Source organism: Cryptomeria japonica, chromosome 4 (assembly GCF_030272615.1).
Source record: "Cryptomeria japonica chromosome 4, Sugi_1.0, whole genome shotgun sequence".
Classification (NCBI taxonomy): Eukaryota; Viridiplantae; Streptophyta; class Pinopsida; order Cupressales; family Cupressaceae; genus Cryptomeria; species Cryptomeria japonica.
In genome coordinates, this window is record NC_081408.1 from 216,146,625 (window position 1) to 216,218,713 (window position 72,089).

Here is a 72,089-nt window from a genome sequence, read left to right on the forward strand (position 1 = left end):
TGTTTTTGAATGTTTTTGATGTATTTTTGCGAGATATTTTTGAATGTTTTTGGATTTTTGATGATTGTTTGAATGAAGAACTTAATGAATCATAAGACAATGTAGAATCCACTTCCATCAATAGTTTAAAGGTATTGCCCCCAGTTTTAGACATGACTTATGAAAAAGCGGGACGCAAGATGCATGAAGTATTTATCATAATTGCAGAGAAATAACAAGCCATGGTTTTTCGGATGGATGGATGTATGTATGAAGGAGATGTGATCGCAACAAGTCTGAAAGACAATGGAGCCATAGCCTTTACGAGTGGCGCCTGTTTGCCAGGTTTTCACCACCGTACTTACCCAAGGTGCCACCGGAGTGGTTGTTCACCGTTTGGATGCATGATTTTTTTTTACTTTTTTTGAATATTTTTGTATTTTTTTTAGGACATTTTTCTGAATGTTTTTGGTATTTTCTGGTATGTAGGGGAGCCTAATGCTTTGTACATCTTTATGTGTAAAACCGTTTGAGGTGCATGCTATTGATTGGATCTGCAAGCGGTTCTCCTTCTGATGTAGCCAGTTGATATGCCCCGAACCCGAATACAGCAGTGACAACATATGAGCCCAACCAGTTTGATTCAAACTTGCCTTGATGTTCTCTGTTTGGTTGGTTGCGAGGATTCTCTCGTAGAACAAGATCACCTACCTCAAATGTACGAGATCTAACTCGGTGATTGTAACTTCTGCTCATGCGCTGCTGATAGGCTTTGAGGTGATTGTATGCAGCTTGTCGCTTCTCATCAAGTAACTCTAAGTCCTGAAGATGGGATACTCTGTATGCTTCATCATCGATGAGATTATGCAAGGAAACCCATAATGATGGTATCTCAACCTCAATAGGTAAGATAGCTTCAGCACCATAGACCAATGAATAAGGAGTTGCACCTGTAGGGGTTCGAATGCTAGTTCGATATGCCCATAGCGCTGGATTCAATTGAACATGCCAATCACGACCGGCATCATTGACTGTTTTCTTGAGGATCCTTAATATGTTTTTATTGGATGCTTCGGCCTGACCATTGCCTTGTGGGTAATAGGGAGTGGAAAAGCGGTGTTGGATATGAAATTTCTCACAAAGTTCATGAACATCCTGATTTTTGAAAGGAAGACCGTTATCTGTGACGATGGACATGGGTACACCATACCGGCAGATGATGTAGTTGAGGATGAATGAGGCGATCTGCTTGCCGGTGACTTGGGTAAGTGGAACAGCTTCGATCCACTTGGTGAAATATTCGATGGTGGTAATAATGAATTTATGACCGTTGGATGAAGATGGATGAATTTTACCCACAAGGTCAAGGCCCCATTGACAGAAAGGCCATGGTGTCGTGATTGGTTGCAGTTCCTAGGCTGGTGCATGTATCAGGTCACCATGAACTTGACATTTCTTACATTTCCTGACAAAGTAGTATGAATCCTTTTCCATAGATGGCCAATAGTATCCAGCTCGCATGATCTTCTTGGCTAGTGACGAACCACTTGAATGAGTCTCGCAAATTCCTTCATGTACCTCTTCTAAGGCCTTTGTTATCTCATCTTGTTCCAGACATCGAAGGAGAGTACCATCAAGACCGCGTCAGTATAGGGTTTCGGCAATAATGGTATATCGAGCAGTTTGGCGAATGAAGGTTTTACGTTGGTTATTTGATTGGTTGGGAGGAAGGGTGTGATTGCGGAGATAGGTATAGAACTCATCGTACCATGGGGATTCAGGACCGACAAGGTGACATATCATTTCGGATTCGAGGATATCATAAGCGGGGATCCAAAGCTGTTCTACCAAGAACTCATAACGTGTTGAATTCTGTGGAAGATCTAGGAGAGATGAGATGGTAGCCATAGCGTCAGCAGCTTGATTCTGATCTCTTGGTATCTGCTCAAAAGTGATAGTAGTAAATGATGTCTTTAGAGTGTCCACCATTTGCTTATATGGCATGAGTTTATCATCCTTGGTCTGATATTCATCTGTTGCTTGTCGAATGACCAGTTGTGAGTCGCCATATACTTGTAGTTCTTGTAATTTCCATTGTATGGCTAATCTGAGTCCTGTGATCAAAGCCTCATATTCTGCTATATTGTTGGTGCATGGAAATGTGAGCCTGTAAGACTTCGGGATGCTATCACCTTGAGGTGTGATAAACAGAATGCCTGCCCCCGAGCCGTGCCTAGTGTGTGAACCATCAAAATATAGTTTCCATCGTTGTGCTGTTGTGATCATGAATATCTCTTCATCTGGAAAATTGGAAATGAGAGGATGATCCCCTATGAGGGGTGCATCGGCCAATTGGTCTGCAATAACTTGACCTTTGATAGCTTTACGGTCTACATACTCGATGTCAAATTCACTTAGAATCATCACCCATTTGGCCAAGCGGCCTGTCAATGCTGCTTTGCTGAGTAAATACTTGAGTGGATCAATCTTTGCAATGAGTTGTACCTTGTGCGTCAACAGATAGTGCCGCAATTTAGTGGCTGCTAAGATTACTGCTAGGCAAGCTCGCTCAATAGGTGTGTAATTGAGTTCATAGCCAACCAGTGTGCGAGAGATGTAGTATACAGCACACTCTTTGCCTTCTGCATTATGTTGTGCTAGTAATACACCTAATGCTGTACTTGTTGCCGAGATATAGAGTAACAACGGTCTACTTGGATCTGGTGGGATCAGCAATGGGGGATTCATGAGATAATATTTAAGCGCCTGAAATGCTTGTTGGCATCTGGCATCCCACTGAAAGCGGATGTTCTTGTGTAGCAGGTGTGTGAATGGGTGACATTTATCAGCCAGTTGTGCAATGAATCTTCGGATGGATTGAAGCCGCCCTTGTAATGTCCTTAGCTGGCTGATATTCTTTGGTGGTGGCATATCCATGATTGCCTTAACCTTTGCTGGATCGACCTCAATACCTTTGCTTGAGACAATGTATCCTAGAAGTTTCCCGGAGGTTACTCCAAAGACGCATTTCTTTGGGTTGAGTCGAACATGATATTGTTCCAGTCTATCAAAGATTTTATCTAAGATGTGGAGATGTCCTTTTCTGGTGAGTGATTTTGCTAGTAAGTCATCCACATAATCTTCCATCTTGGTATGCATCATGTCATGGAAGATGGTAGTCATTGCTCTTTGATAGGTTGCTCTTGCATTCTTTAGACCAAAAGGCATTACATTCCAGCAGTAGGTGCCCCATGGACATGTGAAGGCTATCTTATGTTGGTCCTCTGGTGCGATCTTTATTTGATTGTATCCTGAAAAGCCATCCATGAGTGAAAGCATGGCATGTCCTGCTGTTAGATCCACTATGATGTCGATATTTGGTAGGGGGAAATCATCCTTAGGACAAGCCTTATTTAGATCTCTGAAGTCGGTACAAATGCGGATGCCCCCTTTTGGTTTGCCAACTGGCACAATGTTGGAGATCCATTCTGCATAATCAATTGGTCTAATGAAACCAACATCCAGGAGTTTCTTGAGTTCTCTTTTGACTAGCACTGCAATTTGGGGATGCATCTTACGAAGCTTCTGCTTGACAGGTTTGGCTCCTTCTGCTACGGTGAGGTGATGCATGACTAAATCAGGATCAAGCCCAGGCATGTCCGCATATGACCATGCAAAGTTGATCTGACGCTGCTGGAAGAACTCTATAAATTTAGGCTGTTCCTCTGGAGTGAGAAGAGATGCCAGATGTATAATATGAGGATTTTCAGGAGTCCCCACATTGTACTCTTTGGTTTCCTCGATGAGAATTGTTGATCGTTCCTGTTGTGTACTATCAGGGAGAATGTCAAACCCTTCATCCTCAGGCACCTCAGAGAGGTTTTCACCATTAGATACGCTCTTTCTTTTTACTTTTGTCGGATCAAACAGCACCATAGTGTGGTTTTCACTGAAAGATCCATGTTTTATTGTTATGTTTTTGCAGCTGAAAGGTTTGGCATCCGCCCCGAAGTATGCTGCACTATTAAGTTCAATGGCGAATCCAGCTTTGTGATCCCCGCTTGGTAGGTTATTCCTTAATTCCAAAAAGTCAATGATGGCCTCATCGTTTTGGAAGAGGTCAAGACATGGGGGATTTGGTTGATTCCATTCGATGAGTTCAGGGTGGATAATGGGCATTACTTCATCGATTAGGTTAAGTTCCTTAGAGGTATCAGTGAGGGTTAAGACAGTGTGGTGAAGGTCGTTGATGGTACTTTCCCTGTCAAAATCAGGCGTAGGATGAGACGTAGGGTCTGTGGAAGATGTTTCCAGCTCAGGAACCCAAGTGGTCTTTATCTGTGCTTCTCCGTAAACAGGTATGTCTTTGCGTGGCGGAGGTGGTGATGTGTCCTCCTCATCTGAAGTATTAAGCTGTACAGAATCAAATTCCCACTCATGTGAGTCGGTCTCTGAATCACTCTCCAGCATCCGATTGCTATACCATACTAGGATGTCTTTTGAGTTAAACACTGCCGGTGTGATTGGTTTATGTATCTTTGTAGTGATCGGTGCTGCAGGAACCGTGATGGGGTTTAAAGGATTTGTCACTGGAAGTATCGGCAGTGTTGATTTAGTGACTTCTGTTGGAATGGCTGGTGCCATAGATGCTGCTGCGGGTTCTGATACAGTTGTTGCTGCTAATGGTGCCGCTCATGGGATTACTGGTTCGCTTGGTGGGATGAGCGACATTGGTGATAGTTATGTTAGGGTTTTGAGCCTTGATGGGGCAGTTGGGATGGTGTTTGAGGCTGCTTTGATAATGAAAGGTGTCCTTTTTGCAGTAGGTGGGCAAAATGGTTTGCTGGGTTTTCCTTTGAATCTGAGTTTAGGAAGGATCTCTTTTTCAAAGCCAAGGCCTGTATTACTTTTGGGCTTGAATTCTGGCAGCAGAGGTTCGTGTCATCCTTGTTTGCAGTATCCCAAAGCACTCTGACCATCATATCACATTCTTTGCATAATGAGAAGGCCTTTGCCATACTATTCCGTAGGAAGTGTAACTTGCGGTTCATCAGTGGTGATGGGATCTTTATAGATCCATTCCGCCAGGTCCTCGTCTTGTGTTTCTTCCTCTTGACTCTTTCCAAGAACGAAAGGTGTCAAAGCACATGCTGGTATGTTTAGTGGTTGCTAGAGTACCTGCTGTGGTTTACCATGAGTTCTAGGAGAAGTGGGCATTTGTCCCACACAAAAGAGTTGACTCAAGTTGTATTCCCCAGGACCTTCCTCTGCTATCTTCATCTTAAGCTTTTCTTGCTTGGGTATAATAGTGTTTGAACGGGCAAGAGAGGCGGGACTTATATATGATGTGGAGGAAATGGCTTCTCTATTATTAGGAACGGTAATCTCTGGTTGATGGCTGATATTATGGCAAAATGCAAAGGGATTTGCATCGCCCAGGATTGTGATCTCTACACCATTATGTGGGAACTTGATACATTGATGGTAGGTAGATGGAACGGTTTGCATGGCATGTATCCAAGGTCTCCCTAATAATAGATTGTATGGCAGAGGAAGGTCCAGAACCTGACAAATGATGTGCTTTACCATGGGGCCTACTCGGATTGGTAGTACTACAGCTCCTTTGGATGAACGCTCCGCATCATCATAGGCCTTAATGGTGATCTTCTTGCGAGGATCCACTGATTCTATTGCATATCCCAATGCTGTGACCAACTGTAGTGTACAAATGTTTAGGCCTGCTCCATTATCAATCAAGACTCGCTTGATCCTGTGTTGGTTGATAAAGCCTTCAATGTGTAGCGAAGCATTATGAGGTTGTTGGAAGGAAGAGTTGTCACTTTCGGAAAAAGTGAGACAAGGTGAGGACTTTAGACTTCCAACCATGGCTTGAAATTGGTCTGTATTCAAATTTGCAGGGACTGACGCTTCTTGGAGGGCTTGATCCAAGATAGTTTTATGAGATGGTGATAGGCGCAAAAGCTCTAAAATGGATATAAGTGCAGGCGTTTTATCTAAGTGTTCCACAAGATTGTACTACTTTGGGATGGAGGTGGTGCCCTGTGGAGCTGCCTTGATGGTGACCTTGCCACGACGTGTAACAACATTGCAATTTGAAGTGGGATTTTTGAAGGTTATGGTTGCAATTTGTTCACTGGCATCATACAGGTGATTTACAGTGTAGTTATACGTAGCTTGCGTATAATCAGTGGTATCGGTGCCTTGTTGGGAAGTGGAAGGACCCCTTTGATCTTGTGATGGAAGTGGATTCTTGAACATCAGATGATCATTATTGGTTGTTTTTGGGTCATGTCCTTCAATTTCAATTTCTCCTCGATCAATAAGATCCTGAATGAGATCTTTCAATCGGTGAAAATTACTTGTCTTGTGTCCTCTTCCTTGATGGAACTCACAGTGTTCAGTATCTCTCCACCATGCCAGTTTGACCAGAGGCTCATAGTTTGATAGCTTAGGTAGAGTGACCAAATTTTGAGAAATGAGTTGTCGCAACACTGTTTCAATGGGTTCCCCTAAGGGAGTGTATGTTCGTTTTTGTTTTTGCTGATGAGGTCTAGGTTCATCATGAGATGTGATGCGACCTTGATTGGAAGGAACATTTGTGTTATTCTGAGGTGGAGGATTTTGTCCTGCAAACCGAACCACAGGTTGTGCATTTTGGATAGTTCGAGCATCCACAACCCCATCATTGACGATATTCTTATTCTTGTTCCAGAAGTTTGGTTTATCACTATTGAAGCGCGGGTGAGGACCATCTTTTGGTTCATTAAAGATTTTGATGAGTCCTTTCTTGATGAGTGCCCTTTCACATTTTAAACCCTTGGTGATCATATCATTAAAAGAATCTGTGTCTTTGACATCCAGGTGAAATTCCATTTCTTCGTTTAAGTTAGAAATGAAAATTTCCACTAGTTCTCGTTCAGGTAACTGAAGAGAACGTCTACTAGACATTTGGCGCCATCGTTGCAGGAATACTGAGAATAATTCACCTGGTTTTTGTTTGGTGTTGCATAGATCAGCCATGGTGATGTCGCGTTCAATATTATAAGAGTAATGAGATAGGAACTTCCGAATGAGTTCCTCAAATGTTCTAATGCCACCTGGTAGTCGGGAAAACCATGATGTGGTTGTTCCTCCCAAGCTTTGGGGAAAAAGGCGCATTAGGTATGTGTCTTCATATGCCACTTCAAGACAAGCGGAATGAAATTCTCTGACATGATCACGAGGATCTCCCTTTCCTCTATATTTTTCAAATTTTGGTGTTTCAAACCCGCGTGGAAATGGTGGCATATAAAGATTCCTATCAAACGGATAGGGACAGATGTCGTTAAGTGAGAATTGATTGGTCTTAACACCACTATGAATTTGTTGGGCGAGATTCTCGACTTGTTGCCGCAACATCTCCATTTCATTTGGAGGAGGAGGTGGTGGGTTACCTCGAGGAATGTTATATCTGATGTGATTTCTACCTCTTTCCTCCTCATGGCGACTTTGTCTTTCTGATGCTTGTCTTAATTGGGCAAGATCAAAGTCAGAGGGGAGTTTGGCTCCTTCTTGAGCGAGTTTTAAGAAGTGAGCATCCGCATTGCTCCTGAGTATTTCATCAAACAATCCATTAAAGTGAGGGTTATGTTGAACCCTTTCGATTGTTGAAGGAGTGGGAGTACTTGGGTTTTCATCATTTATATTTCCTCCAAGTGCTTCTTGAAATTCATTGAGATTTTCGTCTTCTTCTTCCTCAATTTCTAGTTCTCGTTGCCTTGACCGTGATCGGGTTTGAGCCATTTTGTTTGCAAGTTTGTGTTGAAGTTGATTGAAGATGATGATGAGTTGGTGATGAAATGAAAGATTGATGGTTGGTGATTTGTGTTGTATGGGGATCTCTAGCACTTTAAGGTAGATGTAACCGAAATTCCTTCTTTGAATTGCTTGTTTGTTTGATAAGTTTGGATGTGATAAGGTGTAGAGAAATCTGAGATGTGTTACAGATTTTGACTACCTAGCAATGAGAGGATTCACTCATGAACTAGTTTTAACCTGCGTAAATGTGTCTCTTAGGATGAGCTTATCCTAGATGTAGAAACAATCTAAAAAGTGATGTGATGTGTTTGATTTCAAGCAATATCTAAAAAGGAATCTTGGGACAAGAACCTCTTAATGTTTTGAGAGTTTTTGGGATGGATTGATGATGAAGTGATGATGTATGAATAAGATGCTGGATGTTTTATTTTTCAACTTTCAATAAAAATTTTGTGTCACAAATGGGACAAACTCTTCTTCTTCCCTTTCAGGCGTTGGTGGCACTTCTCGAGCTGTGTTGTAGGTGATACAGATGTTGGGGAAAAAGTTGGGACTAATCTTTCCTCCTTGATTTTTGTGATAACTCAGAGCTCTATATTGCATAAAAGCTCTGCTGTTCAATGATTCTGAATCAAACTCGTTTGTTTTACCTTGAAGGTATAGACGCATGCGATGTAGAAAGACTCTATGGGAGACAAAGATTTGTCGATTGATATAGAAGAATTTCCTCCTTTTGATTAAAGCCTTTGAGCTCAATGGTCTCCTTTTCAAGTTGATATTCTGATGACACTTCTTCTTTCGCAAGATGTGAAGAATGGTCATAAAAGTTGTGACTCTGTGTTGTTTGCACTTTGTTTTTGGTATTTTTGGTTGTGTTGACAGATGTTGGATGAATACTTTGTTTTTGGGATTGATTTTCTGATTTTTCTTTGACAAGAAAACAAAGCAAGTACACAAACACAAAATTGTAGCCTCAAAGGCACAAATGAGTATGGGTCTAGATCAACCCAATCCTTGGACTTGTTTTTGACCCTTCCTTTAGATTTATTTTAAGGTGTATTTCCAAAGCCTGAAGTCGGCTCAATTTGCACTAGGTCTGTAAAATGAACACACTTCAAACACTTTTTATCCCTAAGGTCAAATGGCCAGTTGTGATAAATTTAGCCCACATCTTGATATTTCTTCGACTTTGGTACTACATACCTTATTAATCCCGTCGTGGTAGGTAAGGATGTGATATACTAAGTCTTGCACGAGCATAACAAATAGATGATCCCTATGATGGGGGAGTCACCACTTTTATCAAGCCACAAGTGACTTTTCAAAAAGCTATGTTTCTACTCAAGGAAATATGTATGGTGAGTATCTTGGGAGCAAAACCTTCTATGCTCTTGCACTAAATTATATCTCAAATATCCTCAATCAATAGAACGGGTGGGCTACTACTTAAAGGTGTTTAGTCATGTTCGATATTTTTGGACATAAGTTCATTCTGCAGTGACTCACTTAAGAGCCTTGTAACTGGTGGTGGGGCCCATTTGTCTTTTCGGCCAGTTACACTGTAGGAACAGCTATACCCAAGGCTACAGCTTTCGCTCTCACCTGATTTCTATAGCGGCTCGAAGGATTTACTGCTCGAGGTCGTTCCCAAGAGTATCGATCCCTTGGCAGGCCTCTCTTAAAAAGATAAAATTTTGAGTGTTACTAACACTTTTCTCTTGCACCTAGGACCACGAGAGCCAAGGGAGAGGATAGTGTGTGTTAGAAGTAGGACCACCCGACTGACCTTTGTGCACAAGCATGCCAAACACGAAATTCACTTGTTCTTTTTAATCCATCATTGCAAATGTGATCTAACTATTTGGAGATGTTGCTCCAACAGCCATGGTGTTCTTTTTAACTTCAAAAGAAATGTGTTTTGTAATCTAGAATTCGAAAATCCTGGTCAACTTAATGGAAAACACGTTTGCTTTGAAGTAAAAATCGTTTTTGCAAAAAAAAATAAAAAAATCAAAACAAGTGGTTTGTAAGTTTTTAACTGCACCAAAATTTGAAGTGTGGCTTGTGATTTTTAGATTTGATGCCAGAAAAGAACTTTGTTTGGTTGATTTTAAACACCAAAAATAAAAATGAGTCCTAACTAGAAAACAATGAAAATTTTTTGTTTTGTAGTTTTATGCAAGAAAAGAACTTTGTGTGTTGATTTTAAGCACCAATAGAAAGATGAGTCCTAACTAGAAAACAATGAAATTTTTTTTGTGTTTTTCAAGTTCTTTTTAAGCACTGAATGACAAATTTGTGATTTTTATGGTGAGTTGTTAACCTGCATGAACAAAAACAAATTAGTAAAAATCGGTGTTCAAGGGGGGCTTCCATAAGCCTAAGATACTCAATTTTTCGGTTACAAGGCGACTTGGACAACACTCTGTCGCAATAGCGCTAGCCTGTGTTTTTACAGAAGCGCTAATTTACACAATAGCGCTAGTCTGCGTTGAACAAAAGCGCTAATTTAAACAGTAGCGCTGAAAGAACAGAAGTTACAGAAAGGCAGAAGCGCTAGAATGTTTCCAATAGCGCTAGAATAACAACAAAAGCGCTAAAAAGATTTCAATAGCGCCGAAACTTTTACAATAGCGCTATTGTAAAAACAATAGCGCTAAAAGAAAAATTGTCGGTAGCGCTGAAACGTGTTCAATAGCGCCGAAGCGCGACCTGTGTGGCACTTTCAACAATCAAACATGTTAGTTAACAAAAAAAATATCAGAAGGTTGCGTATTCGATTCACGTCGGGTTCACCAAATGATGCCCTCCTAAATGGCACAAGGTTAGCAAATGATAAACAACACCAAAGACACGAAAACCGTTAGTGTTAGTCAATCAAAAACTAATCTAAAAAGGCATACCAAGAGAGACACTAAAAGCATGCTAATTTATCTAATAAACAAAACACAGATTATGAGGCATCTCCAACTGCCTCTTAGCATGGCTTTAGCTTCTTCTCCCTTGTTCCTCTCCTCTCCAAGTTCCAAAATAGTGTAGCTCTCAGCAGCTTTTTGCACTATGGATGCTTATGGAGGATTGAGATTGTAGTATAGCTCTAAATGTGAAATAAAAAGCTAATACTAATGCTAAAATGATGTATTTTAACCAAAATGATAAGATGTTAGATTGCTTATGCTAAATGCTCTCTAAAAATGTCTATAGCCTAAATGCATACAAGTTTTCAGGATCTGGATTATGAAGGAATGGGCTCTATTTATAGAAAAAATAGAGCAATGGATGGCCAGGATTGAAGGGTTTAATCAAGGGTCAAGCTTGAAAGTTGGGGATCCCTGTGCACAATTTGTACCAATAAAATAGTGACAAGTGTCAACACAGGATTGGGTTGAGAGAAGAGGTTGGAGGCATTAAAGGCCTGAGAAGACCTCATGGTTATCTAAAGGCTAAGGGTCAAGTCTAAATTAAGATTACCCACTGGATTAGGAGTTAATGCAAGGATAAACCTTTGTGCAAATGATTAAGAGATAATCATGGTCAAAGCATTAAATGCTTGATGAGACCTTTGGGTTGGATAGAGGTTGAGTCAAAACAAATGTTTTAACCATGTGGGAGGGTTTGAGTTAACCATTAATGGTTATTGGAGACTTTGGGGATTAAGTGGTTGAAGGTTGAAAGCCTTTAAAGGTTATCAAAGACTTTGAGCCATTTAGTGGTTGAAGACTTGAAGCCTTTAATGGTTATCAAAGACTTTGAGGTTTTGAGAAGTGACTTCCCTTTGCTTAGGGATGTGACAAAGTTTAGAGGAGGGATTAGGCTAATTAGGAAGGGTTTAGAAGAATCTAGAAGGGGATTAGATTTTTGCAAGTGGATTTGGTGGGTGAGGGAAAATAGGATTTTATTAAAATAAAAATTCATTTATTTCAATAAATGTGTGCAAGTTGCATTTGTAGGAAAATGCAAATGGGGTGGGGATAATGATTTAAATAAATGTTTTATTTAATTTATTTAAAAGAGGAAAAGGGGGATTTAATTAAATAAATAGATTTATTTATTTAATTGATTTGTATTTGGTTTAATGAATTAATTAAAATAAATTGAATAATTTATTTAATTAATAGAAGAATGTTTGGGGATGAATTAATTAAATATTAATTTAATTAATTGATGGTTAGTGGATTTTTAATCAAATAAATACGAAATATTCATTTAATTAAAATGGACAGATTTATGTGACTACACAAAGTATGGTGAATTTGAATGTGAACACAATTACATTATCGAATTCATGAATCATTTTAATGTCTATACCACAAATTATTCTTGAGACCCCTTTCAACTTATGTATCTTTACATATTTTTTATTTTTTCTTCATTTTCTAGAATATATTGTTATGTTTCTAGATATTCTAGAGTCCGTCAATCTATTAACAAAACAATGAACCTAACCTTAATTAGATAACTACAATTTCATAAGATAGAAGACTCTTCATTTCTTTGCTATAAAATACATTAGCATAATTTACTTCTATCTAAAATATATAAATTTTAAATAATAATCATTTTTTTCTTATTTCATCTTCACATACTAATCCCTTGTCAATTAATAGTTACATAATATTATTTATTAATTATTACATAACAAAGTAATCATAAAAACAAATAAAAACCAATAGAGAAAAGTACAAGGCACGCTATTCAGTCAATGTGTTAAAGTGCACTTGAGTGGGATAATGGTGGAGAACTTGTTCTCTTAAAAGAGAGGTCAAAAAGTCAAATCTTGGGGGTGATAAGGCATGTCAATCTTATTTCTAGTCCAATTAGGTGGCTTCTACATGGTCCCGCATATTGTAAGCCATCTTTGACCTAAAAACCCAATACATAGTAAGCCAGCTTAGAACTAAATCTCATGTATACTAAATCATCTTATTGAAAGCCATCTTTGACCCAAAAAATCTTATATATTTAAAATCATCTTAAATCCCAAAATTTCATATATTATAAACCATATTACGCTCTAATCCCATATATTCTAAACCATCTTATAGTAAGCCAATCTTTAGTCCAAAAATCCCATCTTCAACTCAAATCCCATATATTTTAAACCATCTTGAACCAAAAAAGAAATGGCCTCATATTCTTAAACTCCAATACAATCAAAAAAATAATAATTCCATTTCTATTTATGTTGACCACGTGTAAACTTCAAAGTCACATTTTACTTGCCTCTTTGCACGCAAGAGGAAGGTAAACTATCACGTCTTTGCATGCAACTTTCTCCAACATAGAATTGCATCCAATAATGCAATTGTCTGAGAATTTGCCCAAACTTCCACTTCTGTTGTAAGTTAATTTGAACATTTGACAATAGACGCTAAAAAGGAATCCTATGCAAAAGAAAATTTGACGAACAATTTTTTTACTCAATTTCAGCTCTTAATTAGGGGAAGAGCACCAATAGGTAACATAGTTCCAATAATCGTCACCTTATTGTCATGTTGACCCCCCAATAGCCGTCATAGTGAAAACACCATTAATAAACTTGTTTTGTACCAATAACCAATCATTTTTTGTAATTAATTGGCTAATTTGTGCACAACTATTGGAAGATTTGTCCCATTTGTGTACCACTATTGGAACATTTGTGCACCACTATTGGGACATTTGTCAACAAGTACTAGCGATTTTGAGTTGACGGTTACCGGAACATCTTTAGTTAGGTATCAGGCGACACTTTGAAATGTGTACTTTTTGACCTTTGTGCGCATAACTGATCCCACAACGTGCATCGTTACTACCCAAAAGCCAGATCAATAGCTATAAGCAGCTAAGTTACATACGAAGACAACTAAAAAATAATAATCAAAATCCGATGTACCGTTTAGAATCTGTGGGTGCATAAATTTAGCTATAACAGCTAGTGATGCTCTTCCCCTAGCAAGCTTTAGCTTAATTGCAGCGACTAAAGCAAAGCAAAATAAAGCTCGCCTCTCACGGAGTCTCCATTATATATATGTGGTGACTGATTCATGGCACAAAATCATTACCAAGGTTGACCAGAATCCTTTTGTAAGGGGCTGCTGTCTCTGGGAGACCAGTATGCTTCTGGGGGTTGTAAGTCCCTTGTTATTCTCAGCAGGTGGAAGTTGTGGTGACGGACATATGTTTATTGCCAAGCTTCAGATGTGTGAGAACTGGACAAAAAACTTATATAGGGGGAAGCAGAGTACCCCGACCATTCAGGAGAGAACGTATCTACATTGTGCTTTACTTTCCACAGGCGAAGGTTCATGGTGGAGAAATCCAAGGAGGACCAAAACAACATTCCAGCGAGCAAAGGTGTTCAGAGCGATTGCAGACCAGAGGTGAAGTAGGAGCAGCAGTAGAGTAGCAGAGTGACTTGGAGTCCCCGTTTAGGGAGGGGGCCTGGGTCTTGTACTGGGTAAGCTGTCGCAGGCTCACGAGAGAGTCAGTGGTGCGCCAGGTTGAGTTCCAAAGGAGACAGGGTCTTTGTGGATCAGGAGTTTACATGAGAAGCTACAGCCAGGGGCGAGGTGCAGTGGTGTTTGTACCGGTGCTTCAAGAGTGGACGTTGATCCAGGGGCGGGAACTTGTAATCGAGTGCTGAGGGAGTACTCGGGGTAGTGACCAACGACATAGTTGGAATTGTTTGTAGACCGGGCCAGGGGCCATTCTTCAGATCAATAAAGCTATCTTATTGCCCCAACATTGTGTTATTGTGTAAAGATTCCGCTGTGCAAGTTTGTACGTGTTGTGCAAGTGTGTGTGTGCAGGTTCTGGAGCTTGGGAGTGCTTACAGGCGTAGTCCGAGTTCTTGGAAGTGCTTGGATCTCACAGACAAGTACCTAAAAGATCGTTGGTGCCGCACGAGAAAACCTAGCCCCGTGACAGTTGGTATCAGAGCACAAGGTTTTGATACCCCCAAGCTAGCACACTAAAAGGGAGTTCAGTTTACAGCAGTCATGCCGAAGTCAAAAGCGGGGGAGTCTGACAGGGAGTCAGAGGGGGAGCAGGGCTCGCCCCTTATTCACGTCACTGAGAGGTCCAAGACAAAGGAGCGACTTCTTGAAGTGAGAAACCGTTTGGAGGCTTTGGAAGAGATGGAGCTGCCGGCGCGCGCGGAGGCCGCCGAGGTAAGACTGGACGTTGCTGAAGGCGAGATCAAGGATCTCCAAGTCCTATATGGACATGAATAGCAAGAACGAGTTAGACTCGAAGACGAGTTGAAGAAGGCTCTTCAGGAGATCGAGTTTGTCAAGAGTTGTGTTTCTCAAGCAAGGATTACCAAGGGTGCAAGAGTGACACCACCTGAAAAGTATGAGGGTGATCGAGATGACAAGATCATGGAGAATTTCTTCTTTGACATGGGTAGGTACCTGAAATCCATGAGGGGATTGACGGACGAAGAAAAGGTGGGGACGGCCACAAGATTCCTCACTGGAGCAGCAAAGCTTTGGTGGAGGACTAGACTTCAGGATATGGAGGCTGGTAGGCCGGTAGTCAAGGTAGACACATGGGATGAGTTGCGGGATGCACTCAAGGAGCAGTTCAAGCCAGAGAATGCAGGTTAGACCTCCTTCAAACAGCTTTCAGACCTAAAGCAAACAAGGAAGATCCGAGATTATATCAAAGCTTTTCGGGTCCTTATGTTGAAATTTCCAAATATGGATCAAGATTTCAAGTTGTACCACTTCTTGAAGGGTCTGGCACCGTGGGCTCAGAACGAGCTACAGAAGCTGAAGGTTCCAAATGTCGAGGAGGCCATTTCAGTCGCGGATCGACTGGTTGACTACAAGGATTTGCCGAAGGCACCGGGTGCATCGGGTGGATCCTATCCGCCGAAGAAAGACAAGAAGCAGTTCCAACCTAAGGACGATGGAAAGTCTAAGGGAAAGGGGGACTCTTCTAGCAGCAAACAGAGCGGGACAAGGAAGTCCTCATCTGGTAAAGGTTCCAACAAAGGTTCGAGAGACGCCGAGTCAAAGACTGACAAGAGAGGGCGTGGGTGTTTCATCTGTGGAGGCTCGGATCATTGGGCGAGAGAATGTCCGCAGCGATAGAGGTTGAACTCTACACAGGTGACAGCAGAACAAGATGGTCAGATTGCAGCGATGGGTGTGATCCAGCGTTTGGGTGTAGTCAATGCCACCGAGCAGCCTAGGGCAACGGCTGCCGAACCTGAGAACCGTAATAAGTTGTGTTACGTGGAGGCCCAGTTGAGTGGGAAGTACACAGTGGCTATGGTGGATACAGGAGCTACTCACAACTTTATCTCAGCTGGGAGAGCTAGAGATCTGGGGTTGAAGGTGCAAGTAGATGCATGCTCTTTCAAGGCGGTGAATTCCCCGTTCAAAAAGATACATGGTATTGTCCGGGACATACCACTGAAAGTCGGCTCGTGGCAGGGTCGCATGGATCTGACAGTGATCAAAATGGATGATTTCGAGTTGATTTTGGGTCAAGAGTTTTTGAAGATCGGCAAGGTTGCGGTGATACCTCACCTAGATTCGTTGGTGTTTTTAGATCCGAAGCAGATAGGCTTGGTGAAGATGACAGAGAGGCGACAATCTGGGAAGGCTCCGATGATTTCAGCATTGGGAATGAAAAAGGCAGCCAAGAAGCATGGTAAGGAACCGATGTTTTTGGCAGCGCTACTTGGAGGTTGGGATGAACTTGAAGATGTGCAGGAGACACCCATTCCACCTAAAGTAGAGGAACTCATTTTGGAGTTTGAGGACACTATGCCAGTCAAGCTACCCGCTCAACTCCCAGAGAGGAGAACTGTAGATCACAAGATTGAATTGGTACCAGGGGCGAAGCCACCAGCACAGGCTCCGTACAGGTTATCTGGTCCCGAGATGGTAGAACTGAAGAGGCAGTTGGAGGAGCTGCTTGAGGCGGGTTACATCAAGCCATCCCGTTCTCCGTATGGGGCACCCGTGTTGTTCCAGAAGAAGGATGGAACATTGAGGTTATGTATCGACTTCAGGGCCCTGAACAAGTTGACCATCAAAAATAAGTATCCCCTTCCTCTTATTGCTGATTGTTTTGACCGATTGTCTGGGGCAAAGGTCTTCAGTAAGCTTGATCTTAAGCAGGGCTACTATCAAGTGAGGATTGCAGCGGGAGACGAGGAGAAGGTTGCATGTGTGACCAGGTATGGGTCATACGAGTTCATGGTGATGCCATTTGGGCTATGCAATGCACCCGCGACATTTTGTACACTCATGAACGATGTGTTCCGACCTCTGTTGGATAAGTCTGTGGTGGTGTATCTGGACGATATACTAGTCTACAGTAAGAACATGGAGGAGCACAAGCAACACTTGGCAGAAGTATTTCAGTTGCTCCGGGAGAACAAACTTTTTATCAAGAAGGAGAAATGTGCGTTTGCTCAGGAAGAGGTGCACTTCTTGGGGCATATCATTGGAAAAGGTTTCATTCGTCCAGATCCAGAGAAACTAAGAGCAATCCGGGATTGGGAACCCTTGCAGAATATTCAGGAAGTGAGGTCGTTTCTTGGTTTGGCAAATTACTACAGGAGATTTGTTGAAGGGTTTTCTAGATGTGCAGCGCCCTTAACAGAACTTCTAAAGAAGGACCAAAAGTGGAAGTGGTCAAACAAGTGTCAGACGGCCTTTGAGACACTCAAGGAGAGACTCACATCGGCGCCAGTGTTGGCATTGCCTGATTTCATGAGGCCATTCGAGGTTCAAAGCGATGCTTCGGACTTTGCAGTCGGAGGGGTGTTGATGCAGGATGGACATCCAGTGGCTTATGAGTCAAGAAAGTTGCAGGATAGGGAGAGGAATTACCCTGCCCATGAGAAGGAGATGACTGGGATCATTCATTGTCTTCGGACTTGGAGGCACTATCTCTTGGGAACGCGGTTTGTGGTGAAGACAGACAATGTTTCCTCAACGTATTTTAAGACTCAGGCGAAGCTCACTCCAAAGCAAGCCAGGTGGCAAGAGTTCTTAGCATAATTTGATTTCGAGATTCTCTACAACCCAGGAAAGAAGAATGTTGTAGCGGATGCTCTAAGCAGGAAGGGACAGTTAGCTGCTATTGAAGGGGACTAGGAGGCACAGCCCGGGGCTAGCCGAGTGGAACTATCTAGCAAGGTGTTGGAGTTTATCAAGGAGGGGTACCTGATGGATCTTCAGGCAGCGGAGCTGTACAAACAGGCTAAGGAGGGTAGGACTCGGAAGTTCAGCATCAAGGATGGGTTGTTGTTGTTCACACAGGATCGATTTTACCTTCCGAAGTGGAAGAATGTGAGGAGGGAAGTTCTCAACGAATGTCATGATAGTCTGTGGGTAGGCCATCCAGGACAGAAGAGAACCCTTGCATTGGTTGAGAGAGGCTTCTACTGGCAGAACATGAGGAAAGATGTGGATGAGATATGTCAGGAGCTGTCTCATATGTCAATAGGATAAGGCGGTAACTAAATCTCCGGGAGGTTTGTTGCAGCCCTTACCCGTGCCAGTAAGACCGTGGGCAAGCGTGAGTATGGATTTCATCACAGGGTTGCCAGAAGTGGACGGGTACAGTAGTATCATGGTCGTGGTTGACAGGTTCTCGAAGTATGCTGTTTTTGTACCGTGCAAGGCACCGTGCAGAGCCGAGGACGCTGCCGACTACTTTTTCAGGAATGTTGTGAAGTATTGGGGTGTTCCGTTGAGTATCATTAGTGATAGGGATGCCCGCTTTACCAGCAACTTATGGAAGGAGATGTTCAAGCTAATAGGGACAAAGTTGCTCATGTCGACGAGTCATCACCCGGAGACAGATGGACAGACCGAAAGGATTAATGGGGTCCTGGAGGACTATCTGAGGCACTTTGTTTGGTCGGACCAATCCAACTAGCCAAAGTTGTTGGACCCAGCGCAATTTAGCTACAACATGCAGAAGAGTGCATCGAGTCAGTATTCACCTTTTGAATTGGCTATAGGTCAGCAGCCACTGACTCCTCATACGGTTTTGAGTGGATATGTCGGGGACTGTCTGGATGCAAAAGATAGGTTGAAGGAGTGGCAAGATCGAGTGGATCATGCGAGGCATAACTTGGTCAAGGCCGCGGAAAGAATGAAGCATTATGCAGACTCAGGGAGGAGCAATGTGGAGTTCAATTTTGGTGACAAGGTCTTTCTCAGGATGGACCCAGTTCAGTTTAAGACACCCAAGGGGTTGAGTGCATCACTTGGTCGCAGGTTTGACGGACCATTCACAATTGCAGGACAGATTGGGAAAGTTGCATACAAGCTGAAGTTACCGACGCATCTTAGAGTCCACATTGTTTTCCATGTCAGCCAACTCCGTCCGTATCATCAGGATAAAGAGGACAACAGCAGGAACATACCAACCCGAGGACCAGCATTTGTCAAGGACAGGCCGGGACTAGATGTGGAGGAAGTGATCGCTGTAAAGGAGAGAGGATTTGGAAACAGGAAGTGGAAGGAGTTCTTAGTTCATTGGCAGGGCCAGTCCCGAGAAGAGGCGACTTGGGAGAAGGCTGAGAACCTCTGGAAATATGAAGCCAAGTTTTGGAGTTCTTGGAGAGGAACTCCAACCTCCCCTTCTAAGTGTAAACAAAGTTGGGGGCCTCTGCAGCATAAGTCTGGGACTGTGTTGCCGGCGTCAAGGACGTCGCCTATTTTAAGTGGGGGAGGATGTAAGGGGCTACTGTCTCGGGGAGACCAGTATGCTTCTGGGGGTTGTAAGTCCCTTGTTATTCTCAGCAGGTGGAAGTTGTGGTGACGGACATATGTTTATTGCCAAGCTTCAGATGTGTGAGAACTGGACGAAAAACTTATATAGGGGGAAGCAGAGTACCCCGACCGTTCACGAGAGAACGTATCTACATTGTGCTTTACTTTCCACAAGCGAAGGTTCATGGTGGAGAAATCCAAGGAGGACCAAAATAGCATTCCAGCGAGCAAAGGTGTTCAGAGCGATTGCAGAGCAGAGGTGAAGTAGGAGCAGCAGCAGAGTAGCAAAGTGACTTGGAGTCCCCGTTTAGGGAGGGGGCCTGGATCTTGTACTGGGTAAGTCGTCGCAGGCTCACGAGAGAGTCGGTGGTGCGCCAGGTTGAGTTCCAAAGGAGACAGGGTCTTTGTGTATCAAGAGTTTACGTGAGAAGCTACAGCCAGGGGCGAGGTGCAGTGGTGTTTGTACCGGTGCTTCAAGAGTGGACGTTGATCCAGGGGTGGGAACTTGTAATCGAGTGCTGAGGGAGTACTCGGGGTAGTGACCAACGACATAGTTGGAATTGTTTGTAGACCGGGCCAGGGGCCATTCTTCAGATCAATAAAGCTATCTTATTGCCCCAACATTGTGTTATTGTGTAAAGATTCCGCTGTGCAAGTTTGTACGTGTTGTGCAAGTGTGTGTGTGCAGGTTCTGGAGCTTGGGAGTGCTTACAGGCATAGTCCGAGTTCTTGGAAGTGCTTGGATCTTACAGACAAGTACCTAAAAGATCGTCGATGCCGCACGGGAAAACCTAGCCCCGTGACACCTTTCACCTACACTTCAAATCTTCTACTCTTTGAAAAAAAACACAAAATACTACCCACTCTTTGACTAGGGGCAAAAAAAACACAAAATACTACCCACTCTTTGACTAGGGGCAAAAAAAACACAAAATACTACCTACTCTTTGACTAGGGGCTTTTTTTCACTGTATTTCAGATCAAGATCTGTTTTCATTTGCAGTTTAGAAAACCAAAGCAAAATAATGGCAGCTCATGCGTTAGTTGTTCCATATCCCGGGCGAGGTCATCTGAATCCCATCATGTACCTCGCTTTAAAGCTCGCCTCCCACGGAATCTCCGTTACATTTGTGTTAACTGAGTCCTGGCACAAAATCATTACACAGGTCGATGAGGATCCTTTCATCCATGCTTCTAACCTCCGTGCCGCTCTCATTCCAGACTGCGTGGTAGGGGAGTCCCAAAGGGCTGAAAACTTCACGGAATTTTTAGACTCCCTAACTAACATGGAAGCTCATGTGGCTCAACTCCTAACCAATCTGAATAGCTCGGGAACACCAGTGACATGCATCGTCGCCGATATATTCCTCAAGTGGGCCGTCCCTTTTGCTAAAAGACATGATTTTCTCTCTGTTTCGATGTGTCCAATGTCTGTCACAACATTTTCCATCTATTATCATTTATGCATTGGTATGTAAAAATGAAAACTTGAATTAATAGTTGTAGTTGATTGATTTCGTGGGAAGATAAAGTTAATTTATTTGTTTTTTTGTCATTGCAGAGTTGGAAGGATGGAAGGATTATATTGCCAGATCGCCTCCGCTACAACCAACAGATTCTCCAGCAGCAATTACCGATACCCTTTCGTAGCCAGTGGGCAATTTAATTAGAGAATGTTTTGCCAATGTGAGGACAACGGATTGGATTGTGGCCAATTCCTTCCACGCCTTGGATTGCAAAGCGGTGGAAGCACAGAGCCACAAAAACCCCGTGTACTGTGTAGGTCCCTTGAACATGGCCTCCTCTTCAAAGTCCGAGATGGACTGTAATGAATGGCTGGATTCGAAACCGGCGCAGTCAGTTATCTATGTTTCCTTCGGCAGCTTCATGACTGTGGCAAGATCTCAGGTAAGGGAACTAGCAGACGGTCTCATGAAAAGCGGGTGCTATTTTTTGTGGGCGCTTCGTCCAGATAAAGAGGCGGATCATGTGTCGGAGATGTTACCGACTGGATTTTTGGAGGAATGTAAAGGGCGAGGGATAATTGCGCCCTGGTTTAGGCAGGCGGAGGTTCTGAAACATCCTGCCGTGGGAGGGTTTTTGAGCCACTGCGGGTGGAATGCGGTCGTGGAAAGTGTCTCGGTAGGTATTCCCATGTTGGGATTTCCTATTGGAGGGGACCAGTTTTTCAATTGCAGATTCATGGTGGAGGAATGGAAGTTTGGGTTAGGGCTGAAAAATACAGAGGATGGGAATAGGATTATAAGAGCTGAAGAAATAGAGATGAAGGTGAGAATGTTGATGGAAGGGGAGGAGGGTGAGAGAGTAAGAAGAGCAGCAGAGAGATTTAGGGATTTGGCCGTGGAGGAAGTGAGTAAAGGAGGACGCTCTGCAGCTAATTTGGAAGTGCTAGTGAATAGTCTGAAAGTAATTTGACAAATCGAAATCCAATAGTATTTTATGCTTCGCTTTTAGGCATATTTATCAAATATTTTTAGTTAACATGATATCAACGCAAGTATGATAGATTGTTTTGTCTTAATTTATAAACTGGATTATGACTCTCTATTTCTCTCTCTGGTCTGGGCTGATTTACGCAGTTGTTTACTCATCGAATTCTCGTTGTTTTAGTGAGTACTAGTAGCTATAGCTCCAGCTGCTATTAGTGGAATCTCTATTATTTTCAGCTTTCAATTCAGTTTAAACAAGGGCTGCGAGGACAGTTTGCAAAAGGCTGCGGGAACAGTTTGTAGTGATCCCTGGCATGGTATCACTGTCATTTAGCAGAATTGTTTGTGTTTAGCAGAGATGTCTTAAATTTTAAATATTTTCCAATCGAAAACAGGGGAATAAAGGAATAACTGTTTACAGTCATCACAGATAGAGATGAGATACTTAAAAGAACTTGGCCATGGTTTTGCTTAAGATCTGAAAATCTATGTGTTTTTACTAGCAATGATGGTTCCCGAAACGACATTATAGTAGTCCTCTTACATTCGAATTCAATTTTCAAGTAGATGAATGATGATTTTGTTAAGGGGTGTTTGGACCATGTTCTTGAGTTCATTTTTTATTATGTTGAGACAATGCACTCAATATAACTTGATTTCTATTGGTTTCATTTCAAATCATTCAACTTCACCAAAAGATCAAGTGTAAATTGATAGATGATTCAATTTTCATTCTATTTCATTTACGAGTAGTATCAATTGATAAATTGGGTAATTTTCATTTTATTTCATTTACAAGTAGTATCAATTGATAAATTTGGCTCACAATCTTTGAAAAGTTCTAACTTCATCTATCAACCAAGGGTTTACTTTTCTTTTCTTTTTTCTTTCTCCATTTTGTATTACATAAGAAAGGAGCCTTTTAATGGTTGTTTTACAATAAAATTCAATCCACATTTCTTTGATATCTAATTTTGAATCTTTTGTGACTAGCATTTCCTAGCCCATTTCACAAAGAGAATTATTTCTTTTAATTTTTCTCTTTTTTCTCTCCAGTTTCTCCTAATTTTTAATTAAAGAGAGCTTTCTTTGGTGAATTTTTATTTTAGATTTTCCGAAAGTATTTAATTTGTCAAGTTGCAATAGGTCCTCAAACTATCTCTTTTTATCCGTTCCAGCAATGAGTTAGTTTCCCATTTTCTTCTTTTTATTAGAATTTACAATATTGGCTTGTATTTGTTATTTTTAAAAATTTAACATTTGAAATTAACCAAGTAGATGTCTTTATTGTGGTCACTTCGTTGTATTATCCATTTCTTCAAAAGCCCTTTTAATTTTGCTTTCCAAGTGATGTGATTATTTATTCTTATACCGACAGAAACCATCGCTAAAAAGCAGATTCGATCAAAAGATACTTCGACAAATACATAAAATATCTGGCTCTTAACTTGTATCTAGCCACAAAGGCAAAATAATGGGAGCTCATGCTGTAATTGTTCCATATCCAGGGCGAGGCCATGTAAATCCAATGATGCACCTCGCCTGGAAGCTTTCCTCTCACAGAATCCCCGTTACATTTGTGGTGACCGAGTCATGGCACAAAATCCTTACCCAGGCCGACCACAATCCTTTCACCTACGCTCCAGACATTCGGGCCGCCATCATACCAAACTGCGTGGTTGGGGAATCGGAAAGGGGCAGAAATATCACAGAATTTTTTCTGTCCCTCTCAAACATGGAAGCTCATGTGGCTCAACTCCTAACAAACCTCAATCGCTCGGGAACGGCCGCAACATGTATCGTCGCCGATGTATTCCTCAAATGGGCGCTTCCTTTTGCAAAAAGACACGCTCTCCGGTCTGTTTCTCTCTGTCCAATGTCTGTGACAAGTTTTTCCATATTTGATCATTTGGAATTAGGTATGTCAAAAAGAAACCTACAATTAATAGGTACAGTTGAATGCTTGCAGGGTTTGTGGGAAGAAAATTTTGATTTTTTGGGTTTTTGTTCAATAATTTCAGGGTTAGAGGGGTTGAAGGATTTTATTGCAGGGTCGCCTCCGCTACAATCGACAGATCTTCCAACCTATCTTACTCCTCCCTCTCCTTTGGTCAATGAATTTATAGAGTGTTTTACTAATGTGAGGACGGCAGATTGGATTGTGGCGAATTCTTTCAATGCCTTGGACTTTAGAGCAGTGGAGGCACAGAGGCATAAAACCCCTGTGTACTGTGTGGGTCCCTTAAACATGGGCTTCTCTTCAATGCCCGACTCTCACTGCACTGAATGGCTAGATACCAAACCGGCGAGGTCGGTCATCTATGTTTCCTTCGGCAGCTTCATAACTGTGGCAAGACCTCAGGTGAGGGAAATAGCAGACGGTCTTATGAAAACAGGGTGCTATTTTGTGTGGGCGCTTCGTCCAGATAAGGAGGCGAGTCATTTCTCGGAGATGTTGCCCACTGGATTTATAGATGTATGTGAAGGGCGGGGCTTAATCGCAGCCTGGTTTAGGCAGGCGGAGGTTCTGAGACATCCTGCAGTGGGAGGGTTTTTGAGCCACTGCGGGTGGAATGCGGTCATGGAAAGCGTGTCAGCAGGTGTTCCCATGCTGGGATTTCCTCTTGCAGTGGATCAGTTTTTCAACTGCAGATATATTGTGGACGAATGGAAGTTTGGGTTAGGGTTAAAAAATGGAGATGACGGGAATAGGGTTGTAAGAGCTGAAGAAATAGAGAGCAAGGTGAAAATGTTGATGGAAGGGGAGGAGAGTGTGAGATTCAGAAGAGCAGCAGAGAGATTTAGGGATTTGGCGGAGGAGGAAGTGAGTAGAGGAGGACCGTCTGCCACTAGTTTGGAAGCGCTTGTGAATTTCATAAATTTGAATCCCCAGTGAGTTTTTCTTTGGATTAGCGTAGCATGATAGCTGCTGAGTGAACTTGATAGAGGCGTGGTCAAATTATTTTCTGTCGTTACATACACTCCATATCGCACCGAGTTTTTTCGCTTGGTGCCATCGAGAACTTTTTTTAATGATTTAGGTTCATATTTTCAGTATTAAAGCCTGGAAATTGTTGTTGCCTGTCTCCTTCAATGCTTTACATGATATTTTAAGAAATTAAATACGAGTACATAAGGTACTTAGTTCTTATCATAATATTGATGGAAATAGATGTTAATGTTTTATTTAGTGGAAAAAGGTTGATTTAAACAGCTTTTTATTTGGAATTTTTTACATATCTATAATATTTGGCTTGTGATTTTTGTATTTGTGGATCAATTGTAAAGTATTGATGCATAGTGTAATTGTACTATCAAACTAACTATAATTTCTAATCTTCGAGGAATATCAAGGATCGATGGTATTTAAAAAAATACTTTTGGGAAAGTGTTGGATCAAGGGTCAAGATCTCTTAGGTCTAGCCCCTTAATAAGATCAATTTTACAAAACTAAAAATGATCAAGGACAACAATATTTAAACATGGAAATGTCCTAGAATGTTTTGATGTTCTTAAATGATTGGTCTCTTTAGTACATATGATTTACAAATATGAAGTGAAGGTGAATTAATGCAAGTCAAATGCCTTTTAAACATTAATGCAATCAATCACACAAACATTTACCAAGTTGGCTCATTATGGCTAGTGAATAACTAGGAGTTATTAAGGATTTGAAATTCAGATTCTTGAATTTGGGGTCAATTTTATATGGTACAAGATTGCTCATAGATGTTGCAATATTGACCCATAATAGAAATGTGCTAATATCAAGGTGGATAATTAATTTATGGGTATAAATGCATGTGTCATGACCCCACATTTTGTAATTATTTATACCTTCCATTTATAAGAAATGATTCATTATTTATATTAATATAATAATCATGCTCTAATTATTAAATTAAACGTTACCATAAAATATTATTAAATATACAATTATTGATACATAATATTTATTATATAATGTGTGCTACAAAATAAATATAAAATACACAAAACTTATAAATTATCACCATGCGATATCATTAAAAGGGAATCCATATTAATATATTAAAACAGAATGCTTATTAAATGTCAAACACATTAAAATAACGATAAAACCTTAACCATTATCGGGTATGTTGCAACCCACAAATCACATGGCATACAGCGAAGGGTTTGAGGCGGATACGACGCGTCGTTTTAAGACGCCAAAAGGAGTTGCGGGAGAACCAGGGAGCAGTGACTCCCCATAGCCGCCACCTCACACCTCTCCCTCAGCAGTCGCGACCCATGGTTGGGTCCATGCGAACCCTCCCGTGGGTATTTAAGCTTAATGCGCGGCGGGCGACAAAGGAAGTGCAGGGAAAAACAGGAAGCGATAGTAGCAAAAGGAAGAACAAACGAAAAGCGGTAGAAGTAAAGGCAGGAGACGCAGGTAAGTAATTTGAATCTACAATAATATTTTCATACATCAATGGATGCTACATGTTTGTAAATAGATAAGTGTTTATTTCGTAGATGCATAAATTTGTGCAGCTACTAATTCGAAATAGTTATATTTAAAATGGTTAAATTACATTGTTGATATAGAAATTAGATAATGAACAACCCATATATATATATATATATATATATGGTATACACATATTAAATAAATTAATAAATAATATACAACTACTATTTAAGGATAAACCACATTATGCAATTAAGGACTAGAGGAATGATCACTACCAAGATAATAAATAAAGCAATTACATATCCAAACCCAGTGAGATAAATGAGGAATTAGGCAACAGGGATAGCAGGAACTAGGCCTCTGCCAGGTAGGCCACCCACTGCAGTTGACAAAAGGGCTTCGGGCAGTAGGGCCAAGGGGGAGTGTACCGCCCTTGGGCCTGATAAGCGCTACGGGCATCCTTAGGTAGCTTATCCTCTTGATCCCACTAGGAATTAAATATGGAATTGACTTATTGATAACAAATGAACTCAAATGAATTTTTGACTAATTACGTCCTAAATGAATTAATCAATCATTAAAATTCATTGTTTACGTGTTTTCTTAGATTTGCGAAGTTGGGACATTACAGCATGCATAGATATAAATAATTGTGAGCGTATAGAAATAATTTTAGATAAAGATATGATAAGGTAGAATGTATGGGAATGATTATAAATAGAGAGAGGTAAGGGATCTATAAAAACTCAAATGAATATTTTATGTAAATGAATATAAGATTTATGTATTTCTAACAAATCTTCCACAAACTTAGATTTAATAACAATTTGTACATCACATTTACAAACCATATTACAAGTAAAGAATTTAACCTTAAAAAAAATCTTATTATCAAAATTTTTTATAAATTCATCAAGATATGTTACAATTACAGTGAAACACCAATTGCAACAACATCGGTGACAAATTAAAACTAAATTACTCAAATTCACAACTGCAAATGATAGAACTCAACGTAACTAAAATTTATTACCGTAAAAGCTCATTTATGAGGTCTTTGAGTGATATTGTCTTAAAGGACAAAGCAGTTTCATCCTCTAATCCTTGAAATCAAACGGCTTTTGTCATTTGGTCTCTAGAAAATCCAAGGAAATTCATCTTTGAAATTGGTTGCTCGAATAGGGATTCTTAGAACAAGTTTTGCCAATAGTTTTGTGTGTAAAATGAATAATCCCTAAATGAATATATTCCTTTATTCTAATCATTGAAATCAATGGACGAGAATGAATCTAACTTGAAAGAGTGGCTTTAATCATGCCTAAGGATTAGAGGGCATCAAGATGCAACCACAACATTAAAGAGGGCATGACAATCCTCATCACCCAACACCACAGATACATGTAAGTCTACATATCTATATTTGAATATAATTTTTGTAGTGGGAGAATGACTTTTGGAGTAGTTGTAGCAGTAGATCTAGTCATTAATGGCATCTTGAGGTCCTACAAGGGGTAGGTGGGAAACAGTGTCACCACAGGTAGGAGTGTCAAAGTTTTAGGATCAAAGACACCTCAAGTCCTATGCTACATGTCAAGTGTTGAATTTTAGGAGTATATCATACTTGGTACCCAAATAAGAATATCCAAATCTACGATCCAAATGAGGTGATATATTGTAACATATTGGGGATCAAATTTTGGGGGTGCTATATAAAAGGTACTAAAGTAAGGGAAAGGTTGAAGCTCTAATCTTGAAAGGTATCCCAATATAAGTTTTAAGGATTTGAGGTTTGTGCTATTTAGATATAGTGGTAACAAATGGTTTTGACAAATGTGAATAAAATAGTTGGGATCAAATGAAAGGGATGCTAGGAAGGGAAAGTTTGATATTAGACCTACATTAATAAGGAGAAAGGTGGAGTTGGGAGGAAAGAAATGCCAAAATGGGAAGGTTTGATGTTCTAATATGAATAATTGAAAGGGTGGAATTTGGGCAAAAAGAATGATGGTATGAAAATATTTCAAACTTTGACAACTTACACACACTTAAAGATTGAAAGTATCTACACACTTAGAAATTTTTGAACCTGGTGGGCACATAGGAGATCTGAAGAGGGTCCATTGGAAATAAGAAATCTAGACCTTTGGTCCATAACTATAAATTAATAGAAAAATGGATATTATAGTTTTACCATTCCCAAATCTTACCTTCAGTCAAGCATTGTAAATTTAAATGCTTCAAAATTCTAGATTCTTTCAAAGTGGCAGCCTTTGTAGGTAGGATCCTCCAGTGAACTAGAGATCATCTAATGGTTTCATCTCTTAAACATTTTACCATCCAGAAAATTATGGCATTTAATAACCATATGAGTAGCACTCTTCTATTAGGTGAGTGCATGGAAATGATACACAAAAAGTGGTGAACTAGCGATTTTTGTCAATAGCACACTAATGTTATATTGAAAATCACATAACAAGAGTTCATTTTGCGACTTATAAAATTTGAACATGTTTTGTAACTACAAAATGTGTGCATTTTTTGTAGTCGTGTAAAGGAAAAATATCCCTTAGAAATTTTTGTATTATATTTCTTCTTACATAGATTTCATCCATGATTGTATGGAATATCATTGGTACAAATTTGATTTTACATGGTATACAAAAAAAAAAATTTCATGATTATTTCTCACATATTTTGAAAGATGTACATCATGAAGGGTTTGTGATTGAATTCTAGGTCTTTGAAAGCTTTAATGTTGTTTGATAATGTTTTATTCCATAACAAAATCATTACTTTTCACATGTATAAAATGGTGAATGTTAAAAAGTCTTTAGAAAGAGAAAAGTTTATAGGAGAAGAATAGGCCACTAAGTCATACTTCTCTTGCACACAAGAAATCTTAGGAGAGGGCTAGGTATAATTCATTAGAGCCTTCTTCCTAGAAGAAGGGATTTTAGAATGAGTATAAAATAAAGTCTCATAAGGGGGATTAGAAATCTCTTGAGGAGATTCATAAAGAGATTTGTTCATCACCAAGATTTTCTTATGAGGGGGATGAGTGTTGAAAGAAGTAGAAGGTGATTTAATTGAGGTGAGGTTATCATCACTACTAAATATAGCATTCACATTAGAGATAGTATTTTAGATGATTTGGCGGGCTTAGAAGGATTATATCCAAGTCCAAATGAAGCTTCATGCATGTCATGTTCTAAAGGAACTTTAATTCCTTGTTCATTTGCGCCACAACCATTGCCATCATAGCCACTCTTAGCTAAAATGTGAAAACCAGGACCATAAAGGGATGCCGAATCAGAAGGAGATGGTGATGCCTCATAGGTCTCAATGCCATTTGAATTAGAGGAAGGTTTTGAAGAATCATTTGAATTAGAAGCAGCCACAAAGTGGTCACTTAGTTGTTTAGACAAGGTGGGTTGCTCCTTAGGTTCCTCCTTAAATTTCTCCTTCTTAGTCTTATATCCTTTACAAGGTACCCTATATTCTCCTATAAAAGTAGGGGTAAAGTCTAGAGATCCCCAATCATCATTTGCGAGCGCTTCTTCAGGAGAAAAGAGGTCCTTGGGAGGAGATTCCGATTGACTAGGGGAATCAGGAGTACTAGAAGGAACAACATCATTAAAGGAAATAGATGTATTTGAAGAAGTAGAAGGATTGGAAGAAGAATGGGAAGTAGTTGAACAAGAAGATTGGAGATTTTAATGGTTCTTGAGGTTTGGCAGCTAACAAGGTGTATGTCATATTGTTATAAATGAACTTGACTTGCATATGCAAAGTTGAGGGGACCACTTGCATGCTATGAATCCAAGGTCTCCCTAATAGAAGGTTATATGTCAAATTACCAGGCATAACATGAATAGTTGTAGGTAACACAACATGACCTACCCTAACAGGAAAGGTTATGACACCTAGACATTGTTTAGCCACATTATCAAAGCCTCGAATGGTAAGAGAAGAAGGTTCGATGAGAGCATGATCCACTTTTTAATCTTATCCAATAAGTCCACACCACAAACATTAAGGCCAGACCTATTGTCCACAAGGGTTCATCTTATAGCACTATTGTTGATAATAACCACAATCATAAGAGGATCATATTTTTTTGGATTTCAGGAGAAGGTAACTCATCTTGTGTGAATACAATTTGAGCTTTGGATTTGTTTGTAGGATCAATCAAAGTGGACATGTTATTAGGTGTCATTGTAGGTGGGATATCTAAGTTTTTCAAAGCAACTTGTAACATCCCATGATAAGCAGGTGAAGTTTGAACCAAATCCCAAATAGAAATTTTAGCAGGAGTGGTTTTAAGTTGTTTAATGAGATCATACTCCTTGCTAAGATTTTATATACGAGGTGCTTATGAAAGAATAGGTTGAGAGGAAGGAAGTGAAGCTGAGATAATTGGAGGAGGACTAGGTTTCCTATTGTTTCTTGTGTTGTAGGTATGAGAAACTGTATGATAAGTCTCTCCAGTGATTTTCTTAGCATATTCATTAGGGCTCTTAGTAGGATAACCTCCTTGCATAGTAAGAATAGGTCTCTTAGGAGTGCAAAAAGAATCACTAGTATAACCACCTTGAACCACTAACATAGGCTGACGTGGGGAATTTTGAGAAGGACAAGCACCTTGAATTGTGAAGAGGGGTTTATTAGGTGTTTCATTCACATGTATCAAATTTATTGAGGATGGTTTAGGAATATCAAAGGTGTCCTTAGAAGAAGAATAAACAAGATTGTTGGAAGAATCGTTGATAGTCTCTTCTTGCACTAAAATGTTATCATGGATAAGACCAATTTTAGGAGGGAGACTAGGGGTAGGCATTGATGTTTTAGAAGAAATATTATTACTAGGAAAGGTCATATCATCCGCTATCACCAAAGGATCTACATGGGGAATAAACTCTCTAGGAGAAGGATCAACATTACTCTTTAAAGCCTCACCTTTGAGAGAGAGATATTTGAAAAAGATGTTAACCATCTTATCTTGAACTAGGGTATCCTTATGAGTAGAACCAAGTTGAGGAGAGGGAGATGCTTTATTTTTAGAGGGAGGATGATTGAGATTCATGGAAGGTGAGATGCTATCAAGAAAGTTATGGGTTAGTGCAGGATCAAGGGGGCCCAAAAAGTGGCGATGTGAAAAAAATAGCCTTCTTCACTCGCCTAAAAATGCGAAAATCCGTGTTGACTTTTTGCTTGGCCTGGGTGTCAGTACACCTTGGCTTGGTAATTACCTATGCAAATCGAATATCCGATTTTTATTTGTAATTTTAATTTAAAAAATATATTATATGTTACATATTATATAATAATATATATAATATTATATAATATTATATTATATAATATATTATTATATTATATATGTTATTTAAAAATAATTTAAGTATAAAAATCGGATATCCGATTTTCTGAGACTTTTATATTTTGATAGTGGCAGCTCGTGAGTCATTGTTAACTCATGGGCCGCGCGATTTCATCACAATCCGATATCTGCTCCATCCGATATCCGGTTTTTTTTGACAAAAAATTGCTAAAAGATAGATTCAGAGGTAAGAATTTTATCATTTTGAATCATTTTCATTCATTTTTTGTATTTTTTGTTAATGTTTATTTGATTTTTCATTGAAAATATGGTTTTTTTATGGAAACTAGGTTTTTTTAAATCAAATACCTAATTGTTTAAGTTTGTTAACTAAATTTAATTATTTACATTCAATTAGGTTAAAAATGGGGGATAACAATGAAAACACTGACGAACAACAACTACAACAGCCAAACCCTCATTTGCCAAACCCCCCCTCAATTCAAGATTTGATTGCACAAAATTTGAATGAATTGAGGGGATTGCAGAAGTATATCGTAGGATCCCTCATCTAAACCCAATGTTTGATCCTCTCATGTCGATCATAAAAAGTATGGAAACCATGACTGAGGAGCACGATGCCGCCCTTTTGTGGCAAGATTCTATGAGGGAAAAATATGCAGATGGCTTGTCGTATAAGGATATCAAGGATCTTGAGATATTCAAAGTTGAAATCGCCTCATTGTTTGTCAATCCCCATACTGGTCAGCCCGTAGATCCCAAAAAAACAAAACTTTCTATTAAATGGTGCACAAATGATGGGATTGTGAAAAACTTTTGGGATCGTTGGTGGATGGTTTTTGATAAACCACCCAACAACAATCTTGATATCCACTTCTATTTTATAAAAAAATTGTATGCTGAGTTTGTTTTACACAAACATGTGAACTACTTTGACATCCAACCTTTCTAGGATGTAGGTTTAGGTATGCCCCAAAATAGACCTGGGGCAATCAGAGTAGTCCAGGGCCCGTATGTCCCCCCTCCTCCTATTGATCCCCCACCTGCAGTGCAGCATCCTGATATCATTCGTGAGGCGACTTCACGGACCATATCGGCTATTCACTCTTTGAGTAGCCTTTTGGTTTCTCAGGTCACGTCAGTAGCTCAGCCTACTATTGATGGTAGCGGTGCATCCGGTGGCGTTGACACGTCATCCTTGGCTCCACACATATGCGTGCCCCATAGTTGTGTCATGTGTGGGCACGTATGCTTGGGTCCAGTATGTCGCCCATCGATCATCCTGTGGATAGTGTAGATTATGAGGTGCATGAGATGCATGATGTACCAGATGTTATTACACAGACTGGAGGATACCCTGGGGAGTCCTCACATGCTAGAGGTGAGGAGGCACCATCATCATACATTGATGATGTAGTGGTAAGATTTGTATTTTCACAGTTCATGTTATATTTTAATTAAATATTTATAAACTAGATAATATTAAGTACTAATTTTTATTTACATGGTCTATTTAACAGTTAATGACTGAGGATGAGTTGAGACAGATTCAAGAGGGCACCTTGTCGGCCATTTCATTTGGCCTTGATAGCTTGACGGTACATATATTATTGCACCTAGTCGTTTGTATTTTATTGTACATACATGCTCATCATTTATATTGGTATTAATTAGATTATGTAGTAACTTACATGTATATCTTATTTTACTCTTGTAGGGCACAAGCAGCATGAGTGCGGAGCAATGTGATTTAGGATCTGATAGTGCAGTTGGAGACAAGGGAAAGGTAATTGAATGCAAATATGATTGAATGAATAGTTTAAATAACTTATAGTGATTATACATGTCTAGACATAGATTGATATTTTCATATACTTGTTGTGTATATAAACAGAGAATCCTTGGCTTCACATCCTTGATGACTACACATAGTATACCTGAAGAAGAAGAAGAGATGCCTCGAGTAGATGTGTGTTTATTTTATTTTTTGATTAGTAGATATAATTTGTTATTATCAGTGACAATTATATGCTAACTTGTATCAATGTCATGTTTCTGAACATATGTAGGTTGTTTATGAAAATATTCAAAACATACCTCCTCTACTAAAGACATACATCAAGAGTCCTGCAAAGCTAAAGAGAAAATGTGGAGATGAGGTAAACATGAATAGTTCAATTATAGTTGATTTTTATGTTAACTTTTCGAATGTGAATTATATAATATAACTAATATTAATCGTGGTTTGTTTTTCTTGTGCAGGATCCTTCAGAGTCGAGCAGTGCGGCGAAGAGGATCGATTTTGATGATCCATCAGCAACTTAGGATGTTATAGATAGTTTTGGGATGCTTACATGTCTATTTGGCATGTATATTTTGTATATGGACATACATTCACGTATTTAGACATACATTTTGTTTCAGTTGTCATTTATGCCATATTTGTGTATGGACATACATTTGTAATCATTTGACATTTTTATATATACAGAAGTTGATATTCGATCATATAAATTGTTGCTCATATGTGCATGGTGTTATCATGGAAATCTTTAATCTTCATTCCAATAATTAACAATGGTTAATAATGGCTATTTAATGAACAATACAATTCATTTAATTTCATTTCATCGTAAGTGTTGTTTTTATAATGAAAAATATAATTCATTTAATGAACAATACAATACAATTCATTCAATGAATAATACATTTCATGAACAATACAATTCATTTAATGAACAATACAATACAATTCATTTAATGAACAATACAATACAATTCATTTAATGAACAATACTTGATACAATTCATTATTACCCTATGCATGGTCCTATTTTGCCCCCCACCTTTGTCGAACGCTCGGAGTTTTATTAGGGCAGCAATTTTTTGGTTGGCGAAAAAATCATCAGTCTCACTCAATGGAATGTTGTCGCGTGGTGGATTTCTCGTTCTGCTCATCACGATGACAAACCGTCGGCTCCGACATGTCCAGTTAGGCATTGTTACCCTACGCATGCTCCTATTTCCCCCCCCCCCCCACTCGATCGAACGCTTGGGGTCATACCCTACCGACATCGTCCCTTGAGTGCCCTAAGTGCTCAAAATTATCAAACTTTGACGGGCCCTAACTCGAAATCTGTGGCACCTGCGAATGTTCCGCTTAAACCTATGAGGCCACGAGAGGGGTCCCTACAAAAGCCTATCTCAGTTTTTCAAGTTTCCCTACGGTTTTATTAGGGCAGCAATTTTTCGGTTGGCGAAAAAATTATCAATCTCACTCAATGGAATGTTGTCACGTGGCCAATTTCTCGTTCTGCTCGTCGCGATGATGAACCGTCGACTTTGACATGTCTAGTTAAGCATTATTACCCTACGCATGCTCCTATTTTGCCCCCCCACTCGATCGAACGCTCGGGGTCATACCCTACCGACGTCGTCCCTTGAGCGCCCTAAGTGCTCAAAATTGTCAAACTTTGACGGGCCCTAACTCAGAATCCGTGGCACCTGCAAACATTCTCTTTAAACCTACGGGGCCATGAGAGGAGTCCCTACAAAAGCCTATCTCAGTTTTTCAAGTTGCCCTACAGTTTTATTAGGGCAACAATTTTTTGGTTGGCGAAAAAATCGTCAATCTCACTCAATGGAATGTTGTCGCGTGGCCGATTTCTCGTTCTGCTCGTCGTGATGACGAACCGTTGGCTCCGACATGTCTAGTTAGGCATTATTACCCTACACATGCTCCTATTTTTCCCCCCCACTCGATCGAACGCTCGGGGTCATACCCTACCGACATCATCCCTTGAGCGCCCTAAGTGCTCAAAATTATCAAACTTTGATGGGTCCTAACTCGGAATCCGTGGCACCTGCGAATGATCTGTTTGAACCTACGGGGCCATGAGAGGGGTCCCTACGAAAGCCTATCTCGGTTTTTCAAGCTGCCCTACGGTTTTATAAGGGCAGCAATTTTTCGGTTGGCAAAAAAATCGTCAGTCTCACTCAATGGAATGTTGTCGTGTGGCCGATTTCTTGTTTTGCTCATCACGATGATGAACCGTTGGCTCTGACATGTCTAGTTAGGCATTATTACCCTATGCATGCTCCTATTTTGCCCCCCCCACTCGATCGAACGCTCGGGGTCATACCCTACCAACGTCGTCCCTTGAGCGCCCTAAGTGCTCGAAATTGTCAAACTTTGACAAGCCCTAACTCGAAATCTGTGGCACCTACGAACGATCCATTTGAACCTACAAGACCACGAGAGGGGTCCCTACGAAAGCCTATCTCAGTTTTTCAAGTTGCCCTACGGTTTTATTAGGGCAACAATTTTTCAGTTGGCAAAAAAATCGTCAGTCTCACTCAATGGAATGTTGTCGCATGGCCGATTTTTCGTTCTGCTCGTCGCGATGATGAACCGTCGGCTCCGACATGTCTAGCTAGGCATTATTACCCTATGCATGCTCCTATTTTTCCCCCCCACTTGATCGAACACTCGGGGTCATACCCTACCGGTGTCGTCCCTTGAGCACCCTAAGTGCTTAAAATTGTCAAACTTTGACGGGCCCTAACTCGGAATTCGTGGCACCTGCGAACGATCCGTTTGAACCTACAGGGCCACGAGAGGGGTCCCTAAGAAAGCCTATCTCGGGTTTTCAATTTGCCCTACGGTTTTATTAGGGCAGCAATTTTTCGGTTGGCAAAAAAATCGTCAGTCTCACTCAATGGAATGTTGTCGCGTGGCCGATTTCTCATTCTGCTCGTCGTGATGATGAATCATCGGCTCCGACATGTCCAGTTAGGCATTATTACCCTACGCATACTCCTATTTTGCCCCACCACTCGATCAAACGCTCGGGGTCATACCCTACTAGCGTCGTCCCTTGAGCGCCCTAAGTGCTCGAAATTGTCAAACTTTGACGGGCCCTAACTTAGAATCCGTGGCACCTGCGAATGATCCATTTGAACCTATGGGGCCACGAGAGGGGTCCCTACGAAATCCTATCTCAATTTTTCAAGTTTCCCTATGGTTTTATTAGGGCAGCAATTTTTTGGTTGGCAAAAAAATCATCAGTCTCACTCAATGGAATGTTGTCACGTGGCCGATTTCTCATTTTTCTCGTCATGATGATGAATCGTCGGCTTCGACATGTCCAGTTAGGCATTATTACCCTACGCATGCTCCTATTTTTCTCCCCCCCACTCGATCGAACGCTCAGGGTCATACCCTACCAGCGTCGTCCCTTGAGTGCCCTAGGTGCTCAAAATTGTCAAACTTTGACGGGCCCTAACTCGGAATTCGTTGCACCTACGAACGATCCATTTGAACCTACGGGGCCACGAGAGGGGTCCCTACGAAAGCCTATCTCAGTTTTTCAAGTTGCCCTATGGTTTTATTAGGGCAGCAATTTTTCGGTTGGCGGAAAAATCGTCAGTCTCACTTAATGGAATGTTGTCGCGTGGCCAATTTCTCGTTCTGCTCATCGTGATGATGAACCTTGGCTTCGACATGTCCAGTTAGGCATTATTACCCTACGCATGCTCTTATTTTGCCCCCCCACTCGATCGAACGCTCGGGGTCATACCCTACGCATGTGACATCCATGAAGGGATATGAAAGGATATTTTGTAAACAATCAGAAACCTTTAATGATAATCAAGTTGAAGCCTTGAGATTTATGCAATATGGTTCAAGTCCAAAACTGTACCCTGAAGCCACACACTCTTCCCTCTCCCAGCATACTGTAATGAGTCACAAGTTAACATAGAATTTGGAAGGATTTGACGAGAGCGTTTTGATTTTACTTACGTCTTGTGTATTATAATATAGACCAATTTGCCAATGTGACATCTTCATATGAGAGAAAAGCTTCATTTTATCTTAAAACAGTTGTACCTATTTCATTATTAGAAAAAATAAATAAGTTCTGCACTAAACTGCAATAAATAAATTAGTATCCTCTATATTATGGATTTGAATTGATGTTCTCAATTAGTAATTATTCCTACACCTCACACTCATAAGATTAATAATGAAATGACATTTATGATTCATCAAATGCTGACAAAGTCTAATCAAAGTTCAACTTCAAGATGTATACAACATATCATATTCAACTTCAAGATGCATACAACTTACCATATTCAAGCTCATGCCAACCACCACTTGGATATTGTTATATGTCGATTAAAGTACAATATATGTAATTAAACCATATAGTCTTACAAAAAAGCCATCATAGACCATCTATGTCGATTAAAGTATAATTCATTTGTAACAGGGGCACACTCACAATGTGAAGTTGCAAAGCCCTCTGGGAAGCATCAAAATAGAAATTTACTAATCTAACTCATACTACTGTCAAAAGCATCAAAGATGCTACTGCTAGAGAACACCATGCTCCATTGTGGAGAGAATATTAGGTACATTTGATGTTAGCGTCTGAAAATGAAAGAATGTTATTCAATTGCCAAAATCTAACTGACTTTATTTTATAAACCATTAATGAATAAAAATAGACAAGGTTACCTGAGTGAAAGTTCGATGACCACCTTGACTAGTCAATGTCAAATGTTTGATTCAATAGATCATCTGTCATGACAATTTGATCCACTGCAGATGTGTCCTGGCCACATGCATTTGAATCATCTTCATGATAATAAACACAACAAGACCCACAATTTAATCTCATTAATGCGCAAAGGAATATGTACCATCACCAAGAGAGGGCCTTGTCAACGACGAATGAGCTAGCATGAACCTGTATTTTTAAGAACTGTTAGTCTACACATAAATTGCATGGATGAACATAAGTGGCTTTGCAAAAATACGTCCCTTCCAATTATATCGAGTGTACTCGCTATGTGCATGCAAAAACGGTGTTGCCCAAAAAAAATGTTCATGAATAGACCTGCATTTTGAACACATCCTTAATATACACGTAACAAACTTGAACATTAAGGTTTAATGATCATTGTTTGAAATGAAATGCACGATAAAAAAATAAGGCAACATTAAAGACCTACTACTCAAGTGTGTCTGAAGGGTCATCTCTTTGTTTAAGAGTATCTAGTATTGCTTCATGATCAATAGTAGTCACTATCCATAGCTCTTTGGTCTTCGATTTTGCTTGATGCTTCAACAACTTGACATGTGTAGCTATTATAAGGTGTGAATACATTATACTGGTTTTGTGTCTCTCATAGTCTTCAAATGCAGGTATGCCATTCTTTCTAATCATGTATGTTCGCAACCAAGTTCCCACAACAACAACTGAACCTGTAGGATATGTGAACCCATCATCATCTGTCACTGGTTGTGTTAGCTTTTGTTTTCCCTGTACACATCGTGCCAACCAATATTCTGATCTCTCTTCATTCCCTTGCAGTGCAACAACTGCAAAAACATGTCCTTGTTGTACAAGATCTGATAGACGATCATACTCAAGTGAACTTTCCATGTCATCGTTTCACAAGGATATTGTTTGAGATAAAGGAGTTAGATAGTGGGGAACCCACGTATCAACCCACTCACTTGAATCGCATTGATCCCAATCACACCGAAGACAACTCTGACAAAAACAAGCCAACGCTTGTGTATAAATGGTCCATGTACTTGCATCTGAGCTGAGAAATGAATGCATCTTTGCAGAATCTTTAATTGTTTGACATTCCAATCTATCTCCCATTGTTCCCTCCTCAACCAACCAAAAGAATCTGCTCACTGCTGAATCAAGAGTACCTCCATGTGACAATGCTGAACTACACCAATCAACAATAGAATGTGCATCAGAGAAATTTGCACCTTAAATCCTCAATTGCTCCTTAGCTAGAGCTCTCTTCAAACATGCACCTGCTCCATCATGCTCTCCCTTCCCATGCCCTGCCTCAAAAAAACACCAAATATGAGGTATACGCCTCTCCACATGCATTCTACTCAACCAATAAAACATACGGGCATTCTTGAATTGACTCGTACAGTTATCTGACCATATTATATGTCGGTCAATTAAAATATCTTTCTCATGCAAGAACTCAAAAAAATTCTCGAAAGAATGTTGCACATACTCGGAGGAGTGTGATCTATCATCACTCATATAAAAATGATACTCCTTGATTATCTTCCTGTCCTCTTCTGTACTATCGGAAGCATGTCTATATGTAATGTGAACAAAAATAGCAATCTAGACTGAATTGTAGTACTGAGACTGTACCTCATTTTGTGGTTGCAATGTATAGTTCTCTGCAAAATCAACCACCGATACAATAGTGCCAATCGAGAAAGAATTCTTACACATCCTGAACTATTGATCCAACCACTGAGACCTATGGGTGTGCCTTGCATACTTGTAGAAAAGATTTTCCTTAAAATCCAAAATAAAATCAGCTATACTCACTTCTCTTGAGATTAATTCGCATCTAGAACCTTCACATCCACTCTTCAAATTATATTTAACTGTCTCGTATCTTTTTTCCTCAACATAATTATTTCCAAACTCATGTTCGCTGCCCTCATGAAAATACAAAACAAACTTTAACAACCCACCGCATTCTGAGCACTTCTCATTCAAACAATCATTTCTATAGAAATAGCAGCCATCATCTCTAGGGCATAAAAATAGATCTTGCAAGTCTCTTGATGATCTTGGAAATAGCATTGCACCACACTCCTACAACATCTCACTAGTATGCATCGTAGAACGAATATGACATAAAAGTTCATGGTACATTGAAAACTCCACATGGTACTTACAACAACAGGTATTGCGAATCTTAAGAGGAACACAATAAAATAGTTTCAAAGATTCAAAGGCCCTTTGTGATATTTGCAAAGTTGGATGTAATTCATAAAAAAATTTGTATAACATTGTTTGGCTTGATTCCAAGAAATGTTTGGGATGCGTTGTGCAGTCTCGGTTGTCGATTCTTAATTTCAATACGTCCTTTACATTGGGTGACACTCTAGAATTAGAGTGCCAAAATTGTTGAATCTCTTCCTTCACATTGTCAGTCAACTTTATATCAACATGTGGAAGCCTCCCACCAAATGCCCATGTATCTTGTTGAAGTGGATCATCAAGTCTTTGTCTTCGTGCAAGTGCTCTATCCAAAGTTTTACGGTTTATGTTAAAATCAACACAAGTTTGTCTCATTTGACGAGCCTTCCTCAATTGATGGCTTACTAAGGAGGTTGTAATCACTCTTCGAGCGGCTCTCTTATCTCTTTCTTTGGTATTCTTTCCAATAGAATTGGGAGCGTCAAATAGATTTTTTGCAATAATAGAATTTCTCTCCGTCTTCTTGTTCATATGAATCTTCAATTTGTTTAACAATGGTCTCATCTTTATCATCTTTAGCAATTGAACAAAGAGTTGGCATTGCTCGGTCAATGTCTTATTGCTAAAATTTTGGTTGAAAAGTTTTGTAGCCCACAACCGAACGGTTCTTGTTGACCTCTTGCCTTCAAGATTCGCAATAATGTTCTCATCGATTTCAAATAACCATTTTGGGGTTCTTGAAGGTCTTGGATTTGGAATTTGTCTTTCATCCATGAGAGGGTCTTCATTTCTAAAGTAATTAGGTGTTACATATGGTTCACTTGGTGAGGCAATTCCACCTTCAATGTTAAAGTTTTCCACATTTTCACCTCCTATGTCAAAATTTTCCACATGTTGAGCATTTTCATTATCACTTTCAACATTTTCAAAATTTTCAATATTTTCACTTTCAAAATTTACATTTTCATTTTCAATAACTTGTGGCACATTTTCAATTTCAATTTCCTCTTCAGTTGAAGTAACATTAGCAATATTTAACATACCTTGTCTTCTCCTCCTATGACATTCTCTATCTCTTTCTCTATACACTTCAACTTGGTCATTTGAAAGTTTTCTTTTGCGTTTAGACTTCCGACAACTACTACTCCCCATTTCCCTCCACACATATGCTCCTTCGTGATAGACAATGTAAGTTTTCACTTTAAGAATCTCCCAAAAGCACAAATTTGTCTCTAGTTGTCTGAAACCCCGTGATCCTTGACAGAAAACATAGGACCCAGACTGTCGATCGTTGGAATCTACAGAATGGCCCACAAACCCTTTTTTTCTTGGTTTTTAGTACTAAAATCGGATATCGGATTTTATCCGATATCCAATTTTTGTACAAAAATATGTGGTCCCCAAAAGAAATTTCTGTTGCCACCATTTATGAACTATTGCCGCCATTTATGAACTAAAGTGCCACATGGTAGAAATCCGATATCTGATTAAATCGGATATCGGATTTTATTGGTCATATTTTAGAGAGAGAGAGGGATAGAGAGAGAGAGAGAGAGAGAGAGAGAGAGAGAGAGAGAGAGAGAGAGAGAGAGAGAGAGAGAGAGAGGAGAGGGAGAGAGGGAGAAAGAGAGAGGGAGAGAGGGTGAGAGAGAGAGAGAGAGAGAGAGAGAGGAGAGGGAGGGAGGGAGAGAGAGAGGGAGAAGGAGAGGGAGAGAGAGAGAGAGAGAGAGAGAGAGAGAGAGAGAGAGAGAGAGAGAGAGAGAGAAGGAGAGGGGGAGAGAGAGAGAGAGAGAGGAGGAGAGGGAGAGAGGGAGAGAGAGAGAGAAGGAGAGAGAGGGAGGGTGAGAGAGAGAGACACACACAATATGACCCCTAATGTTATGATTTGGTGTCTTAAGGGGTCCTATGGTGTCTTGTGACAACATCGGACCCCTTAAGACACCAAATCATGTCGTTAGGGGTCATATTGTGTCTTACGGGGTCGTAGGACACAATATGACCCCTAACGACATGATTTGGTGTCTTAAGGGGTCCGATGGTGTCGTTAGGGGTCATATGGTGTCCATAGGGGTCATATGATGTCCCATGAACCCTTATGACCTCTTAGGACACCATATGACCCCTAATGACACCATATTGGGTCGCTTTGGGTCATATTATGTCCTAAGGGGTCATATTGTGTCTTAAGGGGTTCTATGGTGTCCCAAGACACCATATGACCCCTATGGCCACCATATGACCCTTAACGACACCATAGGACCCCTTAAGACACCAAATCATGTCATTAGGGGTCATATTGTGTCTTACGGGGTCCGATGGTGTCGTTAGGGATCATATGGTGTCCATAGGGGTCATATGGTGTCTCATGAACCGTTATGACCTCTTAAGACACCATATGACCCCTAATGACACCATATTGGGTCGCTTTGGGTCATATTGTGTCCTAAGGGGTCATATTGTGTCTTAAGGGGTCCTATGGTGTCCCAAGACACCATATGACCCCTATGGACACCATACGACCCCTAACGAAACCATATGACCCCTTAAGACACCAAATCATGTCATTAGGGGTCATATTGTGTCTTACGAGGTCGTAGGACACAATATGACCCCTAACGACATGATTTGGTGTCTTAAGGGGTCCGATGGTGTCGTTAGGGGTCATATGGTGTCCCATGAACCCTTATGACCTCTTAGGACACCATATGACCCCTAATGACACCATATTGGGTCGCTTTGGGTCATATTGTGTCCTAAGGAGTCATATTGTGTCTTAAGGGGTCCTATGGTGTCCCAAGACACCATATGACCCCTATGGACACCATATGACCCCTAACAACACCATAGGACCCCTTAAGACACCAAATCATAACATTAGGGGTCATATTGTGTCTTACATGGTCGTAGGACACAATATGACCCCTAATGACATGATTTAGTGTCTTAAGGGCTCCGATGGTGTCGTTAGGGGTCATATGGTGTCCATAGGGGTCATATGGTGTCCCATGAACCCTTATGACCTCTTAGGACACCATATGACCCCTAATGACACCATATTGGGTCGCTTTGGGTCATATTATGTCCTAAGGGGTCATATTGAGTCTTAAGGGGTCATATGGTTTCCCAAGACACCATATGACCCCTATGGACACCATATGACCCCTAACGAAACCATAGGACCCCTTAAGACACCAAATCATAACATTAGGGGTCATATTGTGTCTTACGGGATCCTATGGTGTAAATATGACCCCTAACGACATGATTTGGTGTCTTAAGGGGTTCTATGGTGTCACGACACCATAGGACCCTTTAAGACACCAAATCATGTTATTAGGGGTCATATTGTGTCTTACGGGGTCGTAGGACACAATATGACCCCTAACGACACTTTGGTGTCGTTAGGGGTCATATGGTGTCCATAGTGGTCATATGGTGTCTTGGGACACCATAGAACCCCTTAAGACACAATATGACCCCTTAGGACACAACATGACCCAAAGCGACCCAATATGTTGTCACTAGGGGTCATATGGTGTCCTAAGAGGTCATAAGGGTTCATGGGACACCATACGAAACTATAGGACCCCTTAAGACACCAAATCATGTCGTTAGGGGTCATATTGTGTCTTACGGGGTCGTAGGACACAATATGACCCCTAATGACACAATTTAGTGTCTTAAGGGGTCTTATGGTGTCACAAGACACCATATGACCCCTAACGACACCATAGAACCCCTTAAGACACCAAATCATGTCATTAGGGGTGATATTGTGTCTTATGGGGTCGTAGGACACAATATGACCCCTAACGACATGATTTGGTGTCGTTAGGGGTCAGATGATGTCCATAAGGGTCATATGGTGTCTTGGGACACCATAGGACCCCTTAAGACACAATATGACCCCTTAGGACACAATATGACCTAAAGCAACCCAATATGGTGTCACTAGGGGTCATATGGTGTCCTAAGAGGTCATAAGGGTTCATGGGATACCATATGACACCATAGGACCCCTTAAGACACCAAATCATGTCGTTAGGGGTCATATTGTGTCTTACGGGGTCGTAGGACACAATATGACTCCTAAGGACACAATTTAGTGTCTTAAGGGGTCTTATGGTGTCACAAGACACCATATGACCCCTAACGACACCAATCGACCCCTTAAGACACCAAATCATAACATTAGGGGTAATATTGTGTCTTACAGGATCGTAGGACAAAATATGACCCCTAATGACATGATTTGGTGTCTTAAGGGGTCCAATGGTGTCGTTAGGGGTCATATGGTGTCCATAGGGTCATATGGTGTCCCATGAACCCTTATGACCTCTTAGGACACCATATAACCCCTAATGACACCATATTGGGTCACTTTGGGTCATATTGTGTCCTAAGGGGTCATATTGTGTCTTAAGGGGTCCTATGGTGTAAATATGACCCCTAATGACATGATTTGGTGTCTTAAGGTGTCCTATGGTGTAAATATGACCCTTAACGACATGATTTTGTGTCTTAAGGGGTCCTATGGTGTCACAAGACACCATATGACCCCTAACGACACCATAGGGCCTCTTAAGACACCAAATCATGTCATTAGGGGTCATATTATGTCTTACAGGGTCGTAGGACACAATATGACCCCTAACGACATGATTTGGTGTCGTTAGGGGTCATATGGTGTCCATAGGGGTCATATGGTGTCTTGGGACACCATAGTACCCCTTAAGACACAATATGACCCCTTAGGACATAATATGACCTAAAGCGACCCAATATGGTGTCACTAGGGGTCATATGGTGTCCTAAGAGGTCATAAGGGTTCATGGGACACCATATGACACCATAGGACCCCTTAAGACACCAACTCATGTCGTTAGGGGTCATATTGTGTCTTACGGGGTCGTAGGACACAATATGACCCCTAACGACACAATTTGGTGTCTTAAGGGGTCTTATGGTATCACAAGACACCATATGACCCCTAATGACACCAATCGACCCCTTAAGACACCAAATCATAACATTAGGGGTCATATTGTGTCTTACGGGGTCGTAGGACACAATATGACCCCTAACAACATGATTTGGTCTCTTAAGGGGTCCGATGGTGTCGTTAGGGGTCATATGGTGTCCATAGGGGTCATATGATGTCCCATGAACCCTTATGACCTCTTAGGACACCATATGACCCCTAATGAAACCATATTGGTCGCTTTGGGTCATATTGTGTCCTAAGGGGTCATATTGTGTCCTAAGAGGTCCTATGGTGTCCCAAGACACCATATGACCCCTAACGACACCATAGGACCCCTTAAGACACCGAATCATGTTGTTAAGGTCATATGGTGTCCTAAGGGGTCATAGACCACAATATGACCCCTTAGGACACAATATGACCCAAAGCGACCCAATATAGTGTCATTAGGGGTCATATGGTGTCCTGAGAGGTCATAAGGGTTCATGGGACACCATATCACATAACTATCATTAGGGGTCATAGTTATGGGTCGTAAGACACAATATGACCCCTATACGACATGATTTGGTGTCTTAAGGGGTCCTATGGTGTCCCAAGACACCATATGACCCCTAATGACACCATAGGACCCCTTAAGACACCAAATTATGTCGTTAGGGGTCATATGGTCTCTCTCTCTCTCTCTCCCTCTCCCTCTCCTTCCTTCTCTCCCTCTCTCTCTCTCTCTCCCTCCCTCCCTCCCTCCCTCTCTCTCTCTCTCTCTTTCTCCCTCTCCTCCTCTCCTCCTCCTCTCTCTCCTCTCTCTCTCTCTCTCTCTCTCTCTCTCTCTCTCTCTCTCTCTCCCTCTCCCTCTACCGCTCTCTCTCTCTCTCTCTCTCTCTCTCTCTCTCTCTCTCTCTCTCCCTCTATCTCTCTCTCTCTCTCTCTCTCTCTCTCCCTCTCCCTCTCTCTCTCTCCTTCTCTCTCTCTCTCTCTCTCTCTCTCTCTCTCTCTCTCTCTCTCTCTCTCTCTCTCTCCTCCTCTCTCTCTCTCTCTCTCTCTCTCTCTCTCTCTCTCTCTCTCTCTCTCTCTCTCTCTCTCTCTCTCTCTCTCTCTCTCTCTCTCTCTTTCTCCCTCTCTCCCTCTCCTTCTCTCCCTCTCTAAAATATGACCAATAAAATCCGATATCCGATTTAATCGGATATCGGATTTTTGCCATGTGGCAGTTTACTTCATAAATGACAGCAAAAGGAAATTCTTTGGGGACCGCAAATTTTTGTACAAAAATCGAATATCGGATAAAATCCGATATCCAATTTTTGTACTCAAATTTTCAAATTTCAAATTTTTCTCAGGAATGCTTTGGTATTAGGCTTGGAAGTGACAAGCTTGGAAAGTCAACTGAAAAAACGTGTTTTCAGTATTCCTTGATTTTCTAGACTTTACACTGGTGGCTGACTACTTTTTTTGTAGCCAAAATTGATAAAACGAAAAGGGGTTTTTAAGGATGTTCCCAGCTTTCCAGTAATATAAGGCTTGTCTTATTTTGACTTTAGTAAATAATTATTATTTATTTTCTAATTGAATTCTAACAATAGTCCTAATTGATATACTGATTGAAAAACACTCATAACTTTCAAATGGTATAACATTTTTTGAAACCGAAACATGCGTCACATCCTATGCTTTGTCTACTATAGGGAAAAATTAAAAAAAAAAAAATTTCATAAGGTTTTGACCAAGTTAAGGTGGTCAGACGTAGGAGTTTCTGAATTTCTGAAAAGTTGTAGTAAAAAAATCATAAATAGTCATTTAATTCATAAAATTTTTTAAAAAAAATGTGTCACATCCGGACATGAGTCTAATACTTATATTATAAATATTATAAAAAAATATTAAGATTTGATTGCGATTAGGGTGGTCAGACATATGTCTACTTCTTATTTTTTTCCTGAAATTTTAGTACCACTGCATTGAAATTTGAAATTTTCATCAAATAGGATTTTTTTTTCCAAAAAACAACTAGTAGCTTAGAAACTACATTCAATTTTCTATATATTCTCTTCTTACATATTTTAAAAATAATGTTCACAACTTATTCAAATTTTCATGTCAAGTTGAATAACTCTGATTTTTTTGAAATTTCATTGCCACTTAAGGGCTTGTTTTGGCACACCATGATCCTGCACATACCCTTATCAATCATGATTTTATCCTCTTTGGATAGGGTTCTGTCATGGGGGAGAGAATAATAAACTCCTTCTTCTAATGGTTCATCCCAAATAGTGAGGTCATTAGGAAAAGTATTAGAAATATCTTGCACAAAGATGTCCTTATTGCTATTGCCAATTTTGGGAGAAGGGATAACATTGTTCATTAATTATTCATCCTTAGGAAGGAGAGAATCACTACATGTATTTAAATCATCCTCTTTCCTCAAAATGTATTCAATGGGATCTTTAAGGGAGAGAGCATTAAGGAAATTGATTATGATTTCGTCTTCTTTCTCTTAGGCATCTTCAGGGGTAAGACAAACTTTAGGAGAAGGGCAATCATTTCTCATTAATGCATCATCTCTAGTGGGAATTTTGTTGGAATCAAAAGAGGAAATGCCATCACTAGGAAAAATAGGGGCAATACCATCTTCTTGCACAAAATGAACCTCATGAGGGGAGTATTCTTTAGGAGGGAGATGGACATCTTTCTCCAAAGATTCATGCTTAGGAAGGAGATCTTTGGAAGAAGTGCTCATAACCTCTTGTTGTACGAACATGCCCCCATTGGTAATACCAAATCTAGGAGAAGATAAGTCAATGTCCATCAATACCTTTTCACTTAGAGAGAAATCATGTAAAGAAGGTAAAGTAACATTAAGAAAGGTGTTTATGATATCATCCTCTTCCTGTAAGATGGCTAGATGAGAAGGGCACATTTTAGGAGAATTGTCAAGATCACTCTTCAAATATTCATCCTTAGAGCATAGGAGAGCTTTGAAGGGATTGGTAAGGACCCTTTTAGGCACTAAAATGTTGTCATAGATAGGAAGAGGTTCTTTAAGAGAGGGAAAAATTGAAACAAGGGAAGCTAACCCATTATCACATCTATGAAATGAATGCATCATGACAAAAAATTTCCTCTTTCAAATGATAACATATGCAAAATAGAAGGAAATGTTCAATTTTAACCAATGTAGGCACTCTAAATGTTGATTTAGAAAATGAAATTTATGATTGAAATGTGTTCCTAAATCAGATCTGAAATTAATGAATCAAATTAAGCTATCCACAAGTTCAATTTTGAATTGAAAAATTAGGGTTTTAACAAAATTAACCTCTAAATTTTTTTAAATTTGCAAGAAATTGAAACTTGTAAATGTAAATTTGAATTTGAAATAGAAAAAAATACTTAGATCTAAGAACATAAATCAAAATTGAAGAAGGTTGGATTGACGTCGGGTTCACCAAAATGTGGTGGCGGGAAAAGCGAGATCGGGTGACTAGGACCTAATCCCACTTTTGCCAACACATTGGGAATACAAAAGAACCTAGGGAGATAGCTCACTTTGGATACTTCTTGTGAGAAAGAGAGAGCCAAGGATTACCTCTTAGGGTTTCTATTCCTCTTGTTGCAAATGATGAGAAAAAACTAGGGTTTGATTGATCAATTAGACTAGGAGATAAAGAATGAAACATAAATGAACTTGAAATTGCACAAAATTGTAGATCTGAAATTGAGACACTAAAAGCATGAAAGGGGGAGGATTATGGATGTGTACCTGATGCTGCAAATTGAACAAAATTGACCTGGACCAGGGTGCTATGCCACTATCTCGTTTATGTGGACAGGAGGCTGCAACTGAGACATTGCAAAGCGGAGGTCTTAAGTCTGCAACCTGTCAAATTTGACTGCAAAATGGAGGGACTAGGGCACCATGCCCCTGTCCTTGACAGGTTTCTGCACTTTTGAGACTTCTGAGTGGTTCTGATGCCTTTTCCAGTTCTGAAACTACCTTCGGATTCCTGTTTTTGTACCTGCAACTGAAAGGGGAAGTTTTGGGTCGTTATATGGGGTTTTGCCTTAGTCAAACCCCCGTGTTGGTAAATTTTGCCTCCACAAATAGACAATAATGTACTGAAAATGTGTGTGCTAGAACCTTGTGCGTATGTAAGATCCTAAAATGAAAGAAACTAGAGCTACCCTACGTATGAGAGTAAAACCTAAATATAAATGTGAATGTAAATAACAATTCTTCAAACCAAATATGCTAAATGATCTAAAGAATTAATGTAAATATGCAAATTGATGTAAAGAAGCTCATACAAAGGCATGAAAATAACATGAAATCATACCAATCCCTAAGGGAGAGATATTGCCACTAGATCTCCTATTATTCTTCAATGTCTTCAAGGCTCCTAATTGATGGTGAATGGTTGACAAATGCTTGATGAATGTTGTTGAAGACTCCACATAGGCTTCTCTTTCACTACATAGAAGGCTCCTTATGCTCAAAAAACCTGCTCTTAGATTCTCAGATAGATAGATCTTTGTTGCCTTCAAATGAAGAAAGAGAGCTCTTATGTATGAAACCCTAGATCTTAATTTTGACTTAATTTTGTCTTTAGGCCGACCTAGGAATTGAATTTCCCATCAATATTTTGGGCTTAAGCATTATAATATCATAGAATTGTGCTCCCAAAATTTTAGGAAAAAAGTCGAGGATCATGTGCATTCCCGCCACAGTCCAACCAACTCTTCACCAAATTTTTCAGGACCGTTAGATATGATGATATTAGAATGAATGCCAAAGTTACAACTGATTTCGAGGTGTTTTGATATGCGAAATCGGACCTTAAAGGTCGAAATATGACTTAATTAGGGTTTATGATTAAATGATTTATTGGAGGAATAAAATAAAAAGGGGCACACTAAGGGTAAAGGGCCCAATTTTATGATGTGAGGAGTGATGAAATAGGAATTTAGCTTTAATTAAATTAATTAATTAAATGATTAAAGGGAAATTACAATGCAAGATGCAAATACACTAAGGCGGGTGCTAACCTAAGTGTGAGATTGTACCACCCTAGCATGGGTGTACAATTTACGATACTATAATTTCAATACTCTAGATGTATAATCTATTCTCGATGGCTATTTATACTTATTGATACAAATTTTTTAAGACAAAATTCTCTTCACTATCCTTGAAAGACATCTCTTCTAAATTTTCTTAAGCTCTAGTGATAGTATTTTTGTCCTATAGTGTTCTCTTTTCTAGATCCTTATTTCTCTTTCATCTCTATGCTTATTTGAATTCTCCTAAGATTTTGTTATGTTCCTTACCTTCTAAAAAGTGAATACATATATTAATTTCCATTTTAATGTAGAGTCTCTTAAACCAACTATTGGCACTCTCAAATTCTTCACTTTTGACATTTCTTGTCTATAGAAATAGACCACTTAATAGCATTGCATTATTAAGTTTTAATTTATCAACATTATATTATTGTTCTCAAATTCTATACATACTGAGGATTAGAAACTCACACATTATCCAACTCTAAATTATATTTTTAATTGAATTGCACATGGAGGTTAATAGACCAAATATGGTTGTCTCTATTTGACATGCTTCCTAACCATTACCCACATTCTTTCTATCTAATTATAGGTATCATTGATCAAACAATTACATGGAGGTTTTGTAGTCTATTTACTTTACTATATTTCCATCATCTATATTTATTTATTTGATATTTGAAGTAATTCAATCATATTTCTATATTCATGTTGTTATTTATTATAGTTTTTAGTATGTATGTTTGTTAATGTGTCCTAAATTTTGTAGCTATGGTTTGAACATTGTCTTTACATACAAAACATGTGGTGAATTTGGATGTGAACGTAATTACATTATTGTTCATGAATCATTTGAATGCCTATACCACAAATTATTCTTAAGAACCTTTCCAAATTATGTAACTTTACATATTTTTTCTGTTGTCTCCATTTTCAAGAATACACTACCATGTTTCTAGTTATTTTAGAATCCCTCAATCTATTAACAAAACAATAAACCTGACCTTTAATTAGACAAGTTACACTTCGATAAGATAAAGGACTATTAAAATACATTAACATAATTTACTTCTATTTGAAATATATAAATTTTAAATAACAATCAATTTTATCTTATTTCATCGTCACATTCTAGTCCCTCATTAATTATTAGTTATATAGTATTATATATTAATTATTACATTAAAAAAATCATACAAAAAAATTAAAACCAACTAAGGAAAGTGCAAGGCATATAGTTTTAATCAATGTATTAAAGTGCACATGAGTTGGCCTAATGGTGAAGAACTTGTACTCTTGAAGGAGAGGTAACAAATTCAAATCTTAAGGGGGTAAGGTGTGAATATCTTATTTGTAGCCTAGTAAGGTGCCTCCTATAGGATCCCACATATTGTAAGCCATGTTTGACTAAAACAACCAATATAATGTAAGTCATCTTAGAATCGAATCTTTGACTCAAAAATTTCATATGTTGTAAGACGTCTTATACCCAAATCTTGTATATTCTAAGCCATCTTAGATCCTAGAATCCCATATATGATAAGTCGTCTTAGACCCAAATCCTATATATTCTAAATCATCTTAGACCCAAAAATGACATGATATTGTAGACTATAAATAGATTTATTCTATTTCCATTTATGTTGACCACGTGTAAACATCAAATTCAAATTTTACCTTCCTCATACCGCATACATACATACATACATACATACATACAAGTCTAAACTATTACATCTTTGCACGCCACTTTCCCAGAATAGAATTGTGTCTAATAGTACAATTGTCTAGTAACTAGTATATCTATATTTAAAAAATATGGGTAAATTATGCCGAGAGATATTTTATGATAGAAGGGAATCTGATGCCTTTTTAAATATTATGGCACTCTTCCACTATCATTTGAATGTAACGATTTCATATAGTTGAAAACAAGCGGCGAGGGCTCTATTTTATTTGGAGTAATAAAATAACACTTCCACAAAAACCAAAAGATGGCATATTTCATGCATTTACCTGTCATTTATATGTCAAATTGTTTCAAAATTGGATTTTTGCCTACAGACATTTTAGTATCATTATAGATACCTCTTGATATAACTCGACATAATCATACACAAATTTCCACTTACCATTTGAACAGTTTTGTATACTCTATTTCAGCTCTTCAGGATTAGTTGCAGCGACTAAAGCAAAACAAAATAACGGCAACTCATGCGGTAAATCCGATGATGCACCTCGCCATAAAGCTTGCCTCTCACAAAATTTCCGTTATATTTGTGGTGACCGATTCATGCCACAAAATCATTACCAAGGCCGACCAGAATCCTTTCACCTAAGGTACACTTCAAATCTCCAACTACGAAAAATAAAACACAAAAATCTACTTACTCTTTTACTAGGGATTTTTAACTCTGTTTCAGATCAAGCTCTGGTTTATTTCCAATTTAGAAAAGCGAAGCACAATAATCCCGGGCGAGGCCATCTGAATCCCATGATGCACCTCGCTTTAAAGCTTGCCTCCCATGGAATCTCCGTTACATTTGTGCTGACAGAGTCCTGGCACAAAATCATTACACAGGCCGATGAGGATCCTTTCACCCACCCCCAGACCGCTCTCATTCCAGACTGCGTGGTAGGAGATTCCCAAAAGGCTGAAAACTTCATTGAATTTTTGCGCTCCCTGACTAACATGGAAGCTCATGTGGCTCAACTCCTAACCAATCTGAATAGCTCAGGAACACCATGACATGCATGGTCGCCAATATATTCTTCAAGTGGGCGGGCCTTTTTGCTAAAAGACACTCAACAAGACTTGATTCTTGGTGGTCCCATTTAAAACCATTCAACTTTACCAGTAGCTCAAGTGTCCATTGATAGATGGGACAATTTCATTTACAAAATAGAACTCAGTAATTGGAAGGTGAGAAGCTAAATTCCATAAACATCATCAACATTTTTTCTCTGTGTACTAAAATGGGTGCTTTTTGAATGGGGTATAAACATCCAGAAATGCATAATATTTGAAAGGATATTTTTTTTAGCTATTATAATTGGAAATTTTTTTATAGACATTATGTGAAATGTGGAAGCACGAACAAGGTAGTGTTAGAAAAAATGCCTTAAAGAAATGTCGTCTCATAAAATGTCATGATTGTAGAATATGTATGATTTTTTTAAATTGACATCACATTTTTTCAAGAAATACAACAGACGTGTCAAATCAAAATTACAAATATTATTAGCATCTTACTTGCTTGTACTAGCATGGGAGCTTTGGAATAGAAATTGATCAAAGCATAAAGGAAGGGGGATCTTTATTAGATCTTATAGCTACAACTATCTTATTATACATGTATGTGAAATATGTAAGCATAGACATTAGATATTAATTGTTTGAATGGATGCCTCAAATAGTATATTCCTTCCAACTTTCATAAGTTTAGCGTAATCCACTCAACAACTTCTATGCTATATTTCGGATAGTTCGACTCTATTAAAATATGTCTTATGATGTATCTAGTCAACAAGTGTAACTCCTTCTAGCTCTTTTATGTATCTAATATATTTCTTTCTTTAAAATATGAGAGGCCTAGTTTGTACACACCGAAATTTTTGATTGAGCACCGAAAAAATAATATAGCTCAAAGATATCTATAACCTCGTAATTAAGGAACTATTCATCATCTAGCTAAAAAACACTACTTACAATGACTTCTTTCCTAAAAATCAATTTTTCTATTTTGTAGACAAAATTTTAAGTTTTTTGTTCTATACATAAGAATGAAAAGTTGGAGAACTTTATTAATATAATCAATTGTCATTGTATCATAAGGAGATAAATTATCTAAGGTGTCAAGCACAAAAAAATGTGATCAAAAGTTGTTGGACATCAAACGGTCTTTAGTTTTCCTTTTAGTACATACAATTCAAATGTTTAAATAATATTTGTTCTTTTAATACTTTATAATGACAAGATTCTTTATCAACGTGGAAGATGTAAAATGAATAGAATTAATGTCTTTTAAAAACTTTAAAACATAGCCCCAAATCACACAAACAACTAATACAAAAACTTAAATAGTTAGAACCAAAAGGATGAAAGCAATAAAACTAAAAGGATGAACGCAATAAAACTCTAGACACCACCCAACTCAAAGTGGTCTTCATATTTTGGAGAGTCGTCAGCGCACGCCATTCAATAGCAGCTGAAAATATCTTAGACTACACGAATAGGAGGTTGGGCGATTGCTATTATCACTTACTTAAACAACAAGAATTCAAAGGACGTATTCAACCAGATAAGATACCCACACCAAACAGAGTCGTAATTCATCACGGCTCTATATTCGGGCGTCTATTATGCTCAGTAAAAACATTTATCAAATTACCTTCAATCTATTTACCAGCGCTTCTAAATTAGTTGCAGAATCTCCTCCTTTGCTCACTCCCTGCTCTGCCGCGTCCCTAAATCTCTCTGCTGCTCTTCGTGCGCTTACGCCCTCCTCCCCTTCCATCAACATTTTTACCTTGCTCTCTATTTCTTCAGCTCCTATTACTCTATTCCCATCCTCTGCATTTTTCAGCCCTAACCCAAACTTCCATTCCTCCACCATCATTCTGCAATTCAAAAACTGGTCCGCTGCAACAGGAAACCCCAGCATGGGAACACCCGCTGACAGACTTTCCAAAACCCCATTCCACCCGCAGTGGCTCAAAAACCCTCCTACAGCAGGATGTTTCAGAACCTCCACCTGCCTAAACCAGGCTGCTATTAACCCCTGCCCTTTACATTCTTCTAAATATCCAGTCGGCAACATCTCCGAGAAATTATTAGCCTCTTTATCTGGACGAAGCGCCCACATGAAATAGCAGCCGCTTTTCATAAGACCAGCGGCTATTTCCCTTACCTGGGCTCTCCCGACAGCATGGAAGCTGCCAAAGGAAACATAGATGATCGACCGTGCAGGTTTCGAATCCAGCCATTCACTGCAGTGCGTGTTGAGCTGTGAAGGGGAAACCATGTTTAAGGGACCCACACAGTGCACGGGTGTTTTCTGGCGCTGTGCCTCCACTGCTTTCGATTCCAAATCGTCAAAAGAATTCACTACAATCCAATCTGCTGTCCTCACATTGGCAAAACACTCAACTATTTCATTGCCCAAAGGAGATGGAGGGGTTAGATCGACCGGAAGGTCTGTTGGTTGTAGCGGATGCGATTCGGCAATAAATTCCTTCCACCCTTCTAACCCTGCAACAACAAAAACCAAACAATCAATTTTTTCTGCCCACGAAGCCTGCAATCATGAAACTGTAATCCGTGGTTTTCTTTTTAGCATACCCAAATCTAAATGATAAAAGACGGAAAAAGTTGTGGCAGACATTGGACAGAGCGAAACAGATTGGAGAGCGTGTGTTTTGGCAAAAGGAACAACCCACTTCAGAAATACATCGGCCACGATACATGTTGCAGGTGTTCCCGAGAGATTGAGATTGGTTAGGAGTTGAGCCACATGAGCTTCCATGTTTGACAGCGAGTGAAAAAACCCCGTGAAGTTTTGAGCCCTTTGAGACTCTCCCACCACGCAATCTGGAATGAGAGCAGCGCGGAAGTTTCGATCATGGGTGAAAGGATTTTCCTCGGCCTGGGTAACGATTTTGTTCCATGATTCGGTCACCACAAATGTGACGGGGATTCCGTGAGAGGCGAGCTTTAGTGCAAGCTGCATCATTGGATTTACATGGCCTCGCCCGGGATATGGAATCACTACCGCATGAGCTCCCATAATTTTGCTTTTCTTTTTCCCCTGTAACTAAGCCAGAGCTCTATATTTTAGACCTGAAACAGAGGATAAAGAACTGTTCAAATAATTTTTCGTCAATTTTTCTTTTGCATAGGATTCTTATATAACGTCTGTTGTTGGGCTGTAAAATTAGCTTACAACAGAGTTGGAAATTTGCGCACGATTCCTAGGCAATTGCATTCAGACGCAATTGCATTATTAGAATGAATTCAATATTGGAAGAAGTGGCGTGCAGAGACCTGGAAGTTTAGACTTGTATGTATGTGGAGTGAGGAAGGCAATGACGTCGAAGTTTAGACTCGTATGTATGTGGTGCGAGGAAGTCAAAGTTTAGACAATACTTCTGAAGTTGACATTTGGTAGACAAGAGACTATATTAATAAACTGATTAGGCACTTGTATCGAGGTAATTCTAATTTATCTATGTTATCTTACAAATTTTAAATGTCTATAATTAAATTTAGAAGTACTTTATCATAAACATGATATAACATCGTAATGTTTGTGAAAATTCTATAAATTTGTTAGTGTCTATCTAAAATTACATAATTTAATATATTTATTTTAAGATATTATCTTATATAATAAAATTATTAAATTAAATAACAGTTTTTATTGTATTATCTGATCTGTATCCTTGAATATAGTATTTAACATATATTTTATTTTTGATATAACCATTGCACCTCATTTTAGTGCTAGTAAAGAAATAAAAAGGAAACATTTATTTATAAATTTTGCATCAAAATATCAAACTAGGTCTACTATTAACAAACTGTGGTAAGGGTTCTCACACAACTTAGTTTTTGCCTTCCTTTTTATATCTATTCAACCAACTTTGTAAGCCAAATGTATGATAAATTATTACATTACAGTCTCGATTTTCTGTATCATGTCTCACGCTAAATAGTTTTCTAAAGTATTATTTAAATTCTCTAAATTTGTTAAAAGAAAAATTATAGTGATCAATAGTTTCTTCCTGTAGTAGATCAATATGATCTCATCACTATTAAAAAAAAAATTATGGTGTAGATTATTCTACTGACCATTTTGAAAACATGGTAGTCAACTCTTTCACTATTATTTTTTATTTCATGAGTTCCCATCCACATGAATTGGCCTAGTGTACATTTGTTTCAAATCTTCTCTAAAAATGATGTAAGCTTTCACTAGTTAATCTTATGTATGAATTTTTGTTTTTGATTAAGGTAAACGGGTTTCACAGGGACCCGAAACCCAAAGTTTTACAACCAAAAGATTAGTCACAAAACAGATGAAACAGGGGCCGAGCTCACAAAGTAAAAAAAAAAACAAATAAAACAAGCTAAGCACAAAACAAAACACCAACACCCTACTGGAAAGAGTGCACCAAATCCGAGTTCTTCTGGATCATCTCCCAATTTATGTCTTCAAGCTCTTACATATAGGAGTCCTCAAAAACATGATTCTAAATTTAGAACCCTAAATAATATTATTAAAATGTTGTAACCCTTCAAGATAACAATTGCACTACTACAATGTAAAGAATAATTGTAAAATGAATTTGTGCTAAACAATAAATAATTTTGAGGTTATCTGACACTGAGAAATTTCTCCATAGCATGAATCTTAATTCAACAGTACATTTGAAGCCAATTTTATAGCTATGAAACTAAGCATATATTTCCCAAAAATCTATTGCAATATAAACTAAATTGTCAAAAAATAAAGGGCTCTCTACAATAGAATTATAATTTGCCTTACATTTTTGATGTATTTGTCCATTCGATTTTTTACCTTAGCATCTACTCTAGCTAAAAAATACAACTTTAATCTTTTTCTAGGCCTTTTCTTGTCTTCTAGACAAATCATTGTATCTTAAATATCCTTTCTAAAATGTTTAATCTCTTGAATAACGTGATCATCCAAACGGTTAAGCATCATTTGTAAAGTAATGTGCATAAAGTATGAAAGCATAGTGGTTATCATTACAAAGAGTGTGCAATGAAAGGGGTAGGCCCCAGTGTATCAGTTAGGACATAAAATGTATTATGTTAGATTGTGGGTAGAAGAGTTCCATATGTAAAAAATTATACCAAGTATATATACTACCCCATATGAATATGTATTGGATCCAAGTGAAGTAGGCTATTATTGGAGTGTGGTTTGATAGTAGACAATATAGATGATGCATGAGTACATGGTGGTTCCAATGTTTGAGGGATTTGATATGGCACCATGAGCATGGAATGCTTGAGCATATAGTAGATTAATATATATTGAGAAAAATATTATGAGAGACATGTATACACAATTTTACATCCAACCAATGATATGAGACCAATTGAAGAAAAACTTGAGAGGACTCTATTGATACAACGCAAGAAATTGTAGGTAAAATAAAAAATTAATGAGGTTAACATTTAATTCAATAAAGTAATTAAATTTATCTAAATTTGTACATTTTGTCGGTCTTGAACTACTAGGTAATCCTCTGGTAGGATTACTTTATAATTTAAATGTAAATATACTCTAAGATTAATGAATATGTGTTGGAAACTAGGTCTTTGGAAGATCTTGCATGCAAATTATACCAAAATATGTTTTAAGACTTGATAGATATCTAAAGCTCCCTACACATGACTTTTGACTTTGAAGTATAATGGTGCTCTAAACTTGATGGTTTCTTTAATATAAATATGTAGTTGAAATATATGTTCATCACCTTTGTGAGGTTATTGAAAATTGACTTTGATAATGGTGGTCACTGGTAATTTTTGTTGTTTATTCTAAAGCATCACAATACAACAATTTTGTAGCAATAGTAGTGAATTGTTTTGACTTTCTACCTTGTGCTAGTGACCCATTTTTGTAATAATTCATTGTAAAATGACTTTTTGAGCATAAAAAAAGTGTAGTGAAATGGGTGGGGGCATGGTGCAAAATGTGGAACTCTGCGTGGTTCATTTCTCATATTATTAGGTGGTTTGGGTAGTAGTCATTGTTCATGCCATTGCATTGCCCCTTTGCGAGCAAATAATAGATATTTTGGGGTTCTAAGACTACAATTTAGGAAATGCACTAGTTGGAGCATACCAATCTAAAATTGACTTTTTGATCAATACAACATTCTCTTACACATCGAAAGAAAGATCATCTTGAATATTTTTATATATTATTTTAAAAACACAGAATATAAATTTATATTTTCAATTGGAATATTTATAAAATAAGAATATAAATAATTTCTTTTAAAAAGTAATATTATCATGAAATTTTTTAAAATTTATTTTATAAACATATTATATAAATGATTTTTCCTTTTGTTGTAGGCATTGTCTTGCTACTGAGAATGTCTTCTAAGTGACCTCGTGTGCTCACAAGCAGTCTTCCTCAACTTGGTGGAAGGATATTATTTGTAACCATCTCACTATATTTCCTAATGTTGTTACTTTTGAGGATGATGATGTTTCTGAGGATTTAGAACCACTTGCTCCTATCCCTTCTCTTGGTTATATTGAGATGTCCATGGATCTGGTGCCATCTATTTCTCTAGTTTCTACTATTCCTGAAGGTGTTTTTTTCTAGCCCAATTCTTATTTTGATGATAAATTGAGTGGTGTTGGGCTTGTTGTTTTTCTAGAAAATATTATTAATAACTCTTCTATTCCTTTGGTTGGTATTCTTGATGCCCCTCATACTATTGTTTCCACCGATAATGTTGTTGTCTTTGTTGCTACTTACGCACCTTTTCCTATGGGTCAGAGCTATTCTGATTGTAATAATGGTTCCACCTTGACAATTGTTCATCATAAGAAGAAGTATTCTCGGGGTAGGAAGTTAACTAAGTAGTCTTAAGGCTTTGTTACAAAATATGATGTTACTTGTTCATCATACAAAGAGGAATTACATTTATGTAGAGAATAATGATAGTTACCACTTAGGAATCCCACAATAGTTCACTCAACTAATTGTATAAAAATACAAAAGGGTGTATTATGCTAACAACCCCTAGGGCTAACATGCCTTCCACACTTATTCTTAAGCCTATACAGGCACTCAAGGCATGATGTAGCATCCATTATTTTGATTAATTTTAACTCTCACATTTCATTAGTTTTGACTTGATTAACAAACCTCCCAACGTGATTTTAGCAAGCCACTTTGACTTCGGAACATGATGGGATCTACTTCATTACAAATATCTATTACCTTCATCCTAGACTCATCACAACTTGTAAAAAGAAAGAGTGACACATAAATCAATGCATAAAAAAATGATATAATATTCTTTCACAAATTTGAAAAAAAAAAAGATTTTTAAAATTATCCTTACTAAGTTCAATTAAGAGAACTCTATTTTCCCTAAAATAAGTCATTCAATTTCACCTTTTGAGTTCAAATTTTGCAAGACTAAATTACAAGAAAAACTAAAACTTTCAAAAAATGACCTTCAAAATACCTTTGTAAATTCACTATTTTTTGAAATTAAAAAAATGAAAAGTACCCTTTTCTTCTAAATATGCACAACAACCATTCTACACTAGCAAATTTAAATTATGAGGAATTAACAAAAATTTGGGCATGCTATAATGACATTTTAAAAAAAAATTATTTCTTTTTACAAAATTACTTATATACATTCTAAATTAAAAAAGAAAATAGTGATTACAGAATTTAATACTCTTGTAATTTTATTCCTAATAATTTAAATGAAAACAACAAACATTTGATAAGAAATTGAAGACTCGCCTCCAAAATTTCCAAAATCTGAAATGTTGTGAACTCAATACATGCAAAAGAGAAGAATATCCAATTCCACACAAAATAACATGCCCATCCCTATCTCAATGCTTCAAATACCACCTCATTTCACCCAAAAATGCATTTCCAACCTCCATTTTGAAAACCTTACAAAAGGAGGGTTTTGGGAGTCAATTTAATTAAAACAAAAAGAAAAAGGAATGAAAAGTACTGACTCTTTTTTCCCTTTGACCTCTTTTTCCTTTTTCCTATTTATTTATATTAATTTGCTATTTCCTTTTTGACACACATTTTGAACACAAATATGAAAATTCTTATTAAATGATTTGTAATATTTAATAAAATATGATTAAATTGAATAAAAACATGCATTAATGACCCAACAATTACTTTTTAAAAAATAGAATAATATAAATTTATTTTTATTTCATTTAACTATATTTCACCCTAACTTTAATCCAAGTCACAATAGATTTTTAAATATCACATATTTAATTTAAATCTAACATTTAAATTTATTATTTATTTATTTTTTGGCAAATTGTCACGAGAGGGTGACACTCTTTCATTGCTTAACAAAAAGGATTAATGTATTTTCAGACACTTACAAAGCCAGAACACAAAGAAAAAATAGAGAAAAAGATTACATCAGAAAATAGACATAGCTTCCAAGAGAGCTATTACTCCTGCCCCAAGCTCAGTCAACCGAGCAACCTGAAAATCATGAAGAACCTTGTTGTTCAAAATCATATGATCCAGAAATAGTTGCAAATTCCTTTGTTCGATCACAACTTTGAATGCATCCATTGCCTCTGTAATCGCTTAACTTTTGTGCACTATTCTTGCTTCCATTATGTCACAATACCTTCCCTCGGCCACTTCTCAAATGCCTTTATGGCCAGCAAAGTTGCCTCAACATGATGCTCTATGATATTTCGGGCTATTGCTTTTATGGGACCTTTCTTCCTAACAATAGTCAAGAGGTTGGCAAAAACATACCCAAGGAAGTGACCATCATGAATATGTTCACCTCTCAGTCTTCGTTCCCCAACTAGCTACTTAACTGCCTCAATGATTTGCGAAGACCTCGTTTTGAAGAGCCTACCTTTACGCGTCATACGTTTCCAGTGTTGTCTCTACCATTTGACCTCTCCTCGCGGACAGCCTGTAACATCTTGAAAGCTCGTGCACAAAAGAGACGCAAATCCGGATTGAGACACCTTTCTACCAAAAAATGCAGATTAATGTACTTCCAAATCAGACTGGACAAAGTCTGAAATCGACGACCAGTTGGACGCTAGATATAAAACCAGCCTAGCCTCATCTTGATTGATGCCTGCTTTCGATAGGGAGTCAACCACCCTATTGGCCTCCCTATAAACATGTGACAATCTGAAATTCTGTACTTGTTGAAGAAGCGGATTTATTTCAAATGCTCATTGATTTAGTTTCCAACTAGGGGTTTGTCTCGAGCCAACCATCCTTACTACAATCAAAGAATCCCCCTCGAAATCGACATTATGCTAGTTCTTAGATATACAAAACTTCACCCCTTCGTGGAGAGCTGCACATTCGGCTTCATTATTCGTGCCAAAATCCAATTTCAACAAAGCCGCTACCAGAAATTAACCATTTGCATCTCGCACCAGAAATCCTGCACCTGAGGGCCCCGGGTTGTCCTTCGAGGCCCCGCCAAAATTTAACTTTAGTCTACCTTTTGGGCGAAAAAACAATTTAGCCTAGGCTCTATTACCTTGTTTTTTGAGGAGCTTCCCAGAGGGGGGTGAATCAACCGCCAACTACTAGCCATTTTCCTATCCCAAGCAGAAAAATATTTGAAGTTGCTAGACTTTAGTTTTCCATTCATATGCTCACTTACACCAGCGTCCACCTTGGAAATAATACGGCTCCAGAGGACATACTTTGTCTTTAAAAATCCGTGCGTTTCGCTCACGCACAAATCTGCCACACAATCATTGTTGGAAATTCACACCACAAACCACCAAAAGCATCACCTTTGTAGATATTAGGCTAGGAATCAAATACTAACTGAAGTTTATTTGGCAACAGACCAGTCCACCCTAATTTGGCACAAAGGTGCCGCCATACAACTTGCGCCACTTCACAATTAAGAAGGAGATGATGCACATTTTCGTCATGTCTTTGGCACATCACGTACATGTGGGGCCCATTTATTCCTATTCTTTCCAGTCTATCACCCGTGAGAATCCTTTCGTGGAACGCCACCCAAGAAAACGCCCCCGGCTTTGGGAAGGACAAATTTCCCCCAACATAACCATTTCGGCCACGATGGGGCGTCAAATTCATGTTTTATTACTTTATACCCTAACTTCACCGAATATTTTCCAGTTTTTGAAGACACCAGATTAGTTCATCAGGCTTGTCAGAAATGAGAATATGTCATTTTTTTAATTCATTTAGCAGTGCCGCTTTGATTTTCTCCTGAAGGAAGTCAAAATACTTTCACGTCCACACCAGGACACCCCCCTCGTGTCGGATGATGAGGTAATTTTTCAATTCCTCACCGTAGGCTTCTTTTGTTGGGGCAACCGCTTCTGCAAGATCGGGTAACTCCTTCAGGCATGGGTATGAATTCCATGAGTCTTCCCAAAACGACACCTTGCGACCGTCACCCACACACCATGAAAGATGATCACAGATTACATTTCTTGAGTTTAGAATAAAATTCCAAACTGCCGACCCGCGTGGAGGATTGGCTATAGTAAAAATTTTGCTTGGTTCTTGAGAATCCAGGTATTTTGGCCGCAGGATTTTGCACCATTGTGCAGATGGGGTTTTAAATAAAAGCCAGCTCATCTTGGCACCAAGAGCCAAGTTTTGAATCTTCAGATCTTTGATCCCTGCACCCCCATGATCCTTGAATTTCATTACTGCAACCCATGCCAGCAATGGGATCCGTTTTTTGTCGTGAGCTCTTCCCAAAGCACTTTACGTTGAATGCCAACCATCCTTCTAACCGTTTTGTTAGAGGCCTCTAAGCACGAGAACATGTATATTGGAATAGCCGCAAGCGCAGATTTTTAGGTATATGGTTAGGATTATGTCTACGACTAGAGTTTATATCATAGGGTTAGGGTTAGGGTTAGGGTTAAGGCTTAGGTTTAAAATTATAGTTAGGGTTTACATCATTGTTAGGGTTTGAATTTACATCATGGTTAGTGTTACAGTTAGTGTTAAGATTGTGGTTAGGCTTAGGATTTAGGGTTATGGTTAAGATTATGCTAAAGGTTAGGGTTTATATCAATGGGCCAGGGTTAGGGTTAGGATTATAGTTAGGGTTTACATCATTGTTAGGGTTAGTTTAATGGTTAGGGTTAGGGTAAGGGTTAAGATTGTGGTTAGCATTAGGATTTATGATTATGGTTAGTTTTATGTTTAGGGTTAGGGTTCATATACTAGCATTAGGGTTAGGTTTAGCATCATGGTTAGGGTTGTGGTTAAGTTTAAGATTGTGGTTAGGATTAACGTTTAGAATTATGGCTAGGGTTATGTCTAGACTTAGGGTTTACATCATAGGGTTAGGGTTAGGATTAGGATTATAGATATATTTTACATCATTGTTAGGGTTAGGTTAGGGTTAGGGTTAAGATTATGTTTAGGCTTAGGATTTATGGTTATGATTAGGATTATGTGTAGGGTTAGGGTTTAAATCATAGGGTTAGGGTTATACTTATGGTTTGCATCACTTTTAGGGTTAGGTTAATGGTAAGCGTTTGAATTTAGGGTTTAAGGTTAGGGCTAGGGTTATGATTGTTGTTAGGCTTAGGATTTAGGGTTATTTTTATGATTATTTCTAGGGTTAGGGTTTATATAATAGAATTATGATTAGGGTTAGGATTAGGATTTATGATTATGGTTAGTTTTATGTTTAGGGTTTATATCACAACATTAGGGTTAGGATTAGCATCATGGTTAGGGTTATGGTTAAGTTTATGTCTAGGGTTAGGATTAGCATCATGGTTAGGCTTAATATTTAAAATTATGGCTAGGGTATCTCTAGGGTTAGGGTTTATATCATAGGGTTAGGGTTAGGGTTAGGATTATAGATAGATTTGACATCATAGTTAGGGTTAGGTTAATGGTTAGGGTCAGGGTTAGGGTTAAGGTTAGGGTTAAGATTGTGTTTAGGCTTAGGATTTATGGTTATGGTTAGGATTATGTGTAGGGTTAGGGCTTATATCGTAGGGTTAGACTTAGGGTTAAGGGTTAGGGTTATAGTTATGGTTTGCATCAGTTTTAGGATTAAGTTAATGGTTAGGGTTTGGATTTACATCATGTTTAGGGTTAAGGTTAGGGTTACGGTTAAGATTGTAGTTATGCTTAGGATTTAGGGTTATGGTTAGGATTATGTCTAGGGTTAGGGCTTATATCATAGCCCATAAGGGTTATGGTTTACATCATTGTGAGGGTTAAGTTAATGGGCAGGGTTTGGATTTAGATAATGGTTAGGTTTAGGGTTAGGGTTAGAGTTTATATTAGAGGGCTAGAGTTAGGGTTAAGGGCTAGGAGTACTCTTTCATTTGGTTTAGTGTGAGGGTTGAATTTGATACAGTGTTAGAGTTCAATTTTGTTTACCATTCAATTTGGTCTAGTTTTAGGATTAGGGTTCAATTAGGTTTAGGGTTAGGGTTCGATTAGGTTTAGGTTTATAGTTCAATTTGGTTTAGTGTCAATCAGGTTTAAGGCTAGAGTTCAATTCAAATTAGGGTTAAAGTTTAATTTGGTATATTATTAAGGTTGGGGTACAATTTTGTTCAGGGTCAAGGTTTATTTTGGTTTAATATTCAATTAGGTCTAGGGTTAGGGTTCAAATTGGTTTAGGGTAAAGGTTGTCATTCAATTTGTTTTAGATTTAGAGTTTACTTTTTGTTGTTAAATTAAATTAGGCTTTAATTTGGTTGTTTAATGAGGGCTTGGGTTCAATTTGGTTTAGTGTTCAATCAAGTTAAGGATTAGGTTCTGTATGCCGGAAAAGCGGGTCAATAGAACTTCAAATGTGAAAAACGAAGCCTAGAGATACTTGTCCACACACCCACAGGACTTCTTGGTGCAAGCTATGGAGTCACGAAGGATGACTCAGCTTCCCAAGGTTGGTTCCATGGTTCTCTATCTCACAAGGTCCCTCAAACAAATTTCTTTGCTCTCAGATCCCTGAGCAAAGTGGTTTAGGGATGACAAATGCAAGAACGAGAGATGCTTTGATTGATTTTAACATGAAAATGCAACCTATCTATGCATGAACCTACAAATGAGATGAACTAGATTATAAGATGACAAGATTAGTAGTAATACTATCCTAACATGATATACTAGTTATATGATTAAGCTATTGATGAAAGAAACAATCTAAAATGATTATTAGATTAATTCTTATTTGCAAAGAGAGACTAGATGTGTTAAAAATTAAGCATAAGTATGATACTAAGAGCTTGCATATGAAAATGGAGGAATGAGAGCTCTATTTATAGAAAAAATAGGGCAATGGATGGCCAGGATTGAAAGAGATAATCAAGGGTTGAGTTTGAAAGCTGCTCAATCCATGTTCACAATTTTCACCAATGAAATGGTGACAATTGGAAACATAGGGTTGGTTGAGAGGAGATGTAAGAAACATTAAATGCTTGAGAAGACCTCATGGTTATCTTAGGGGGTAAGGGTTAAGGTTATATTAGGGTTATCCAATGGATAAAGCTTTTACCCAAAGTATAAACTCTTGTGTAAGGGTTAAGGAAATAATCATGGTCAAAGCATTCAAGGCTTGATGAGACCCTTGGGTTACATGGAGGTTGAGTTTAGAAAAATTCTTTAATCATGTTGGAGGGTTGAGTTAACCATTAATGGTTTGGAAGACTTTCAAAGTTAAGTTGTCGAAGCCTTTAATGGTTTTCAAAGACTTTGAGGGTTTGAGAAGTGACTTCCCCTTGCTTAGGGATGTGACAATATTTAGGAGATAGGTTAGGCTAATTTAGAAGTGATTAGAAGGGTCTAGAAGGGGGTTAGGAATAGGATTTAGGAGGCAAGTGGGAGATGTAGGATTTTGCAAGTGGATGGAGAGATAATAGGATTTAATTGAAATAAAATTAATTTAATTCAATTTGGTTGCAATTTGGGAGATTGAATAAATTAGATTTATTCAATTTAGGGTAAACTAATTAATTAAATTTGAATTTAATTAAAAAATGGATAGAAGGGATTTAATTGAATAAAATGATTTATTCCATTAAATGGTAAAAGAAGTCTAGTGAATTTAATTTAAATAAATTGAGTAATTTAGTTAATTTAAATAGAGGAATGTGAGTGATTCAATTAAATTGGATTTAATTAAATAGAGAAATGAACATAAAATATTAATTTAGGAATATGGTCATTTTTATATGTCTACAGGTTCAATTTGGTTTAGTGTAAGGGTAGCAGTTGAATTTTCTTTAGGGTTATGATTTAATTTGGTTGAATGTTTAATTAGGATTATGGTTAAGGTTAAATATGGTATAATGTTAATAAATTAGGATTAACAATTTGTTCAAGGGTGATAATTAGATTTGGCTAGAGTTTCAAGGGTTAGGATTTATTTTCATTTTAGTTTCTCGACTTAGTGTCTACTTTTATTTAATTTTTACCTACATTTAGGGTTAGGGTTCAATTTAGTTTATTATAAAATTATGGTTCAATTTGGTTTAGTGTTAGGGTTAGGGATCAGTTTCGTTTAGTGTTAGCATTTAATTTCTTATAGTGTTAAGAATAGAGTACAATTAGGTTTATGGTTAAAGTTTAATTTTATTTAATTTTGAATTAGGTTTTGAGATATGGTTGAAATTGATTTATGGTTATGGTTCAGATTGGTTTAGGGTTTGTGTTTATGGTTAGGATTGATTTTTTATAGGGTGAGCGTTAGGGTTAGAGTTTAATAAAGTGGTCATTCAAGTTTATGTTTATTGTTCAATTAGGTTTAGGGATAGAGATAAATTTGGTTTAATATTATGAGGGTTATGGTTCAATTTAGTTTCGTGTTAGGGTTAAATTTGGTAGTACGATTAGGTTTAGGTTTAGATTTTAACTTGGCTTAATGTTCAATTTAGTTTATGAATATGGTTCTACTTGGTTTATGGTTATGGTTCAACTTGGGTTTAGGTTTAGGGTTCAATTTGGTTCATGGTTAGGGTTTAATTGTTGAATATTTAATTTATAATATTGTTTTTTAAATTTACATTTATCTTAATATATGATTAATAGACAAAAAAATGAAAATTGGTAATGAAGATTTTTCTAATTAGAGATGATGGTTACTACGTTTAAATTAATCTTAAATATAGAATTTTACATATAGAAAATATATTTGAAGATTTTGAAAAAATGTCTATAAATTTAATCATATTATTGTTCCAAATAATAGAAACCATATTTAAATATTATCATGAAATTGAAGATTAATTTTTATGATTGTAAAATCATATTTTATCATTTATTAGTTAAGGTGCAATTAAAAATTCAAAAATATTATGAAATACCATAAAAAACTCAATTTTGAATTTTAATTTATAATATAATTTTTTAAAATAATCTTTATCTAAGAATCTATTATTACTTTGTTAAAATGTTTTATTCAAATTAAAAGTGTAATGTGAAATCATTTCAAAGTACTCACCTACCTTCTTATAAATAAAGAAAAGAGAAAATAAATCTTTAAAATATATCATAATTGCTAATTTTTCATTGAAAATATTTATGAATAAAAATGAAAAATGCTAATGGAGAATTTTTAAATTAGAATCTATTATTATTTTGTTAAAGTGTTTTATTCAAAATAAAAGTGGAATCTAAACTCATTTGGAAGTGCCAGCGTACCTTCTAATAAATAAAGAAAAGAAACAATACATTTTTATAATAAAAAAATGTCCTAAAACCTAAATTGTCATAGAAAATATTCAAACTTAAAAAAAAAGGGAAAGACATGACATAAAATATTTGAAAGACATGACATAAAATACTTGAAAGACATGGATCTTTGAAAGACATGTCATCTATGAATGCATAATATAAAAAATGAGATTTGTGATGTTATATTTAAATTTTAATCCCACATAACCAATTCCCATTTTAAAGATAAATATGCATTGTCAATTGTTAAATAGTTCATTAGATTTCATTATAAAAGACATGTCATCTATGAATGCATAATATAAAAAATGAGATTTGTGATGTTATATTTAAATTTTAATCCCACATAACCAATTCCCATTTTAAAGATAAATATGCATTGTCAATTGTTAAATAGTTCATTAGATTTCATTATAAAAGACATGTCATCTATGAATGCATAATATAAAAAATGAGATTTGTGATGTTATATTTAAATTTTAATCCCACATAGCCAATTCCCATTTTAAAGATAAATATGCATTGTCAATTGTTAAATAGTTCATTAGATTTCATTATAAAAGACATGTCATCTATGAATGCATAATATAAAAAATGAGATTTGTGATGTTATATTTAAATTTTAATCCCACATAACCACTTCAAGTCCATAACACAATCAAATAAGCTCTTGTGGAAGATAATATTTTATTACAATTTTCAACTACATCAAGTCCATAACACAATCAAATAAGATCTTGTGGAAGATAAGATTTAATTGTGCAGTCAAATGGAAAATACAAGATATCCTCCATTTATAGATGATTGGCAGGATCATCAGGCTTGGAACAATGTGTTAGGCAAATGTGCAACATTACTTGCATATTTGATTGTGTCGCTCTATTTATGCAATTTTGATTTCCAGGGAAGACGAAAAAGCGAAACTAATCCAATCTGAACGCATGCAAGTATAATGACCAAGAATTCAAACAAACTTGACATTGCACAACTGTAACATGTGGGGAACTTAAGTCACAAGATTTGTTTTGATTTACATGAAATTTAATTTCTAGGGATTTTATAGGGAATAGCAAAGGGATGCATGCGTAGATGAATACCATTTAAGCTTGGGACCTTGAGAAGTAAAAAAACAATTAACGGACAATGGGGTAAGTGCACAAAGATGGTGGTAAAAAAGGGGGGTATAAGTGGACACTTTTTTTTTTTGAAATCAGGTGAACCTGAACTTGGAGGCAAAATTTGAAAGTCATCCACTTAAGATATGAAGATAATTAGAGAACAAATATTGTAGTACTTTGAATCTAGTTTCCAAACTACTAAAATATTTCAAAATTGGATAAGATTAAGGTGGTCAAATCCTTCATACACGAAAAACAGACCCTGATTTTTTTTAGAAAAAAACATAGCATAGTGTCTCACGTGCGCATCAAAAAAGTCATAGCTAGATTTAGTATTTTGACAATTCCTTTGGTAGAAAGATAGTTAAGAGTGATCACTAGAAGATATTAATTTTTTTGTACTTTTTTGTTGAGTGTTTGTTTTTTATGATTTTTCCAATCGAGCACATCCTGAAAATTAGGTACCTGTTCGTTCGTGAAGCATAGGTTGCACTAAAACAATCAAAAATACAATTTTTTTTTAAATTGTAAAGAATCAAGTGCACTACAATAATATATATATTTTTTAAAATTTGGATAAGTATATCAAAAGTTATTAAACAAATGGTGCATGTATGTCTGTGAGGACTATGGAGATACTGGTAAAAGAAATTCAATAATAATATGTTATTGTTGTTCAAATTTTTAAAAAATTATATGGTTAGAAAGCTCAGAAGATGGGTGAAAATATGGTGGAAATTTTAGAAATACCCACTTGATGAAGTGTAAACCTGATGATGACAAAGTTGAGAAACCAAGTTGATAAAATAAAACACGTCAAAAAGGAGGGAAATGGAGGGAAATCAAACTTCCAAACTGTAGCTTTGTCATCTAGGCCTATTTCCAAGCCTAAACAGTCAAAAGCACGTACGGGGTACCTATGGTATAAAAAGCGCGTACGGGATACCTATGGTGTAAGAAGCACGTACGCTCTATCTTAACTATAAAAAGCGCGTGTGCGATATTTTTACTATAAAAAGTGTGTACGTGCTATTTTTACTATAAATAGCGCATATGCGCTAAGTTTGTTTAAATTTTAGGAGTGTGTATAATATGATATTGTATATATAATATGTGATACATACATATAATATATAATTTATATATAATATATAAATATATAATGTATAATATTTATATATATATGTTTATAATATATTAAGTATATATATACACACATATGTGTGTATGTATGTGTATTGTCTCCCTCTCTCCCCCTCTCAAGCGCGTACAATGTGCCTCCCTTTCTCTCCCCCTCACTCTCTCTCTCTCTCTCTCTCTCTCTCTCTCTCTCTCTCTCTCTCTCTCTCTCTCTCTCTCTCTCTCTCTCTCTCTCTCCCTCCCTCCCTCCCTTCTCTCTTCCTCTCCCTCCAATATATCTTCTTTTTATTTGTATATAGATGAGGTGATAAGAAGATTGACAACGTGGTCAGTTTTTTTTATTTTTTAAAGAAGATAGGATATAAAGTAGAACATTTGAAGCAGATGAACATATTAGTTTCTTTGAATCGCATGGATGTATTGGTTGGATAATCTTTATGGGTTGTATGGTGTACTAAGGGGTCATATGGTGTCTTATGACCCCTTAGGACTCCATATGACCCCTTAGGTGTCTTTATGGGTCATATAGTGTCCTAAGGGGTCATATGGTGTTTTATAATCCCTTAGGACACCATACGACCCCTTAGGACTCCATATGGTGTCGTTATGGGTCGTATGGTGTCCTAAAGGGTCAAATGGTGTTCTATGACCCCTTAGGACACCATATGACCCCTTAGATGTCATTAGAGGTCATATTGTTTCCTAAGAGGTCATATGGTGTCCTATGACCCCTTAGGACATGATATGAGCCCTTAAGACACCATACGACCCATAATGACACCATATGACCCCTTAGGAC

The 72,089-nt window shown here is 38.1% G+C and overlaps 3 protein-coding genes across 5 annotated transcripts; 2 read left to right on the forward strand and 1 right to left on the reverse strand.

The window, feature by feature from the left end:
* The first annotated feature begins 21,320 nt into the window (after positions 1 to 21,320).
* Positions 21,321 to 21,962, forward strand: LOC131875028 (UDP-glycosyltransferase 85A1-like). Its single transcript, XM_059219031.1, has one exon. It carries the CDS (start codon positions 21,321 to 21,323, stop codon positions 21,960 to 21,962), a length of 642 nt encoding a protein of 213 aa, XP_059075014.1.
* A 1,423-nt stretch (positions 21,963 to 23,385) lies between these two features.
* LOC131040591 (UDP-glycosyltransferase 86A1) lies at positions 23,386 to 25,133 on the forward strand. Of its 3 annotated transcripts, none has more exons than XM_057973542.2 (2): positions 23,386 to 23,833; positions 23,946 to 25,133. In XM_057973542.2, exons 1-2 carry the CDS (start codon positions 23,570 to 23,572, stop codon positions 24,870 to 24,872), a joined length of 1,191 nt encoding a protein of 396 aa, XP_057829525.2. In that variant the 5' UTR covers positions 23,386 to 23,569; the 3' UTR covers positions 24,873 to 25,133. The 3 variants fall into 3 exon arrangements, with proteins under 3 accessions (XP_057829525.2, XP_057829524.2, XP_057829526.2); XM_057973541.2 differs by having other exon boundaries at positions 23,388 to 23,895; positions 23,998 to 25,133; XM_057973543.2 differs by having other exon boundaries at positions 23,388 to 23,833; positions 23,998 to 25,133.
* Positions 25,134 to 54,699: 29,566 nt separating this feature from the next.
* LOC131061957 (UDP-glycosyltransferase 86A1) lies at positions 54,700 to 56,623 on the reverse strand. Its single transcript, XM_057995795.2, has 2 exons — positions 55,910 to 56,623; positions 54,700 to 55,819 (listed from the first exon to the last, which is right to left on the reverse strand). The coding sequence occupies exons 1-2, from the start codon at positions 56,352 to 56,354 to the stop codon at positions 54,951 to 54,953; spliced, it is 1,314 nt and encodes a 437-aa protein (XP_057851778.1). The 5' UTR covers positions 56,355 to 56,623; the 3' UTR covers positions 54,700 to 54,950.
* Positions 56,624 to 72,089: the final 15,466 nt, after the last annotated feature.

Coding starts and splice junctions, on each gene's coding strand:
- LOC131875028 (XM_059219031.1), top strand. CDS start 21,321: ATGGCCTCCTCTTCAAAGTCCGAGATGGACTGTAATGAATGGCTGGAT.
- LOC131061957 (XM_057995795.2), bottom strand. CDS start 56,354: ATGGGAGCTCATGCGGTAGTGATTCCATATCCCGGGCGAGGCCATGTA. Junction 55,820..55,909: donor CTTTTATCATTTAGATTTGG/GTATGCTAAAAA, acceptor TTGTTGTTGCAG/GGTTAGAAGGGTGGAAGGAA.
- LOC131040591 (XM_057973541.2), top strand. CDS start 23,451: ATGGGAGCTCATGCTGTAATTGTTCCATATCCAGGGCGAGGCCATGTA. Junction 23,896..23,997: donor ATTTGATCATTTGGAATTAG/GTATGTCAAAAA, acceptor CAATAATTTCAG/GGTTAGAGGGGTTGAAGGAT.